General features: G+C 51.5%; 1 protein-coding gene across 1 annotated transcript; it reads left to right on the top strand.

Moving 5' to 3' along the window:
* The first annotated feature begins 8872 nt into the window (after positions 1 to 8872).
* Positions 8873 to 46353, top strand: skp2 (S-phase kinase-associated protein 2, E3 ubiquitin protein ligase). Its single transcript, XM_072517530.1, has 3 exons — positions 8873 to 8943; positions 15942 to 16049; positions 44226 to 46353. Exons 1-3 carry the CDS (start codon positions 8873 to 8875, stop codon positions 44425 to 44427), a joined length of 381 nt encoding a protein of 126 aa, XP_072373631.1. The 3' UTR covers positions 44428 to 46353.
* Positions 46354 to 72089: the final 25736 nt, after the last annotated feature.

Here is a 72089-nt window from a genome sequence, read left to right on the forward strand (position 1 = left end):
CCCAGCGTCGCGCCGGCACTGTTACCCAGCGTCGCGCCGGCACCCAGCGTCGCGCCGGCACCCAGCGTCGCTCCGGCACCCAGCGTCGCTCCGGCACCCAGCGTCGCTCCGGCACCCAGCGTCGCTCCGGCACCCAGCGTCGCTCCGGCACCCAGCGTCGCGCCGGCACCCAGCGTCGCGCCGGCACTGTCACCCAGCGTCGCGCCGTCACCCAGCGTCGCGCCGGCACTGTCACCCAGCGTCGCGCCGTCACTGTCACCCAGCGTCGCGCCGTCACTGTCACCCAGCGTCGCGCCGGCACCCAGCGTCGCGCCGTCACTGTCACCCAGCGTCGCGCCGGCACCCAGCGTCGCGCCGTCACCCAGCGTCGCGCCGGCACCCAGCGTCGCGCCGTCACCCAGCGTCGCGCCGTCACTGTCACCCAGCGTCGCGCCGTCACCCAGCGTCGCGCCGTCACCGTCACCCAGCGTCGCGCCGTCACCCAGCGTCGCGCCGTCACCCAGCGTCGCGCCGTCACCCAGCGTCGCGCCGGCACCCAGCGTCGCGCCGTCACCCAGCGTCGCGCCGTCACCCAGCGTCGCGCCGGCACCCAGCGTCGCGCCGTCACTGTCACCCAGCGTCGCGCCGGCACCCAGCGTCGCGCCGTCACTGTCACCCAGCGTCGCGCCGGCACCCAGCGTCGCGCCGTCACTGTCACCCAGCGTCGCGCCGGCACTGTCACCCAGCGTCGCGCCGGCACCCAGCGTCGCGCCGTCACCCAGCGTCGCGCCGGCACTGTCACCCAGCGTCGCGCCGGCACTGTCACCCAGCGTCGCGCCGGCACCCAGCGTCGCGCCGGCACCCAGCGTCGCGCCGTCACCCAGCGTCGCGCCGTCACCCAGCGTCGCGCCGTCACCCAGCGTCGCGCCGTCACCCAGCGTCGCGCCGTCACCCAGCGTCGCGCCGGCACCCAGCGTCGCGCCGGCACCCAGCGTCGCGCCGTCACCCAGCGTCGCGCCGTCACCCAGCGTCGCGCCGGCACCCAGCGTCGCGCCTGCACCCAGCGTCGCGCCTGCACCCAGCGTCGCGCCGTCACCCAGCGTCGCGCCGTCACCCAGCGTCGCGCCGGCACTGTCACCCAGCGTCGCTCCGGCACCCAGCGTCGCGCCGGCACTGTCACCCAGCGTCGCGCCGGCACCCAGCGTCGCGCCGGCACCCAGCGTCGCGCCGGCACTGTCACCCAGCGTCGCTCCGGCACCCAGCGTCGCGCCGGCACTGTCACCCAGCGTCGCGCCGGCACCCAGCGTCGCGCCGGCACCCAGCGTCGCTCCGGCACCCAGCGTCGCGCCGGCACCCAGCGTCGCGCCGGCACCCAGCGTCGCGCCGTCACCCAGCGTCGCGCCGGCACCCAGCGTCGCGCCGGCACCCAGCGTCGCGCCGGCACTGTCACCCAGCGTCGCGCCGGCACTGTCACCCAGCGTCGCGCCGGCACCCAGCGTCGCGCCGGCACCCAGCGTCGCGCCGGCACTGTCACCCAGCGTCGCGCCGGCACCCAGCGTCGCGCCGGCGCCGTCACCCAGCGTCGCGCCGGCACCCAGCGTCGCGCCGGCACCCAGCGTCGCGCCGGCACCCAGCGTCGCGCTGGCACTGGGACCCGTACCCCGAGGTCCAGCACAATCCTCTCGATTCTCTATTTTAAATCTCACCGTGACACAAAATTCAACAAATAAATGTGAAATATAAAACCCGTCTCAGTAAATTGGTCACCATGAAATAGTCAGCGAGTCTTGTAAAAACCCATCCCTTTCCCTTCACCTGCCCCACCCCCCTCGGCCCACGGCCAACACCCCCCTCGACCCTCGGCCCCCGCCCCCCACGGCCAACACCCTCCTCAGCCCCCGGCCCCCACCCTCCCTCGACTCCGGCCCCCACCCTCCTCGGCTCCCGGCCCCCACCCTCCCTCGACTCCGGCCCCCACCCTCCTCGGCTCCCGGCCCCCACCACTCTTGTCTCCATCCTTAGCTGGTCTGGCCTACATGTGACTCCAGACCTACAGCAATGTGGATGACTCTTAGAGTCCGAGATGTTTACAGCATGGAAACTGGCCCTTAGGCCCAGCTTGTCCATGCTGCCCAGTTTCTATCACTATGCTAGTCCCACTTGCCTGCAATTGGCCCATATCCCTCTACACCCAACCTGCCCATAACTACTTTTTAAAGGAAAAAAAATTTACCCGCCTCTACCACTGCCTCTGGCAGCTCGTTCCAGATGCTCACCACCCTCTGTGTGAAACAATTTCCCCTCTGGTCTCTTTTGTATCTCTCCCCTCTCACCTTAAACCTCTGGTTCTAGACTCGTCTACCTTTGGGAAAAGATGTTGACTATCTGCTTTATCTATGCCCCTATACTCCAGGAAAAAAAGTCCCAGCCTATCCAACCTCTCCTTATAACTCAGACCATCAAGTCCTGGTAGCATCCTGGTAAATCTCTTCTGCACTCTTTCTAATTTAACAATATCCTTCCGATAATAACTGCCTCCTCAAGGGCAATTCGGGATTGGTAATAAATGCTGGCACAGCCTGCGTTGCCCACATCCAATTAACACATTTTTGAAAAACTATGGGTGCTGCCCTCTGCAAATTGAGCTGGTGGAATAATATCCAATTATTCCAATCGCTTCAATTCTGTGCCCAACTTCTGACATAAGAACATAAGAACTAGGAGCAGGAGTCGGCCATCGGGCCCCTCGAGCCTGCTCCACCATTCAATGAGATCATGGCTGATCTTTTGCGGACTCAGCTCCACTTTCCGGCCCGAACACCATAACCCTTAATCCCTTTATTCTTCAAAAAACTATCTATCTTGATCTTAAAAACATTTAATGAAGGAGCCTCTACTGCTTCACTGGGCAAGGAATTCCATAGATTCACAACCCTTTGGGTGAAGAAGTTCCTCCTAAACTCAGTCCTAAATCTACTTCCCCTTATTCTGAGGCTATGCCCCGTAGTTCTGCTTTCACCCGCCAGTGGAAACAACCTGCCCGCATCTATCCTATCTATTCCCTTCATAATTTTATATGTTTCTATAAGATCCCCCTTCATCCTTCTAAATTCCAACGAGTACAGTCCCAGTCTACTCAACCTCTCCTCGTAATCCAACCCCTTCAGCTCTGGGATTAACCTAGTGAATCTCCTCTGCACACCCTCCAGTGCCAGTACGTCCTTTCTCAAGTAAGAAGACCAAAACTGAACACAATCCTCCAGGTGTGGCCTCACTAACACCTTATGCAATTGCAGCATAACCTCCCTAGTCTTAAACTCCATCCCTCTAGCAATGAAGGACAAAATTCCATTTGCCTTCTTAATCACCTGTTGCACCTGAAAACCAACTTTTTGCGACTCATGCACTAGCACACCCAGGTCTCTCTGCACAGCAGCATGTTTTAATATTTTATCATTTAAATAATAATCCCTTTTGCTGTTATTCCTACCAAAATGGATAACCTCACATTTGTCAACATTGTATTCCATCTGCCAGACCCTAGCCCATTCACTTAACCTATCCAAATCCCTCTGCAGACTTCCAGTATCCTCTGCACTTTTTGCTTTACCACTCATCTTAGTGTCGTCTGCAAAATTGGACACATTGCCCTTGGTTTACTAACACAGTATTAAAATATCTTTAACATTACACCAGAAAATAGTATACAATTACCCCTTAAACATTGCTAATCAATACAGTGACGCAATAACCCTTAACTGCTATCTTTACTCCCACTCAAACAACAGAACCATTTCCGATCCCAATCCACTTTAAAATACAGTTAGCAGACTCAGGAACACTTGCTGTACAGAGATGTCTTAGACACTCCACTTTGAGAAAGAGAGATCTTTACAGCTGCTTAAAGAAAGTGACCTGACCCCCTGTCAGAATAATGCAGAATCTCTGGCTGTATTCTCCAGAAACCTCCTCAGCTCCCCTTCAACACTTGGCTGCTCACATTGACCACACCTCACTAAGCTGAACACAATGCCTCTAATTATCTACTCCCCGGGAAAATAAAATAAAAGTCTCATTAGCCCAGACCTTTACGATACTTTAATTTTGGAGACAGCATCTCTGTCTCCAAAAAGCCAAGCAGCCTTTCACACCAGGATTCTTTAAAAACATGACAGCAGCAGTCGCACACACTAATCCAGGATTTTAACCCTTACTGCGCTGAATACATTTTTTAAAAAAAACTTAGATTACCCAATTCACTTTTTCCAATTAAGGGGCAATTTAGCGTGGCCAATCCGCCTAGCTTGCACATCTTTGGGTTGTGGGGGTGAAACACACATAAACACGGGGAGAATGTGCAAACTCCACACGGACAGTGTCCCAGAGCCGAGATCGAAACTGGGACCCCAGCGCCATGAGGTGGCAGTGTGAAGTTAAAAACTCACCACTATTCTTAGAAGTCCCCCTATACCAAAAAGGGTCGATATTCTAAACGGTGAACAGGGATTCTCACTCCTTGACTCCGATGCAGGCTTCAGTGGGGGCTATTCAGGTCAAACTATATTTTCAAGTTATCCCCCGGTATAACGCATACCTTCACAGAAGATTTCATCTACTTACCACTTAGTAGCTTCGATCCTGGGTCCAGCATTGCTAATTAAGCAAAGTAGACTTTGTAATAACCACTGTTTCAGGTTAAAACTTTTAAGTTATTTTATTATTATATTTTTTCTTTTAAAGATGCAATCACTGTCTTTACAGAAAAGTTAAAAGATCTTGCTTCTGGATTCTCCCGGTTGGGTGAAGAGACCTTCGGGTCTACCTTGGACAATCACTTTTCTTTAGCTTTTGGTCTTCCTCCGATGTATTCACTGTTCTGCTTGGTTGCTATGCTCTATCTTTCCCATGTACCGAGCTGTGAGAGATGACTCTCTCTTTAGCTTTTGGTCTTTCTCAGATGTATTAGCTGTTTTAACTCGGCTGCTTTGCTCTGTCCCTTTCCCATGACCGAGCTATGAGAGCTGACTGAGCTGACTCTTAGGGTATATGTATATATATATATCTTTCTAACAGTTATTAAGTTTTTATGACTTTATTGTAAAGTAACTTTTATTTCACTTGGATTATAAAAGGTACCTTTAATCAAAAATGTTCTGACATGACTAAGTATTCATTTTGAGCATGACCTCATCTCATAGATCTCTGATTACATTGTTTCCTTTGTGATGTTCAAAAATGCTTTGATTTCAAAGTGGTGTGACTTTTGATTCCTGTCATTTCTATAGTTTTATTATTATCAAATTGTGTCCCCAGCTCATAATTTTGATTTGGGTCTAATTTGTGTTCTCGTAGACACGTCTCCAGCTTTCTTTAATTTACCTGATGTCAGCACAACTTCACACCTATACATTTGTCACCTAATTCAACTGAAAACCTCATCCATTGTTTTCCATCTGCTTACCTAACTTCAAAAGGAGGTGCGAAACATTGCTTTGAGCTGCATACTAAAATTCACTCGATTGTGACTTGAAAGACCTGCTTGTTTTGCTTGCTGTTTGACAAAGGCTATCTGCATTTCACGCCCTCTCCTGCAGCTGCTGTTAACCCTTTGTGGGATTTTCCCTACATTCTCTCATGCACTCTTTGATCAGGTATTGCCAGACTTCCATGTTTCAAATGACATATCTTTCCATATTTTCAATTCCAAGTGCTAACCCACTGCGACACCGTGCTGCCCTACTGCACCTAATACATACAGTGCAATATCTCTGCAATCCCTACACTCGTCAGAGATTGCCTTTCTCTTCCCCGTCTCCTCTCTTTTGTTGCCGTGAAAAAGTAGCCAAAATATTGAGTGTTTTCTGTCCAATCCTCCTGCGGGGCAACAAAAGGATGTACCCGCCCGGGGCAGAGCCACCCGCCCGGAGCCGCCCGCCCGCCCGGATCAGGGCGAATCTGCAAACACTCTTCTGTTTCTCAACTCTAACTGAACTTTAACGTGACTCAATACTCCGCATCCTGGGAGTGCTTTTTAAACAATGTTATCCCGGTTGCCAATGTCATGTTTGCCATTCACCAGGTAGTTAATAACAACTGGAATGTTCACTAGTGTGTAACTCCAATGCTGAAGTCTGCATCCTCGTGGCTGCCATAAGACATAGGAGCGGAAGTAAGGCCATTCGGCCCATCGAGTCCACTCCACCATTCAATCATGGCTGATTTCAACTCCATTTACCCGCTCTCTCTCCATAGCCCTTAATTCCTCGAGCAATCAAGAATTTATCAACTTCTGTCTTAAAGACACTCAACGTCCCGGCCTCCACCGCCCTCTGTGGCAATGAATTCCACAGACCCACCACTCTCTGGCTGAAGAAATTTCTCCTCATCTCTGTCCAATCAGCTTCCAGGATCAAACTGATACAGAACTCTTCCCCCACCCCCCGGTCTCTGATTGGTTGCGTGGGTCACGTGACCCTCTCTGCAGATCACCCCTTAAAGGGGACAAACAGCACATCCCTCCCTCCTCGGCCCCCCCCCCCTCCCCTCCCTCTACTCAGACCCCTCCCTCCCCTCGGCACCCCAGTTTCCTCCCTCCCCTCGGCGCCCCAGTTTCCTCCCTCTACTCTGCCTCCCTCCCAACGACCACCCTCTCCCCTCGGTCGTCCCCTCTCCCCTCGGTCGGCCTCCCCTCGGTCGCCTCTCCCCTCGGTCGGCCTCCCCTCGGCCCCCCCACTTCCCTCGGCCCCCCCCACTTCCCTCGGTCTCCCCTCGGACCCCTCTCCCCTCGGACCCCCTCTCCCTCGGACCCCCTCTCCCCTCGGACCCCCTCTCCCCTCGGACCCCCCTCTCCCCCTCGGTCCCCCTCTCCCCCTCGGTCCCCCTCTCCCCTCGGTCCCCCTCTCCCCTCGGCCCCCCCCTCTCCCCTCGGCCCCCCCGCTCCCCTCGGCCCCCCCGCTCCCCTCGGCCCCCCCGCTCCCCTCGGCCCCCCCGCTCCCCTCGGCCCCCCCGCTCCCCTCGGCCCCCCCGCTCCCCTCGGCCCCCCCGCTCCCCTCGGCCCCCCCCGCTCCCCTCGGCCCCCCCCGCTCCCCTCGGCCCCCCCCGCTCCCCTCGGCCCCCCCGCTCCCCTCGGCCCCCCCGCTCCCCTCGGCCCCCCCGCTCCCCTCGGCCCCCCCGCTCCCCTCGGCCCCCCCGCTCCCCTCGGCCCCCCCGCTCCCCCTCGGCCCCCCCGCTCCCCCCTCGGCCCCCCCCGCTCCCCTCGGCCCCCCCGCTCCCCTCGGCCCCCCCGCTCCCCTCGGCCCCCCCCCCTCCCCTCGGCCCCCCCCCCGCTCCCCTCGGCCCCCCCCCCCCGCTCCCCTCGGCCCCCCCCCCCGCTCCCCTCGGCCCCCCCCCCCCGCTCCCCTCGGCCCCCCCCCCGCTCCCCTCGGCCCCCCCCGCTCCCCTCGGCCCCCCCCCCCGCTCCCCTCGGCCCCCCCCCCGCTCCCCTCGGCCCCCCCCCCCGCTCCCCTCGGCCCCCCCCCGCTCCCCTCGGCCCCCCCCCCGCTCCACTCGGCCCCCCCCCCGCTCCCCTCGGCCCCCTCGGCCCCCCCCCCGCTCCCCCTCGCCCCCCCCCCCGCTCCCCTCGCCCCGCTCCCCTCGGCCCCCCCCCCCGCTCCCCTCGGCCCCCCCCCCCCCGCTCCCCTCGGCCCCCCCCCCCCCGCTCCCCTCGGCCCCCCCGCTCCCCTCGGCCCCCCCGCTCCCCTCGGCCCCCCCGCTCCCCTCGGCCCCCCCGCTCCCCTCGGCCCCCCCCGCTCCCCTCGCCCCCCCGCTCCCCTCGGCCCCCCCGCTCCCCTCGGCCCCCCCGCTCCCCTCGGCCCCCCCCGCTCCCCTCGGCCCCCCCCGCTCCCCTCGGCCCCCCCGCTCCCCTCGGCCCCCCTCGGCCCCCCCCCGCTCCCCTCGCCCCCCCCCCCCGCTCCCCTCGCCCCGCTCCCCTCGGCCCCCCCCCCGCTCCCCTCGGCCCCCCCCCCCCGCTCCCCTCGGCCCCCCCCCCCGCTCCCCTCGGCCCCCCCCCCCCCCCCCCCGCTCCCCTCGGCCCCCCCCCGCTCCCCTCGGCCCCCCCCCCGCTCCCCTCGGCCCCCCCGCTCCCCTCGGCCCCCCCGCTCCCCTCGGCCCCCCCCGCTCCCCTCGGCCCCCCCGCTCCCCTCGGCCCCCCCGCTCCCCTCGGCCCCCCCGCTCCCCTCGGCCCCCCCGCTCCCCTCGGCCCCCCCGCTCCCCTCGGCCCCCCCGCTCCCCTCGGCCCCCCCCGCTCCCCTCGGCCCCCCCCGCTCCCCTCGGCCCCCCCGCTCCCCTCGGCCCCCCCGCTCCCCTCGGCCCCCCCGCTCCCCTCGGCCCCCCCGCTCCCCTCGGCCCCCCGCTCCCCTCGGCCCCCCCGCTCCCCTCGGCCCCCCCGCTCCCCTCGGCCCACCCTCTCACCTCGGCTCCCCTCGGCCCCCCTCTCCCCTCGGCCCCCCTCTCCCCGCCGCCCCCCTCGGCTCCCCCCGCCGCCCCCCTCGGCTCCCCCCGCCGCCCCCCTCGGCTCCCCCCGCCGCCCCCTCGGCTCCCCCCGCCGCCCCCCTCGGCTCCCCCCGCCGCCCCCCTCGGCTCCCCCCGCCGCCCCCCTCGGCTCCCCCCGCCGCCCCCCTCGGCTCCCCTCGCGGCTCCCCTCGCGGCCCCCCTCGCGGCCCCTCGCGGCCCCTCGCGGCCCCCCTCTCCCCTCCCCTCAACCTCTCCCCTCCCCACCCCAAAATGGTTGACCCAGTCACTCAGTTCGGGGCCAAAATCAATGAATAAATAAAGATAAATGTGTCGATCATTGGGGAGGGAGAGAGCCAGTGGAAGTAGAAGGCAGGTGCACGAAAGGCACCTTTGCCAATGACTGATGTCTCCTTTATTTGCAGATGTGAGTGCGCTGTGCAGACGCTGCCCAAAGATAACCAACCTGGACATGAGGTGAGCAGAGACTAGCTCCGACAGACCGTTCCGGCTGACCCCATTCCAATCCCAGCAACAAATCCCCGACTGTCCGGGACCCCTCCTCATCCCCAAGCAGTCGCCCAGTCTCTTCCCCCCCCCCCCCCCCCCCCCACCCTCTCCCAGCCCGCCCCCTCTCCCCTCTCCCTGGCCCCTTCACTTAAATGTGAAGTGAAGGTCGAATTTGAATGCTGAATACAGGGTTAAAGGCAGGATTCTTGGAAGTGTGGAGGAACAGAGGGATCTTGGGGTCCACGTACATAGATCCCTCAAAGTTGCCACCCAGGTTGATAGGGTTGTTAAGAAGGTGTATGGTGTGTTGGCTTTCATTAACAGGGGGGTTGAGTTTAAGAGCCGCGAGGTTTTGCTGCAGCTTTACTTCAGTAAGGCCTTTGACAAGGTCCCTCATGGTAGACTAGTACAAAAGGTGAAGTCACACGGGATCAGGGGTGAGCTGGCAAGGGGGATACAGAACTGGCTAGGCCATAGAAAGCAGAGAGTAGCAATGGAAGGGTGCTTTTCAGATTGGAGGGCTGTGACCAGTGGTGTTCCACAGGGATCAGGGGATCAGTGCTGGGACCTTTGCTGTTTGTAGTACTGGTCTGATTAGTAAGTTTGCAGACGACACAAAGGTTGGTGGAATTGCGGATAGCGATGAGGACTGTCAGAGGATACAGCAGGATTTAGATTGTCTGGAGACTTGGGCGGAGAGATGGCAGATGGAGTTTAATCCGGACAAATGTGAGGTAATGCATTTTGGAAGGTCTAATGCAGGTAGGGAATATACAGTGAATGGTAGAACCCTCAAGAGTATTGAAAGTCAAAGAGATCTAGGAGTACAGGTCCACAGGTCATTGAAAGGGGCAACACAGGTGGAGAAGGTAGTCAAGAAGGCATACGGCATGCTTGCCTTCATTGGCCGGGGCATTGAGTATAAGAATTGGCAAGTCATGTTGCAGCTGTATAGAACCTTAGTTAGGCCACACTTGGAGTATAGTGTTCAATTCTGGTCGCCACACTACCAGAAGGATGTGGAGGCTTTAGAGAGGGTGCAGAAGAGATTTACCAGAATGTTGCCTGGTATGGAGGGCATTAGCTATGAGGAGCGGTTGAATAAACTCGGTTTGTTCTCACTGGAACGAAGGAGGTTGAGGGGAGACCTGATAGAGGTATACAAAATTATGAGGGGCATAGACAGAGTGGATAGTCAGAGGCTTTTCCCCAGGGTAGAGGGGTCAATTACTAGGGGGCATAGGTTTAAGGTGAGAGGGGCAAGGTTTAGAGTAGATGTACGAGGCAAGTTTTTTTTACACAGGGTATTGGGTGCCTGGAACTCGCTACCGGAGGAGGTAGTGGAAGCAGGGACGATAGGGACATTTAAGGGGCACCTTGACAAATACATGAATAGGATGGGAATAGAGGGATACGGACCCAGGAAGTGTAGAGGATTGTAGTTTCGTCGGGCAGCATGGTCGGCACGGGCTTGGAGGGCCGAAGGGCCTGTTCCTGTGCTGTACATTTCTTTGTTCTTTGTTTATAAAACCCTAGTTAGACCACACTTGGAATATTGTGTCCAGTTCTGGTCGCCTCATTATAGGAAGGGTGTGGATGCTTTGGAGAGGGTACAGAGGAGATTTACCAGGATGCTGCCTGGACTGGAGGGCATGTCTTATGAAGAAAGGTTGAGGGAGCTCGGGCTTTTCTCACTGGAGCGAAGAAGGCAGAGAGGTGACTTGATAGAGGTGTACAAGGTGATGAGAGACATGGACAGAGTGGATAGCCAGAGACTTTTCCCCAGGGTGGAAATGGCTGTCACGAGGGGACATAATTTTAAGGTGATTGGAGGAAGGTATAGGGGAGATGTCAGAGGTTCTTTACACAGAGAGGGGTGGGTGTGTGGAATGCACGGCCAGCAGAGGTGGTGGAGTCAGAGTCATTCGGGACGTTTAAGCGACTCTGGGACAGGCACATGGACAGCAGTCAATTGAAGGGGTGTAGGTTAGGCTGATGGGTCGGCACAACATTGTGGGCCGAAGGGCTTGTACTGTGCTGTTCTGCTCTTAAAAAAACAAAATCCAGTGAACCCTGGATATCGAGGGATATACAGCATTGGATAAGGAGAAAAAGGGAGGCTTATGGCAGATATCGAGGGCTCAAAACAGCAGAGACCCCAGAGCTGTATAGAATGTACAAGAAGGAACTTAAAAAGGAAATTCGGAGAGCAAAAAGGGGGCATGAAAGGATACCGAGGTAAAGTACAGGAAAATCCTAAGTTGTTTTACAAATACCTTAAGGGTAAAAGGATAACTAGGGAAAGGGTAGGTGCTGTTTAGCACAGGGCTAAATCGTTGGCTTTGAAAGCAGACCAAGGCAGGCCAGCAGCACGGTTCAATTCCCGTACCAGCCTCCCCGAACAGGTGCCGGAATGTGGCGACTAGGGGCTTTTCACAGTAACTTCACTGAAGCCTACTCGTGACAATAAGCGATTTTCATTTCATTCATGAAGGACCACAGGGGTAATTTGTGTGTGGAGCCGGAGGATGTAGGTAGGGATCTAAATGAATACTTTGTGTGTGTTCACCCGTGAGAGGGACAGTGTGGGTATAGAAATCAGGGAGAAGGACTGTAATAAAATTAAAGAGGTTAACACAGACAGAGAGGAGGTTTTGAGCGGTCTGGCAGGATTCCAGACAAATCTCCAGGGCCAGATGAAATGTATCCCAGGCTGCTGAGTGAGGCAAGGAGGAAATAGCAGGGCCGCTGTCAATCCTCTCTGGCCACAGGAGAGCTGCCGGAGGGTTGGAGGATCGTTAATGTGGTTCCATTATTCAAGAAGGGAGGAAGGGACAAACCAGGAAACTACAGACCTCAGTCTAACCTCAGTGGTGGGGAAACTATTGGAAGCAATTCTGAGAGACAGAATGAATCTGCATTTGGAGAGGCCGGGATTAATCAGGAACAGTCAGCATGGTTTGGTTAAGGGGAGGTCATGTCTGACCAACTTGATTGAGCTTTTCGAAGAGGTGACCAGGTGTGTAGATGAGGGTAATGCATTTCACGTAGTCCACTTGGACTTCAGCAAGGCTTCTCACAAGGTCACACACGGGAGACTGATAGCGAAGGTAAGAGCCCATGGGATCCTTGGAACTGTATAAAACGTTGATTAGGCCACAGCTGGAGCACTGTGCAGTTCTGGAATCGACATTACAGGAGGGATGTGATCGCACTGGAAAGGGTGCAGAGGAGATTTACCAGGATGTTGCCTGGGCTGCAGAGTTTTAGTTATGAAGAGAGATTGGACAGACTGGGGTTGTTTTCCTTGGAGCAGAGGAGGCTGAGGGTGGGGGGGCGTGATTGAGATGTATAAAACTATGAGGGGCACAGATAGAGTAAACAGGAAGAAACTTTTCCCCTTGGTGGAGGGATCAGTGACCAGGGGGCAGAGATTTAAGGTGAGGGGCAGGAGGTTTCGAGGGGATGTGAGGGAAAACCTTTCACCCAGAGGGGGGTGGGAGTCTGGAACTCGCTGCCTGAGAGGGGGGTGGAGGCAGAGACCCTCATAACATTTAGGAAGTATTTAGATGTGTCATTGCGATCCCAGGGCAGACACAGCGATGGGCCAAGTGCTGGGAAATGACCGGCGCAGACGGGATGGGCCCAAGGGGTCCATGAAGGCCCTGGATACAGCGAAGGCTCTGGGCCCTGACAATATCCCGCAATAGTGCTGAAGACTTGTGCTCCAGAACTTGCCGCACCCTAGCCAAGCTGTTCCAGTACAGCTACAACACTGGCGTCTACCCGGCAATGTGAAAATTGCCCAGGTGTGTCCTGTACACAAGAAACGGGACAAATCCAACCCAGCCAATTACCCCCTATCAGTCTGCTCTCCATCATCAGCAAAGTGATGGAAGGAATCATCAACAGAGCTATCAAGCGGCACTTACTCAGCAATAACCTGCTCACGGACGCTCAGTTTGGGTTCCGCCAGGGTCACTCAGCTCCTGACCTCATTACAGTCTTGGTTCAAACATGGACAAAGAGCTGAATGCCAGAGGTGAGGTGAGAGTGACTGCCCTCGGCATCAAGGCAGCGTTTGACCGAGTGTGGCATCAAGGAGCCCGAGCGAAACTGGAGTCAGTGGGAATCAGGGGGAAACTCTCCGCTGGTTCGTCCTGCTTTCCATCAGAAGGTCAGAAGTGGGGATGTTTGCTGATGACTGCACAATGTTCAGCACCATTCGGGACTCCTCAGATAATGAAGCCGTCCGTGTCCAAATGCAGCAAGACCCGGGACTATATCCAGGCTCGGGGCTGACAAGTGGCAAGTTACATTCGCGCAACACAAGTGCCCGGCAATGACCATCTCCTACAAGAGAGGATCTAACCACCGCCCCATGGCATTCAATGGCATTTTTAAAAAATTAGTTTTACAGAATGTGGGGCGTCGCTGGCTAGCCCAGCATTTATTGCCCATCCCTAGCTGCCCTTCAGAAGGTGTGGGTGAGCTGCCTTCTTGAACCCGCTGCAGACCTTGGGGTGTAGGTACACCCACAGTGCTGTTAGGGAGGGAGTTCCAGGATTTTGCCCCAGCGACAGTGAAGGAACGATGATATATTTCCCAGTCAGGTGGTGGGGTTCCTAGGTGATTCCCTCACTGAATCTGGACTTATTGAACTGGACCAGTGATATAATTACTGAGTAACTCACCTCCTGGCTTCCTAAAGCCTGTCCATTGTCTAAAAGGCACAGCCTCTGCTACTATATGTGGCGGATCCAGCGGAGGGGATGCCAGAAATAATGCGGATACTTGGAGAGTTTGGGGATTTTTCAGGGTATAAATTGAACATGGGGAAGCGTGAGCTGTTTGTGGTGCATCCAGGGGAGCAGAGTAGAGAAATAGAAGACCTACCGTTGAGGAAGGTAACAAGAGACTTTCGTTACCTGGGGATCCAGATAGCTAAGAATTGGGGCACATTGCACAGGCTAAATTTGACGCGGTTGGTGGAACAGATGGAGGAAGATTTCAAGAGATGGGATATGGTAGCATTGTCAATGGCAGGGAGGGTGCAGGCGGTTAAGAATGGTGGTCCTCCCGAGATTCCTCTTTGTGTTTCAGTGTCTCCCGGTGGTGATCACGAAGGCTTTTTTCAAAAGGATAGAAAAGAGTATCATGGGTTTTGTTTGGGCCGGAAGACTCCGAGAGTGAGGAAGGGATTCTTACAGCGTAGTAGGGATAGGGGGGGGCTGGCACTACCGAGCCTAAGTGAGTATTATTGGGCCGCTAATATTTCAATGGTGAGTAAGTGGATGGGAGAGGAGGAAGGAGCGGCGTGGAAGAGATTAGAGAGGGCGTCCTGTAGGGGGACTAGCCTACAGGCTATGGTGACAGCCCCATTGCCGTTCTCACCGAGGAACTATACCACGAGTCCGGTGGTGGTAGCTACACTGAAGATTTGGGGACAGTGGAGACGACATAGGGGAAAGACCGGAGCACTGGGGGGGTCCCCGATAAGAAACAACCATAGGTTTGCCCCGGGGGGAATGGATGGGGGATATGGAATGTGGCAAAGAGCAGGTATAACGCAATTGAAAGATCTATTTGTGGATGGGAAGTTTGCGAGTCTGGGAGCGCTGACCGAGAAATATGGGTTGCCCCAAGGGAATGCATTCAGGTACATGCAATTGAGGGCTTTTGCGAGGCAACAGGTGAGGGAATTCCCGCAGCTCCCGACACAAGAGGTGCAGGACAGAGTCATCTCAAAGAAATGGGTGGGGGACGGTAAGGTGTCGGATATATATAGGGAAATGAGAGACGAAGGGGAGACTATGATGGACGAACTAAAAGGGAAATGGGAAGAAGAGCTAGGGGAGGAGATTGAGGAGGGGATGTGGGCAGATGCCCTAAACAGGGTAAACTCGTCGTCCTCGTGCGCCAGGCTAAGCCTGATTCAGTTTAAGGTATTACACAGGGCACATATGACTGGAACACGGCTCAGTAAATTTTTTGGGGTGGAGGATAGGTGTGCGAGGTGCTCGAGAAGCCCAGCGAATCATACCCATATGTTTTGGTCATGCCCGGCACTACAGGGGTTTTGGATGGGGGTGACAAAGGTGCTTTCGAAAGTAGTAGGAGTCCGGGTCGAACCAAGCTGGGGGTTGGCTATATTTGGGGTTGCACAAGAGCCGGGAGTGCAGGAGGCGAAAGAGGCCGATGTTTTGGCCTTTGCGTCCCTAGTAGCCCGGCGCAGGATATTGCTAATGTGGAAAGAAGCCAAGCCCCCGGGGGTGGAAACCTGGATAAATGATATGGCGGGGTTCATAAAGTTAGAGCGGATTAAGTTCGTCCTAAGGGGGTCGGCTCAAGGGTTTACTAGGCGGTGGGCAACCGTTCGTCGAATATCTTGCGGAAAGATAGATAGGGGAGAACAAAGAAGGCAGCAGCAGCAGCCCAGGACTTGGGGAGGGGGGGGGGGGATGGGGGGGGGGGGAGGGATGGGTGGGGGGGGGGGGGATGGGGGGGGGGGAGGGATGGGTGGGGGGGGGGGGGAGGGGGGGGGGGATGGGGGGGGGGAGGGATGGGTGGGGGGGGGGGAGGGATGGGTGGGGGGGGGGGAGGGGGGGGGGGGATGGGGGGGGGGAGGGATGGGGGGGGGGGGTGGCCTGAGACAAGCCAGTTGCCAATTAGGGCTAGTTTTTATTTTTTGTTATTTAATATTTATTTATTTGTTGTTGTTTTTGTTTAAATTTAAAAAGGTCATTATTATCTGTATTGTTACAATGTTGTGTAAAGGATGCACAATATACTGTGTTGGTTGACCAAAATTTTCAATAAAATATTATTTTAAAAAAAATAAAAGGCACAGCCAGTGTGATGGAATACTCTCCATATGCCTGGGTAACTCTGCCACCAACACCGCTCGGACACACCGGCCCCCGCAGCTCTCTAATGCTCTCTCTCTCTCTCTCTCTCTGCTGCAGTGACAGTACAATGCTCACGCCCGATTGCTTCGCTGCCCTCCAGAGCCTCTCTCATCTCCAGCATCTGGGCCTGAGCAGGTGCCATGACATCCCACCAGCAAGTCTCGTGTAAGTATCGTGCAAATCTCGCTGTCACCCCACAATATCATAGGAACAGGAGCAGGCCATTCAGCCCTCGAGCCTGTCCCGCCAATCAATGAGATCATGGCTGATCTATGACCTCACTCAATATCCCTGCCATTGGCCCATATCCATTAATATCTTCACTTAACAAAAATCTCTCTATCTCAGATTTAGAATTAACTGATGTAGCTTCAACTGCTGTTTGTGGGAGAGTTACAATCCTTCATCACCCTTTGAGGGAAGAGGTTCTTCCCAACATCTCTGCTGAACGGTCTGGCCCTAATTGTGAGACTATGTCCCCGAGTTTCAGAATCTCCAATCAGTGAAAATAGTTTATCTTTATCTACACTGTCTCCCTGTCAATATCTTGAAGACTTTGATCAGATCACCCCTTAACCCCTTCCTAAAGTGTGGTGCCCAGAACTGCTCCAAGTGGGGCCTTTTTGATTATTTTTTGCACTTGTTGCTGGCATTTTAAGGATCGATGCAACTGAACCCCTTGACATCCACTGTACCTAGCCTCTTTCCATTTAGAAAGTACTCTGCTCTATCCTTTTTTTTTGGTCCAATATGGATAACCTCACACTTAAGGTGCAAGGGGCATGGTTTAGAGGAGATGTACGAGGCAAGTTTTTTACGCAGAGGGTAGTGGGTGCCAGGAACTCTCTGCCGGAGGAGGTGGTGGAAGCAGGGACGATAGTGATTTTTAAGGGGCATCTTGACAAATACATGAATAGGATGGGAATAGAGGGATACGGACCCAGGAAGTGTAGAAGATTTTAGTTTAGTCGGGCAGCATGGTCGGCACAGGCTTGGAGGGCCGAAGGGCCTGTTCCTGTGCTGTACTTTTCTTTGTTCTATTTTTGTACTTACATTAAATTCCATCTGCCACAATTTTGCCCTTTCATCTAGTCTGTCGATATCTCCGTACAATTTCATGCTATCATCTAGATTGTCTACATGCCACCTAACCTAGTATCATCCGCAAATTTGGCTACATGATTTTCGATGTCACCATTCATATCATTAATGGATAGTGTGACTAAATGAAGCCCCACCTGTGGTACACCACTAGTCACCACCTGCCGTCTAGAGTAATTACCTGATGCACGATCAATCACTACTGAAGCGAGATTGTAGTCCAATTGACGGCTTTAATGAACAAGTAGTTACCCAGCAGCTCCGCTACAGAATGACTGCTGTGGGTGAAACACACTCTTACGCTCCGCCTGCTGGGTGCAACCAGCAGGCAGGTTTCACCACTGATACTACAGTATAAGGTACATCCCACCTAGGCACCGCGATACCCCCTAATATAGCCTACCACATTACCCATTATCCCCACTCTGTCGCCTGCCACTCAACCAATTTCCTAACCATGTCAATTTTCCCTCATCTCCATGGGTCTCTGCTTTAGTTAACAGTCTCTTATGTGGGACTTGTCTTCTGGAAGTCCATATAAATGACATCCATAGACATTTCCCTGTCCACCCCTTAGTCACCTCTTCAAAAAATTCAATAAGATTAGTCAGGCATGTCCTTTCCTTCACAAATCCATGCTGGCTCTCCCTGATCGACCAAAGTTTTTTACGGTGTTCAGTTTACCCCATCCTTGAATTCGGCCCATCATGTCTGCACTGGCCCTTGGAAAGAGCACCCTACTTAAGCCCACGCATCCACCTTATCCCAGTAACCCCACGTAACCTTTTTTTTTTTTTTGGACACTAAGGGCAATTTATCACGGCCAAGCCACCTAACCTGCACATCTGGACTGTGGGAGGAAACCGGAGCACCCGGAGGAAACCCACGCAGACACTGGGAGAAGGTGCAGACTCTGCAAAGACAGTGGCCCAGCGGGGAATCGAACTTGGGACCCTGGAGCTGTGAAGCAACTGTGCTAACCACTGTGCTACCGTGGTGCCCATGAATCTAGGGAACTCTGAAGATTATAGTTCGGGTAATGCGCTCCCCTACTTCCTTTAACACCCTTGGATGGAAACCGCCGGGTCCTGGGGATTTGTCGCTCTTCAGTCCCATTAATGTCCTCATTATCAATATTTTACTGACGTTAATTTTATTTAGTTCCTGTTTGCGATCCACTATTGATGTCCGCAAGACTTCTGACAAGCTATTCTCCTTTTCAATTGTAAATACTTAAAAAAAATAATAATTTAGTGTACCCAATTCTTTTTGTTTCAATTGAGGGGCAATTTAGCATGGCCAATCCACCTACCCTGCCCATCTTTGGGTTGTGGGGGCGAAACCCACGCAGACACGGGGAGAATGTGCAAACTCCACACGGACTGTGACCCAGAGCCGGGATCGAACCTGGGACCTCGGCGTCGTGAGGCAGCAGTGCTAACCACTGTGCCACCGTGCCGCCTGGGTCCTCGGTGCCCTGAGGCAGCAGCGCTAATGACTGCACCACCGAGCTGCCCCTTTCAACTGAAAATACTGAGGCCAAGTAATTAGTCAACATACATAAGAACATAGGAATTAGGAGCAGAAACGGCCATTCAGCCCCTCGAGCCCGCTCCGCCATTCAATCAGATCCTGGCTGACCTCTTCCTGGTCTCAAACCCAGCTCGCTGCCTGTTCCCCAAATCCCTTTAACCCTTTTTAAAAATCTGAAATATATCAATCTCTTCTCGAAACTATTTAATGACTCAGATTTCACCCCACTATGGGGCAGCAAGTTCCACAAATTCACCACCCTCTACGAGAAGTACATAGAACAATACAGCGCAGTACAGGCCCTTCGGCCCACGATGTTGCACCGAAACAAAAGCCATCTAACCTACACTATGCCATTATCATCCATATGTTTATCCAATAAACTTTTAAATGCCCTCAATGTTGGCGAGTTCACTACTGTAGCAGGTAGGGCATTTCACGGCCTCACTACTCTTTGCGTAAAGAACCTACCTCTGACCTCCGTCCTATATCTATTACCCCTCAGTTTAAAGCTATGTCCCCTCGTGCCAGCCATTTCCATCCGCGGGAGAAGGCTCTCACTGTCCACCCTATCTAACCCCCTGATCATTTTGTATGCCTCTATTAAGTCTCCTCTTAACCTTCTTCTCTCCAACGAAAACAACCTCAAGTCCATCAGCCTTTCCTCATAAGATTTTCCCTCCATACCAGGCAACATCCTGGTAAATCTCCTCTGCACCCGCTCCAAAGCCTCCACGTCCTTCCTATAATGCGGTGACCAGAACTGTACGCAATACTCCAAATGCGGCCGTACCAGAGTTCTGTACAGCTGCAACATGACCTCCTGACTCCGGAACTCAATCCCTCTACCAATAAAGGCCAACACTCCATAGGCCTTCTTCACAACCCTATCAACCTGGGTGGCAACTTTCAGGGATCTATGTACATGGACACCTACATCCCTCTGCTCATCCACACTTCCAAGAACTTCACCATTAGCCAAATATTCCACATTCCTGTTATTCCTTCCAAAGTGAATCACCTCACACTTCTCTACATTAAACTCCATTTGCCACCTCTCAGCCCAGCTCTGCAGCTTATCTATATCCCTCTGTAACCTGCTACATCCTTCCACACTATCGACAACACCACCGACTTTAGTATCGTCTGCAAATTTACTCAAAATGACCTCTAGGTCATTGATAAAAATGACAAACAGCAACGGCCCCAGAACAGATCCTTGTGGTACTCCACTTGTAACTGAACTCCATTCTGAACATTTCCCATCAACCACCACCCTCTGTCTTCTTTCAGCTAGCCAATTTCTGATCCACATCTCTAAATCACCCTCCATCCCCAGCCTCCGTATTTTTTGCAATAGCCTACCGTGGGGAACCTTATCAAACGCTTTGCTGAAATCCATATACACCACATCAACTGCTCTACCCTCGTCTACCTGTTCAGTCACCTTCTCAAAGAACTCGATAAGGTTTGTGAGGCATGACCTACCCTTCACAAAGCCATGCTGACTATCCCTGATCATATTATTCCTATCTAGATGATTATAAATCTTGTCTCTTATAATCCCCTCCAAGACTCCAAGTAGTTCCTCCTTGTCTCAGTTTTAAATCTACCGCCTCTCAGTCTATATCTGTGACCTCTCGTTCTAGATTACCCCACAAGGGGGAACATTTGGTCTAGTTTACTTTATCAATCCCTTTAGTATTTTATACACCTCAATCAGATCCCTGCTCATCGTTCTAAACTCCAGCAAGTATAAGCCCAAACTGTTTAATCTCTCCGCATACGCCAACCTTTTCACCCCCGGAATCAATCTGGTGCACCTCCTCTGAACTGCCTCCAATGTCACCACATCCTTCCTCAAATAAGGAGACCAAAACTGGACACAATACTCCAGATGTGGTCTCACCAACACCCTGTACAATTGCAACAATACTTCTCTGCGTTTATATAGAACATAGAACGTTACAGCGCAGTGAGTTGGTCACACCGCAGATTAAAATTACTGAGGCAGATAGGGAATGGGTGACCAACAGACAAAGGAAGAGTAGGAAGGCAGTGCAGGGATCCCCTGCGGTCATCTCCCTCCAAAACAGATTTACCGTTTTGGAAACTGTTGGGGGAGATGGCTCACCAGGGGAAGGTGGCAGCAGCCAGGTTCATGGCACCGTGGCTGGCTCTGCTGCACAGAAGGGCGTGAAAAAGAGTGGCAGAGCTATAGTGATCGGGGATTCAATTGTAAGGGGAATAGACAGGCGTTTCTGTGGTTGCAAACGAGAATCCAGGTTGGTATGTTGCCTCCCTGGTGCAAGGGTCAAGGATGTCTCGGAGCGGCTGCAGGGCATTCTGGAGGGGGAGGGTGAACAGCCAGCTGTCGTGGTGCATATAGGCACCAACGATATAGGTAAAAAAACGGGATGAGGTCCTACAAGCTGAATTTAGGGACTTAGGAGTTAAACTAAAAAGTAGGACCTCAAAGGTAGTAATCTCAGGATTGCTACCAGTGCCACGTGATAGTCAGAGTAGGAATGACAGGATAGCTAGGATGAATACGTGGCTTGAGAGATGGTGCAAGAGGGAGGGTTTCAAATTCCTGGGACATTGGGACCGGTTCTGGGAGAGGTGGGACCTGTACAAATCGGACGGTCTGCATCTGGGTGGGACCGGAACCAATGTTCTCGGGGATGTGTTTGCTAGTGCAGTTGGGGAGGGTTTAAACTAATGTGGCAGGGGGGGTGGGAACCGATGTAGGAAGTCAGTGGGGACAGAAACAAAAGGCAGGAAGGGAGAGTGTGTAAAGCATGACCTGAGAAAGCAGGGCAGAGAGCAAGGAAGGTCTACGTTAAACTGCATTTATTTCAATGCAAGGGGCCTGACGGGCAAAGCGGATGAACTCAGGGCATGGACGGGCACATGGGACTGGGATATTATAGCTATGACTGAAACATGGCTAAGGGAGGGGCAAGACTGGCAGCTCAATGTTCCGGGGTACAGATGCTATAGAAAGGATAGAACAGGAGGTAAGAGAGGAGGGGGAGTGGCGTTTTTGATTAGGGAGAACATCACGGCAGTACTTAGAGGGGATATATCCGAGGGTTCGCCCACTGAGTCTATATGGGTGGAACTGAAAAATAAGAAGGGAGAGATCACCTTGGTAGGACTGTACTACAGGCCCCCAAATAGTCAAATAGAGGAGCAAATATGTAAGGAGATTACAGATAGCTGCAAGAATAATAGGGTGGTAGTAGTAGGGGACTTTAACTTTCCCAACATTGACTGGGACAGCCATAGCATTAGGGGCTTGGATGGAGGGAAATTTGTTGAGTGTATTCCGGAGGAATTTCTCATTCAGTATGTGGATGGACCGACTAGAGAGGGGGCAAAACTTGACCTCGTCTTGGGAAATAAGGAAGGGCAAGTGACAGAAGTGCTAGTGAGGGATCACTTTGGGACAAGTGACCATAATTCCATTAGTTTTAAGATAGCTATGGAGAATGATAAGTCTGGCCCAAGAGTTAAAATTCTTAATTGGGGCAAGGCCAATTTTGATGGTATCAGACAGGAACTTTCAGAGGTAGATTGGGGGAGACTGTTGGCAGGCAAAGGGACGGCTGGTAAATGGGAGGCTTTTAAAAATGTGTTAACCAGGGTTCAGGGTAAGCACATTCCCTTTAGAGTGAAGGGCAACGCTGGTAGAAGTAGGGAACCCTGGATGACTCGAGATATTGAGACTCTGGTCAAAAAGAAGAAGGAGGCATATGACGTGCATAAGCAACTGGGATCAAGTGGATCCCTTGAAGAGTATAGAGATTGTCGAAATAGAGTTAAGAGGGAAATCAGGAGGGCAAAAAGGGGACATGAAATTGCTTTGGCAAATAATGCAAGGGAGAATCCAAAGAGATTCTACAAATACATAAAGGGGAAAAGAGTAACTAGGGACAGAGTAGGGCCTCTTAAGGATCAACAAGGGCATCTATGTGCAGAGCCACAAGAGTTGGGTGAGATCCTGAATGAATATTTCTCATCGGTATTCACGGTGGAGAAAGGCATGGATGTTAGGAAACTAAGGGAAATAAATAGTGATGTCTTGAGAAGTGTGCATATTACAGAGGAGGAGGTGCTGGAAGCCTTAAAGCGCATCAAGGTAGATAAATCCCCGGGACCTGATGAAATGTATCCCAGGGTGTTGTGGGAGGCTAGGGAGGAAATTGTGGGTCCCGTAACAGAGATATTTGAATCATCGGCAGCCACAGGTGAGGTGCCTGAAGATTGGAGAGTGGCGAATGTTGTGCCCTTGTTTAAGAAGGGCAGCAGAGAAAAGCCTGGGAACTACAGACCGGTGAGCCTAACGTCTGTAGTAGGTAAGTTGCTAGAAGGTATTCTGAGAGACAGGATCTACAAGCATTTAGAGAGGCAAGGACTGATTCGAGGCAGTCAGCATGGCTTTGTGCGTGGAAAATCATGTCTCACAAATTTGATTGAGTTTTTTGAGGGGGTGACCAAGAAGGTAGATAAGGGCAGTGCAGTAGACGTTGTCTACATGGACTTTAGCAAAGCCTTTGACAAGGTACCGCATGGTAGGTTGTTGCAGAAGGTTATAGCTCACGGGATCCAGGGTGAGGTTGCCAATTGGATTCAAAATTGGCTGGACGACAGAAGGCAGAGGGTGGTTTTAGAGGGTTGTTTTTCAAACTGGAGGCCTGTGACCAGTGGTGTGCCTCAGGGATCGGTGCTGGGTCCACTGTTATTTGTGATTTATATTAATGATTTGGATGAGAATTTAGGAGGCATGGTTAGTAAGTTTGCAGATGACACCAAGATTGGTGGCACAGTGGATAGTGAAGAAGGTTATCTAGGATTGCAACGGTATCTTGATCAATTAGGCCAGTGGGCCGACGAATGGCAGATGGAGTTTAATTTAGATAAATGTGAGGTGATGCATTTTGGCAGATCGAATCAGGCCAGGACCTACTCAGTTAATGGTATGGCGTTGGGGAGAGTTATAGAACAAAGAGATCTAGGAGTACAGGTTCATAGCTCCTTGAAGGTGGAGTCGCAGGTGGACAGGGTGGTGAAGGCATTCGGCATGCTTGGTTTCATTGGTCAGAACATTGAATACAGGAGTTGGGACGTCTTGTTGAAGTTGTACAAGACATTGGTACGGCCACACTTGGAATACTGTGTGCAGTTCTGGTCACCCTATTATAGAAAGGATATTATTAAACTGGAAAGAGTGCAGAAAAGATTTACTAGGATGTTGCCGGGACTTGATGGTTCGAGTTATAAGGAGAGGCTGGATAGACTGGGACTTTTTTCCCTGGAGCGTAGGAGGCTTAGGGGTGATCTTATAGAGGTCTATAAAATAAAGAGGGGCATAGATAAGGTAGATAGTCAACATCTTTTCCCAAAGGTAGGGGAGTCTAAAACTAGAGGGCATAGGTTTAAGGTGAGAGGGGAGAGATTCAGAAGGGCCCAGAGGGGCAATTTCTTCACTCAGAGGGTAGTGAGTGTCTGGAATGGGCTGCCAGAGGTAGTAGTAGAGGCGGGTACAATTGTGTCTTTTAAAATACATTTAGATAGTTACATGGGTAAGATGGGTATAGAGGGTTATGGGCCAAGTGCGGGCAACTGGGACTAGCTTAATGGTTAAAAACTGGGCGGCATGGACTGGTTGGGCCGAAGGGCCTGTTTCCATGCTGTAAACTTCTATGATTCTATGATTCAGTACAGGCCCTTCAGCCCTCGATGTTGCGCCAACCTGTGAAACCACTCTAAAGCCCATCTACACTATTCCCTTATCGTCCATATGTCTATCCAATGACCATTTGAATGCCCTTAGTGTTGGCGAGTCCACTACTGTTGCAGGCAGGGCATTCCACGCCCTTACTACTCTCTGAGTAAAGAACCTACCTCTGACATCTGTCTTATATCTATCTCCCCTCAATTTAAAGCTATGTCCCCTCGTGCTAGACATCACCATCCGAGGAAAAAGGCTCTCACTGTCCACCCTATCCAATCCTCTGATCATCTTGTCAGAGATGTATCTCACAATTAAGTCACCTCTTAACATTCTTCTCTCTAACGAAAACAGCCTCAAGTCCCTCAGCCTTTACTCATAAGGTCTTCCCTCCATGCCAGGCAACATTCTGGTAAATCTCCTCTGCACCCTTTCCAATGCTTCCACATCCTTCCTATAATGCGGCGACCAGAATTGCACGCAATACTCCAAATGCGGCCGCACCAGAGTTTTGTACAGCTGCAACATGACCTCATGACTCCGAAACTCAATCCCTCTACCAATAAAAGCTAACACACCGTACGCCTTCTTAACAACCCTCTCAACCTGGGTAGCAACTTTCAGGGATCTATGTACATGGACACCGAGATCTCTCTGCTCATCCACACTACCAAGAATCTTACCATTAGCCCAGTACTCTGTCTTCCTGTTATTCCTTCCAAAATGAATCACCTCACACTTTTCTGCATTAAACTCCATTTGCCACCTCTCAGCCCAGCTCTGCAGCTTATCTATGTCCCTCTGTTACTTGTAACATCCTTCCGCATTGTCCACAACTCCACTGACTTTAGTGTCATCTGCAAATTTACTCACCCATCCTTCTACGCCCTCCTCCAGGTCATTTATAAAAATGACAAACAGCAGTGGCCCCAAAACAGATCCTTGTGGCACACCACTAGTAACTGCACTCCAGTCTGAACATTTCCCATCAACCACCACCCTTTGTCTTCTTCCAGCTAGCCAATTTCTGATCCAAACTGCTAAATCACCCTGAATCCCATGCCTCTGTATTTTCTGCAGTAGCCAACCATGGGGAACCTTATCAAACGCTTTACTGAAATCCATATACACCACATCAACTGCTTGACCCTCATCCACCTGTTTGGTCACCTTCTCAAAGAACTCAATAAGGTTTGTGAGGCACAACCTACCCTTCGCAAAACCGTGTTGACTATCTCGATTCAAATTATTCCTTTCCAGATGATTATACATCCTATCTCTTATAAACCTTTCCAATATTTTGCCCACAACAGAAGTAAGGCTCACTGGTCTATAGTTACTGGGGTTGTCTCTACTCCCCTTCTTGAACAAGGGGACAACATTTGCTATCCTCCAGTCTTCTGGCACTATTCCTGTAGACAAAGATGACTTAAAGATCAAAGCCAAAGGCTCAGCAATCTCCTCACTAGCTTCCCCGAGAATCCTCAAGCCCTTCTAGTCTAGTACCTGAATCTCAGTATTCTCCTCGACAACACTGACTTTTCTTGTGTGAATACTGACGAAAAATATTCATTTAGCACCTCTCCTATCTCCTCGGACTCCAAGCACAACTTCCCACTACTGTCCTTGACTGGCCCTACTCTTACCCTAGTCATTCTTTTATTCCTGACATCTATAGAAAGCTTTAGGGTTATCCTTGATCCTACCTGCCAAAGACTTCTCATGTCCCCTCCTGGCTCTTCTTAGCTCTCCCTTTAGGTCCTTCCTAGCTAACTTGTAACTCTCGAGCGCCCTAACTGAACCTTCATATCTCATCTTTACATAGGCCTCCTTCTTCCTCTTGACAAGTGTTTTGACTGCTTTAGTAAACCACGGTTCCCTTGCTTGACCACTCCCCCCCCCCCCCCCCCCCCTGCCTGGCAGGTACATACTTATCAAGGCCACGCAGTAGCTGTTCCTTGAACAAGCTCCACGTTTCCATTGTGCCCATCCCCTGCAGTTTTCCTCTCCATCCGATGCATTCTAAGTCTTGCCTCATCGCATCATAATTGCCTTTCCCCCAGATATAACTCTTGCCCTGCGGTATATACCTATCCCTTTCCATCACTAAAGTAAACGTAATCGAATTGTGGTCACTATCACCAAAGTGCTCACCTACCTCCAAATCTAACTCCTGTACTGGTTCATTACCCAGTACCAAATCCAAAATGGCCTCACCTCTCGTTGGCCTATCTACATACTGTGTCAGGAAACCCTCCTGCACACATTGGACAAAAACAGACCCATCTAAAGTACTCGAACTATAGCGTTTCCAGTCAATATTTGGAAAGTTAAAGTCCCCCATAACAACTACCCTGTTGCTTTCGCTCCTATCCAGAATCATCTTTGCAATCCTTTCCTCTGCATCTCTGGAACTTTTCGGAGGCCTATAGAAAACCCCTAACAGGGTGACCTCTCCTTTCCTGTTTCTAATCTCAGCCCATACTACCTCAGTAGACGAGTCCTCATCAAATGTCCTTTCTGCCACCGTGATACTGTCCTTGACTAACAATGCCACCCCTCCCCCCTTTTACCACCTTCCCTGAGCTTACTGAAATATCTAAACCCCGGCACCTGCAACAACCATTCCTGTCCCTGCTCTATCCATGTCTCCGAAATGGCCACAACATCGAAGTCCCAGGTACCAACCCATGCCGCAAGTTCACCCATCTTATTCCGGATGCTCCTGGCATTGAAGAAGACACACTTTAAACCACCTTCCTGCCTGCCGGTACACTCCCGCAACTTTGAAACAAGAACAACAAAGAACAAAGAACAAAGAAATGTACAGCACAGGAACAGGCCCTTTGGCCCTCCAAACCCGTGCCGACCATGCTGCCCGACTAAACTACAATCTTTTACACTTCCTGGGTCCGTATCCCACTATTCCCATCCTGTGTGAATCTGTCTCTCTCACTCTCAGACAGAACATTCCGGATCCTAACCGCTCGCTGTGTGAATCTGTCTCTCTCACTCTCAGACAGAACATTCCAGATCCTAACCACTCGCTGTGTGAATCTGTCTCTCTCACTATCAGACAGAACATTCCAGATCCTGACCACTCGCTGTGTGAATCTGTCTCACTCACTCTCAGACAGAACATTCCGGATCCTAACCACTCGCTGTGTGAATCTGTCTCCACCACACAAAGAACAAAGAAATGTACAGCACAGGAACAGGCCCTTCTGCCCTCCAAGCCCGTGCCGACCATGCTGCCCGACTAAACTACAATCTTCTCCACTTCCTGGGTCCGTATCCCTCTATTCCCTTCCTATTCATGTATTTGTCAAGATGCCCCTTAAATGTCACCATCGTCCCTGCTTCCACCACCTCCTCCGGTCGCGAGTTCCAGGCACCCACTACCCTCTGCGTAAAAAAACTTGCCTCGTACATCTACTCTAAACCTTGCCCCTCTCACCTTTAAACCTATGCCCCCTAGTAATTGACCCCTCTACCCTGGGGAAAAGCCTCTGACTATCCACTCTGTCTATGCCCCTCATAATTTTGTATACCTCTATCAGGTCGCCCCTCAACCTCCTTCGTTCCAGTGAGAACAAACCGAGTTTATTCAATCGCTCCTCATAGCTTATGCCCTCCATACCAGGCAACATTCTGGTAAATCTCTTCTGCACCCTCTCTAAAGCCTCCACATCCTTCTGGTAGTGTGGCGACCAGAATTGAACATTATACTCCAAGTGTGGCCTAACTAAGGTTCTATACAGCTGCAACATGACTTGCCAATTCTTATACTCAATGCCCCGGCCAATGAAGGCAAGCATGCCGTATGCCTTCTTTACTACCTTCTCCACCTGTGTTGCCCCTTTCAATGACCTGTGGACCTGTACTCCTAGATCTCTTTGACTTTCAATACTCTTGAGGGTTCTACCATTCACTGTATATTCCCTACCTGCATTAGACCTTCCAAAATGCATTACCTCACATTTGTCCGGATTAAACTCCATCTGCCATCTCTCCGCCCAAGTCTCCGAACAATCTAAATCCTGCTGTATCCTCTGACAGTCCTCATCGCTATCCGCAATTCCACCAACCTTTGTGTCGTCTGCAAACTTACTAATCAGACCAGTTACATTTTCCTCCAAATCATTTATATATACTACAAAGAGCAAAGGTCCCAGCACTGATCCCTGTGGAACACCACTGGTCACAGCCCTCCAATTAGAAAAGCATCCTTCCATTGCTACTCTCTGCCTTCTATGACCTAGCCAGTTCTGTATTCACCTTGCCAGCTCACCCCTGATCCCGTGTGACTTCACCTTGTGTACTAGTCTACCATGAGGGACCTTGTCAAAGGCCTTACTGAAGTCCATATAGACAACATCCACTGCCCTACCTGCATCAATCATCTTAGTGACCTCCTCGAAAAACTCTATCAAGTTAGTGAGACACGACCTCCCCTTCACAAAACCATGCTGCCTCTCACTAATACGTCCATTTGCTTTCAAATGGGAGTAGATCCTGTCTCGAAGAATTCTCTCCAGTAATTTCCCTACCACCGAAGTAAGGCTCACCGGCCTGTAGTTCCCTGGATTATCCTTGCTACCCTTCTTAAACACAGGAACAACATTGGCTATTCTCCAGTCCTCCGGGACATCCCCTGAAGACAGTGAGGATCCAAAGATTTCTGTCAAGGCCTCAGCAATTTCCTCTCCAGCCTCCTTCAGTATTCTGGGGTAGATCCCATCAGGCCCTGGGTACTTATCTACCTTAATATTTTTTAAGACACCCAACACCTCGTCTTTTTGGATCTCAATGTGACCCAGGCTATCTACACACCCTTCTCCAGACTCAACATCTACCAATTTCTTCTCTTTGGTGAATACTGATGCAAAGTATTCATTTAGTACCTCGCCCATTTCCTCTGGCTCCACACATAGATTCCCTTGCCTATCCTTCAGTGGGCCAACCCTTTCCCTGGCTACCCTCTTGCTTTTTATGTACGTGTAAAAAGCCTTGGGATTTTCCTTAACCCTATTTGCCAATGACTTTTCGTGACCCCCTTCTAGCCCTCCTGACTCCTTGCTTAAGTTCCTTCCTACTTTCCTTATATTCCACGCAGGCTTCGTCTGTTCCCAGCCTTTTAGCCCTGACAAATGCCTCCTTTTTCTTTTTGACGAGGCCTACAATATCTCTCGTTATCCAAGGTTCCCGAAAATTGCCGTATTTATCCTTCTTCCCCACAGGAACATGCCGGTCCTGAATTCCTTTCAACTGACACTTGAAAGCCTCCCACATGTCAGATGTTGATTTGCCCTCAAACATCCGCCCCCAATCTAGGTTCTTCAGTTCCCGCCTAATATTGTTATAATTAGCCTTCCCCCAATTTAGCACATTCATCCTAGGATCACTCTTATCCTTGTCCACCAGTACTTTAAAACTTACTGAATTGTGGTCACTGTTACCGAAATGCTCCCCTACTGAAACATCTACCACCTGGCCGGGCTCATTCCCCAATACCAGGTCCAGTACCGCCCCTTCCCTAGTTGGACTGTCTACATATTGTTTTAAGAAGCCCTCCTGGATGCTCCTTACAAACTCCGCCCCGCCTAAGCCCCTGGCACTAAGTGAGTCCCAGTCAATATTGGGGAAGTTGAAGTCTCCCATCACCACAACCCTGTTGTTTTTACTCTTTTCCAAAATCTGTCTACCTATCTGCTCCTCTATCTCCCGCTAGCTGTTGGGAGGCCTGTAGTAAACCCCCAACATTGTGACTGCACCCTTCTTATTCCTGATCTCTACCCATATAGCCTCACTGCCCTCTGAGGTGTCCTCCCGCAGTACAGCTGTGATATTCTCCCGAACCAGTAGCGCAACTCCGCCTCCCCTTTTACATCCCCCTCTATTCCGCCTGAAACATCTAAATCCTGAAACGTTTAGCTGCCAATCCTGCCCTTCCCTCAACCAGGTCTCTGTAATGGCAACAACATCATAGTTCCAAGTAGTAATCCAAGCTTTAAGTTCATCTGCCTTACCCGTAATACTTCTTGCATTAAAACATATGCACTTCAGGCCACCAGACCCGCTGTGTTCAGCAACTTCTCCCTGTCTGCTCTGCCTCAGAGCCCCACTGTCCCTATTCCCTAGTTCTCCCTCAATGCTCTCACCTTCTGACCTATTGCTCCCGTGCCCACACCCCTGCCATACTAGTTTAAACCCTCCTGGAGGGTTTAAACCTTACTCATGACCTCACTACTCTCAACCTCCTGTATACTGGAGCTACAATTCAGGTTCCCAAGCCCCTGCTCAACTAGTTTAAACCCTCCAGAAGAGCATTATCAAATTTCCCCCCCCCCCAGGATATTGGTACCCCTCTGGTCCAGGTGCAGACCATCCCGTTTGTAGAGGTCCCACCGACCCCAGAATGAGCCTCAATTATCCAGAAATCTGTAACCCTCCATCCTGCACCATCCCTGTAGCCATGTGTTCAACTCCTCTCTCTCTCTCCCTATTCCTCGTCTCGCTATCATGTGGCTCGGGTAACAACCCAGAGATAATAACTCTGTTTGTCCTCGATCTAAGTTTCCACCCTAGCTCCCTGAATTCCTGCCTTACATCCCTATCCCTTTTCCTACCTATGTCGTTGGTACCTATGTGGACCACGACTTGGGGCTGCTCCCCCTCCCCCTTAAGGATCCCGAATACACGATCCGAGACATCACGGACTCTGGCACCTGGGAGGCAACACACCAACGCGAGTCTCTCTCGTTCCCACAGAATCTCCTATCTATCCCCCTAACTATGGAGTCCCCAATTACTAATGCTCTAATCCTCTCGCCCCCCTTCCCTTCTGAGCAACAGGGACAGACTCTGTGCCAGAGACCTGTACCCCATGGCTTACCCCTGGTAAGTCGCCCCCCCCCCCAACAGTATCCAAAGCGGAATACTTGTTACTAAGGGGAACGACCACAGGGGATCACTGTACTGACTGCTTCCTCCCAGCCCCTCTCACCGTCACCCATCTATCTTTATCCTTTGGAGTCACTACATCCCCGAAGCTTCTATCTATGACCACCTCTGCCTCCCGAATGATCCGAAGTTCATCCAGCTCCAGCTCCAGTTCCCTAACGCGGTTTCTGAGGAGCTGGAGATGGGTGCACTTCCCACAGATGAAATCAGCAGGGACACTGACGGCGTCCCTCACCTCAAACGTTCCGCAGGAGGAACATTGCACTGCCTTCCCTGCCATATATGTTTGTCATTTCGCCAAAGTCCCTGGCAATGTCTCCACTTTCAGTCTTTAACAGTGTTCTGGGCCAGGGCTGAGAAACTCCAAAGTATATTATGGAGTTCACCTGATCTACAACTTTTCTGTTGAATTTGGCTCGGATGAACACAAGAATCTTCCCTTCAGCTGTGATTCAACAGTCACTTTCATCAAAGCAAGCTTTATTCTAAGAACTTAGTTAACATTTATATAAACACACAGCAAGAATTTTTATCAATTAGAAACGTAAAGATCCCCCACAGCTACAGTAGTCTATGTATGACCCTTAATGAATCCTCTCTTAACTGTTCCAATTCAAAAATAAAATCCCCAAAACCCCTATTCAAGGGCGTGGCCCAGCACTCTGCATTCTCACTTGAATAAGACTGGCTTTCCCGGAGATTCTGACCCCGTCTCACCAGCAGGTTTAAATCCTTCCGGAAAGTAAACTATATCTTTTAAGTTACCAAAGCAGGTAACCCACTTTTTTTTTTTAAATTCTATGAAAGCAGGTAGCTATAATCGGTGGGTTTTACTGGAACAGATATTTCAATTGAAAATAGAGAGAGACGGGCCAAAATACTTCTGTTCTCTGACTGAGTCCACAGTAGTCAAATGTGAAAGCGAAAGTAAAACGCTCAGCCACAGCCCAGCTCCACCCACAATGACATCACTGAAGCCATGTGATAAGACAAAACCTTTCTTAAAGGGACACTGCCATGACCAAGGCCAACATTGTTCCTGAATACCCGCTTTCCCTTTATGTCATGATAAAACTACTACTAATTGATTTTGATGTCCCTTGCAAATTTTGTTTCATAAACTCTTTTCGTAGCCCTTATAAGCTGCATTGTGACCTTTTGCTGGTCTCTATCATAGAATTCACAGTGCAGAAGGAGGCCATTCGGCCCATCGAGTCTGCACCGGCTCTTGGAAAGAGCACCCGACCCAAGGTCAACACCTCCACCCTATCCCCATAACCCAGTAACCCCACCCTACACTAAGGGCAATTTTGGACACTAAGGGCAATTTATCATGGCCAATCCACCTAACCTGCACATCTTTGGACTGTGGGAGGAAACCGGAGCCCCCGGAGGAAACCCACGCACACACGGGGAGGATGTGCAGACTCCGCACAGACAGTGACCCAAGTCGGAATCGAACCTGGGACCCTGGAGCTGTGAAGCAATTGTGCTATCCACAATGCTACCGTGCTGCCCCTCCTCTATCAACCCATTCGGTAGGAGCTGTGCTGATTTTGTAAGCCCTTCCCTGCAGTTTTATGCTTTCTGTAACCTCTAGATGTCCATAGCCGAGTCTCACAGATAATAACATGCCCACAGCTTGCTGCCGACCGATAGAAACAGCTCCAGAGAAAGGGGAGAAATCAGCCAGGGTTCCTGCTCCTGATCACTGTCCAGTGATCCCTGGGTTAGAGACTGGGGAAATCAGCCAGGGTTCCTGCTCCTGATCACTGTCCAGTGATCCCTGGGTGAGAGAGAGAGAGCGGAAATCAGCCAGGGTTCCTGCTCCTGATCACTGTCCAGTGATCCCCTGGGTTAGAGAGAGAGGGGAAATCAGCCAGGGTTCCTGCTCCTGATCACTGTCCAGTGATCCCTGAGTTAGAGAGAGAGGGGAAATCAGCCAGGGTTCCTCCTCCTGATCACTGTCCAGTGATCCCTGGGTTAGAGAGAGAGAGGGGAAATCAGCCAGGGTTCCTGCCTCTGATCACTGTCCAGTGACCCCTGGGTTAGAGAGAGTAGGGAAATCAGCCAGTGTTCCTGCTCCTGATCACTGTCCAGTGATCCCTGGGTAAGAGAGACAGGGGGGAAATCAGCCAGGGTTGCTGCTCCTAGTCACTGTCCAGTGATCCCTGGGTTAGAGAGAGAGAGAGGAAATCAGCCAGGGTTCCTGCTCCTGATCACTGTCCAGTGATCCCTGGGTTAGAGAGAGAGGGAAAATCAGCCAGGGTTCCTGCTCCTGATCACTGTCCGGTGATCCCTGGGTTGGAGAGTGAGGGGAAATCAGCCAGGGTTCCTGCTCCTGATCACTGTCCAGTGACCCCTGGGTTCGAGAGAGAAGGGAAATCAGCCAGGGTTCCTGCTCCTGATCACTGTCCAGTGATCCCGGGTTAGAGAGAGAGGGGAAATCAGCCAGTGTTCCTGCTCCTGGTCACTGTCCAGTGATCCCTGGGTTAGAGAGAGAGGGGAAATCAGCCAGTGTTCCTGCTCCTGGTCACTGTCCAGTGATCCCTGGGTTAGAGAGAGAGGGGAAATCAGCCAGTGTTCCTGCTCCTGGTCACTGTCCAGTGATCCCTGGGTTAGAGAGAGAGAGGGGAAATCAGCCAGTGTTCCTGCTCCTGATCACTGTCCAGTGATCCCTGGGTTAGAGAGAGGGGGGGAAATCAGCCAGGATCCTGCTCCTGATCACTGCCCAGTGATCCCTGGGTTAGAGAGAGAGGTGAAATCAGCCAGGGTTCCTGCTCCTGGTCACTGTCCAGTGATCCCTGGGTTAGAGAGTGAGGGAAAATCAGCCAGGGTTCCTGCTCCTGATTACTGTCCAGTGACCGCTGGGTTAAATAGAGAGGGGAAATCAGCCAGGGTACCTGCTCGTGATCACTGTCCAGTGATCCCTGGGTTAGAGAGAGAGGGGAAATCAGCCAGCGTTCCTGCTCCTGATCACTGACCAGTGATCCCTGGTTAGAGAGAGAGGGGAAATCAGCCAGGGTTCCTGCTCCTGATCACTGTCCAGTGACCCCTGGGTTAGAGAGAGAGGGGAAATCAGCCAGGGTTCCTGCTCCTGATCACTGTCCAGTGACCCCTGGGTTAGAGAGAGAGGGGAAATCAGCCAGAGTTCCTGCTCCTGATCACTGTCCAGTGATCCCAGGGTTAGAGAGAGAGGGGAAATCAGCCAGGGTTCCTGCTCCTGATCACTGTCCAGTGATCCCAGGGTTATAGAGAGTGGGGAAATCAGCCAGGGTTCCTGCTCCTGGTCACTGTCCAGTGATCCCTGGGTTAGAGATTGTGGGGAAATCAGCCAGGGTTCCTGCTCCTGATTACTGTCCAGTGATCCCTGGGTTAGAGAGAGAGAGAGAGGAAATCTGCCAGGGTTCCTTCTCCTGGTCACTGTCCAGTGATCCCTGGGTTAGAGAGAGTGGGGAAATCAGCCAGGGTTCCTGCTCCTGATCACTGCCCAGTGATCCCTGGGTTAGAGAGAGGGGGGAAATCAGCCAGGGTTCCTGCTCCTGATCACTGCCCAGTGATCCCTGGATTAGAGAGAGAGGGGAAATCAGCCAAGGTTCCTGCTCCTGATCACTGTCCAGTGATCCCTGGGTTAGAGAGAGAGGGGAAATCAGCCAGGATCCCTGCTCCTGATCACTGTCCAGTGACCCCTGGGTTAGAGAGAGAGGGGAAATCAGCCAGAGTTCCTGCTCCTGATCACTGTCCAGTGATCCCAGGGTTAGAGAGAGAGGGGAAATCAGCCAGGGTTCCTGCTCCTGATCACTGTCCAGTGATCCCAGGGTTATGGAGAGTGGGGAAATCAGCCAGGGTTCCTGCTCCTGGTCACTGTCCAGTGATCCCTGGGTTAGAGATTGTGGGGAAATCAGCCAGGGTTCCTGCTCCTGATTACTGTCCAGTGATCCCTGGGTTAGAGAGAGAGAGAGAGGAAATCTGCCAGGGTTCCTTCTCCTGGTCACTGTCCAGTGATCCCTGGGTCAGAGAGAGTGGGGAAATCAGCCAGGGTTCCTGCTCCTGATCACTGCCCAGTGATCCCTGGGTTAGAGAGAGAGAGGGGAAATCAGCCAGGGTTCCTGCTCCTGATCACTGTCCAATGGCCCCTGGGTTAGAGTGAGGGGAAATCAGCCAGGGTTCCTGCTCCTGGTCACTGTCCAGTGATCCCTGGGTTAGAGAGAGAGAGGGGGGGGAAATCAGCCAGGGTTCCTGCTCCTGATCACTGTCCAGTGACCCCTGGGTTAGAGAGAGAGGGGAAATCAGCCAGGGTTCCTGCTCCTGATCACTGTCCAGTGATCCCTGGGTTATAGAGAGTGGGGAAATCAGCCAGGGTTCCTGCTCCTGGTCACTGTCCAGTGATCCCTGGGTTAGAGATTGAGGGGAAATCAGCCAGGGTTCCTGCTCCTGATTACTGTCCAGTGATCCCTGGGTTAGAGAGAGAGAGAGAGGAAATCTGCCAGGGTTCCTTCTCCTGGTCACTGTCCAGTGATCCCTGGGTTAGAGAGAGTGGGGAAATCAGCCAGGGTTCCTGCTCCTGATCACTGCCCAGTGATCCCTGGGTTTGAGAGAGGGGGGGAAATCAGCCAGGGTTCCTGCTCCTGATCACTGTCCAGTGATCCCTGGGTTAGAGAGAGAGGGGAAATCAGCCAGTGTTCCTGCTCCTGATCACTGTCCAGTGATCCCTGGGTTAGAGAGAGAGGGGGGAAATCAGCCAGGGTTCCTGCTCCTAATCACTGCCCAGTGATCCCTGGGTTAGAGAGAGAGGTGAAATCAGCCAGGGTTCCTGGTCACTGTCCAGTGATCCCTGGGTTAGAGAGTGAGGGGAAATCAGCCAGGGTTCCTGCTCCTGATTACTGTATAGTGACCGCTGGGTTAAATAGAGAGGGGAAATCAGCCAGGGTTCCTGCTCCTGATTACTGTCCAGTGATCCCTGGGTTAAATAGAGAGGGGAAATCAGCCAGGGTACCTGCTCGTGATCACTGTCCACTGATCCCTGGTTAGAGAGAGAGGGGAAATCAGCCAGTGTTCCTGCTCCTGATCACTGCCCAGTGATCCCTGGATTAGAGAGAGAGGGGAAATAAGCCAAGGTTCCTGCTCCTGATCACTGACCAGTGATCCCTGGTTGGAGAGAGAGGGGAAATCAGCCAGGGTTCCTGCCCCTGATCACTGTCCAGTGACCCCTGGGTTAGAGAGAGAGGGGAAATCAGCCAGAGCTCCTGCTCCTGATCACTGTCCAGTGATCCCAGGGTTAGAGAGAGAGGGGAAATCAGCCAGGGTTCCTGCTCCTGATCACTGTCCAGTGATCCCTGGGTTATAGAGAGTAGGGAAATCAGCCAGGGTTCCTGCTCCTGATCACTGTCCAGTGATCCCTGGGTTAGAGATTGAGGGGAAATCAGCCAGGGTTCCTGCTCCTGATTACTGTCCAGTGATCCCTGGGTTAGAGAGAGAGAGGAAATCTGCCAGGGTTCCTTCTCCTGGTCACTGTCCAGTTATCCCTGGGTTAGAGAGAGTGGGGAAATCAGCCAGGGTTCCTGCTCCTGATCACTGCCCAGTGATCCCTGGGTTAGAGAGAGGGGGGAAATCAGCCAGGGTTCCTGCTCCTGATCACTGTCCAGTGATCCCTGGGTTAGAGAGGGAGGGGAAATCAGCCAGGGTTCCTGCTCCTGATTACTGTCCAGTGATCCCTGGGTTAGAGAGAGGGGGGAAATCAGCCAGGGTTCCTGTTCCTGATCGCTGTCCTGTGACCCCTGGGTTAGAGAGAGAGGGGAAATCAGCCAGGGTTCCTGCTCCTGATCACTGTCCAGTGATCCCTGGGTTTGAGAGAGGGGGGGAAATCAGCCAGGGTTCCTGCTCCTGATCACTGTCCAGTGATCCCTGGGTTAGAGAGAGAGGGGAAATCAGCCAGTGTTCCTGCTCCTGATCACTGTCCAGTGATCCCTGGGTTAGAGAGAGAGGGGGGAAATCAGCCAGGGTTCCTGCTCCTAATCACTGCCCAGTGATCCCTGGGTTAGAGAGAGAGGTGAAATCAGCCAGGGTTCCTGGTCACTGTCCAGTGACCCCTGGGTTAGAGAGAGAGGGGAAATAAGCCAAGGTTCCTGCTCCTGATCACTGTCCAGTGATCCCTGGGTTAGTGAGAGGGGAAATCAGCCAGGGTTCCTGCTCCTGATCAGTGTCCAGTGACACCTGGGTTTGAGAGAGAGAGGGGACATCAGCCAGGGTTCCTGCTCCTGATCACTGTCCAGTGATCCCTGGGTTAGAGAGAGAGGGGAAATCAGCCAGAGTTCCTGCTCCTGATCACTGTCCAGTGATCCCTGGGTTAGTGAGAGGGGAAATCAGCCAGGGTTCCTGCTCCTGATCACTGTCCAGTGACCCCTGGGTTAGAGAGAGCGGTGAAATCAGCCAGGGTTCCTGGTCACTGTCCAGTGATCCCTGGGTTAGCGAGTGCGGGGAAATCAGCCAGGGTTCCTGCTCCTGATTACTGTATAGTGACCACTGGGTTAAATAGAGAGGGGAAATCAGCCAGGGTTCCTGCTCCTGATCACTGTCCAGTGACCCCTGGGTTAGAGAGGGAGAGGGGAAATCAGCCAGGTTCCTGCTCCTGATCACTGTCCAGTGATCCCTGGGTTAGAGAGAGAGGGGAAATCAGCCAGGGTTCCTGCTCCTGATCACTGTCCAGTGATCCCTGGGTTAGAGAGAGAGGGGAAATCAGCCAGGGTTCCTGCTCCTGTTCACCGTCCAGTGACCCCTGGGTTAGAGAGAGAGAGGGGAAATCAGCCAGGGTTCCTGCTCCTGATCACTGTCCAGTGATCCCTGGGTTAGAGAGAGAGGGGGGAAATCAGCCAGGGTTCCTGCTCCTAATCACTGCCCAGTCATCCCTGGGTTAGAGAGAGAGGTGAAATCAGCCAGGGTTCCTGCTCCTGATCACTGTCCAGTGATCCCTGGGTTAGAGAGAGAGGGGAACTCAGCCAGTGTTCCTGCTCCTGATCACTGTCCAGTGATCCCTGGGTTAGAGAGAGAGGGAGAAAATCAGCCAGGGTTCCTGCTCCTAATCACTGCCCAGTGATCCCTGGGTTAGAGAGAGAGGTGAAATCAGCCAGGGTTCCTGGTCACTGTCCAGTGATCCCTGGGTTAGAGAGTGAGGGGAAATCAGCCAGGGTTCCTGCTCCTGATTACTGTATAGTGACCGCTGGGTTAAATAGAGAGGGGAAATCAGCCAGGGTTCCTGCTCCTGATCACTGTCCAGTGATCCCTGGGTTAGAGAGAGAGGGGAAATCAGCCAGCGTTCCTGCTCCTGATCACTGTCCAGTGATCCCTGGGTTAGAGAGAGAGAGGGGAAGTAAGCCAAGGTTCCTGCTCCTGATCACTGTCCAGTGATCCCTGGTTGGAGAGAGAGGGGAAATCAGCCAGGGTTCCTGCTCCTGATCACTGTCCAGTGACCCCTGGGTTAGAGAGGGAGAGGGGAAATCAGCCAGGTTCCTGCTCCTGATCACTGTCCAGTGATCCCTGGGTGAGAGAGAGAGGGGAAATCAGCCAGGGTTCCTGCTCCTGATCACTGTCCAGTGATCCCTGGGTTAGTGAGAGAGAGAGAGGGGAAATCAGCCAGGGTTCCTGCTCCTGATCACTGTCCGGTGATCCCTGGGTTGGAGAGAGAGGGGAAATCAGCCAGGGTTCCTGCTCCTGATCACTGTCCAGTGACCCCTGGGTTAGAGAGAGAGAGGGGAAATCAGCCAGGTTTCCTGCTCCTGATCACTGTCCAGTGACCCCTGGGTTCGAGAGAGAGGGGAAATCAGCCAGGGTTCCTGCTCCTGATCACTGTCCAGTGATCCCTGGGTTAGAGAGAGAGGGGAAATCAGCCAGTGTTTCTGCTCCTGATCACTGTCCTGTGATCCCTGGGTTTGAGAGAGGGGGGGAAATCAGCCAGGGTTCCTGCTCCTGATCACTGTCCAGTGATCCCTGGGTTAGAGAGAGAGGGGAAATCAGCCAGTGTTCCTGCTCCTGATCACTGTCCAGTGAGCCCTGGGTTAGAGAGAGAGGGGGGAAATCAGCCAGGGTTCCTGCTCCTAATCACTGCCCAGTGATCCCTGGGTTAGAGAGAGAGGTGAAATCAGCCAGGGTTCCTGGTCACTGTCCAGTGATCCCTGGGTTAGAGAGTGAGGGGAAATCAGCCAGGGTTCCTGCTCCTGATCACTGTCCAGTGATCCCTGGTTGGAGAGAGGGGGGAAATCAGCCAGGGTTCCTGCTCCTGATCACTGTCCAGTGATCCCTGGGTTAGAGAGAGAGGGGAAATCAGCCAGAGTTCCTGCTCCTGATCACTGTCCAGTGATCCCTGGGATAGTGAGAGGGGAAATCAGCCAGGGTTCCTGCTCCTGATCACTGTCCAGTGACACCTGGGTTTGAGAGAGAGAGGGGACATCAGACAGGGTTCCTGCTCCTGATCACTGTCCAGTGATCCCTGGGTTAGAGAGAGAGGGGAAATCAGCCAGCGTTCCTGCTCCTGATCACTGTCCAGTGATCCCTTGGTTAGAGAGAGAGGGGAAATAAGCCAAGGTTCCTGCTCCTGATCACTGTCCAGTGATCCCTGGTTGGAGAGAGGGGGGAAATCAGCCAGGGTTCCTGCTCCTGATCACTGTCCAGTGATCCCTGGGTTAGAGAGGGAGGGGAAATCAGCCAGAGTTCCTGCTCCTGATCACTGTCCAGTGATCCCTGGGTTAGTGAGAGGGGAAATCAGCCAGGGTTCCTGCTCCTGATCACTGTCCAGTGACCCCTGGGTTTGAGAGAGAGAGGGGAAATCAGCCAGGGTTCCTGCTCCTGATCACTGTCCAGTGACCCCTGGGTTAGAGAGGGAGAGGGGAAATCAGCCAGGTTCCTGCTCCTGATCACTGTCCAGTGATCCCTGGGTTAGAGAGAGAGGGGGGAAATCAGCCAGGGTTCCTGCTCCTAATCACTGCCCAGTGATCCCTGGGTTAGAGAGAGAGGTGAAATCAGCCAGGGTTCCTGCTCCTGATCACTGTCCAGTGATCCCTGGGTTAGAGAGAGAGGGGAAATCAGCCAGTGTTCCTGCTCCTGATCACTGTCCAGTGATCCCTGGGTTAGAGAGAGAGGGGGGAAATCAGCCAGGGTTCCTGCTCCTAATCACTGCCCAGTGATCCCTGGGTTAGAGAGAGAGGTGGAATCAGCCAGGGTTCCTGGTCACTGTCCAGTGATCCCTGGGTTAGAGAGTGCGGGGAAATCAGCCAGGGTTCCTGCTCCTGATTACTGTATAGTGACCACTGGGTTAAATAGAGAGGGGAAATCAGCCAGGGTTCCTGCTCCTGATCACTGTCCAGTGATCCCTGGGTTAGAGAGAGATGGGAAATCAGCCAGCGTTCCTGCTCCTGATCACTGTCCAGTGATCCATGGGTTAGAGAGAGAGGGGAAATAAGCCAAGGTTCCTGCTCCTGATCACTGTCCAGTGATCCCTGGTTGGAGAGAGAGGGGAAATCAGCCAGGGTTCCTGCTCCTGATCACTGTCCAGTGATCCCTGGGTTAGAGAGAGAGGGGAAATCAGCCAGAGTTCCTGCTCCTGATCACTGTCCAGTGATCCCTGGGTTAGTGAGAGGGGAAATCAGCCAGGGTTCCTGCTCCTGATCACTGTCCAGTGACCCCTGGGTTTGAGAGAGAGAGAGGAAATCAGCCAGGGTTCCTGCTCCTGATCACTGTCCAGTGACCTCTGGGTTAGAGAGAGAGAGAGGGGAAATCAGCCAGGGTTCCTGCTCCTGATCACTGTCCAGTGACCCCTGGGTTAGAGAGAGGGAGAGAGGGGAAATCACCCAGGGTTCCTGCTCCTGATCACTGTCCAGTGACCCCTGGGTTAGAGAGAGAAGGGAAATCAGCCAGGGTTCCTGCTCCTGATCACTGTCCAGTGACCCCTGGGTTCGAGAGAGAGGGGAAATCAGCCAGTGTTCCTGCTCCTGATCACTGTCCAGTGATCCCTGGGTTAGAGAGAGAGAGGGGAAATCAGCCAGTGTTCCTGCTCCTGATCACTGCCCAGTGATCCCTGGTTGGAGAGAGAGGGGAAATCAGCCAGGGTTCCTGCTCCTGATCACTGTCCAGTGATCCCTGGGTTAGAGAGAGAGGGGAAATCAGCCAGGGTTCCTGCTCCTGATCACTGTCCAGTGACCTCTGGGTTCGAGAGAGAGGGGAAATCAGCCAGGGTTCCTGCTCCTGATAACTGGCCAGTGATCCCTGGGTTAGAGAGAGAGAGGGGAAATCAGCCAGTGTTCCTGCTCCTAATCAATGCCCAGTGATCCCTGGGTTAGAGAGAGAGGTGAAATCAGCCAGTGTTCCTGCTCCTGATCACTGTCCAGTGATCCCTGGGTTAGAGAATGAGGGGAAATCAGCCAGGGTTCCTGCTCCTGATTACTGTCCAGTGACCGCTGGGTTAAATAGAGAGGGGAAATCAGCCAGGGTTCCTGCTCCTGATCACTGTCCAGTGATCCCTGGGTTAGAGAGAGAGAGGGGAAATCAGCCAGGGTTCCTGCTCCTGATCACTGTCCAGTGATCCCTGGGTTAGAGCGAGAGGGGAAATCAGCCAGGGTTCCTGCTCCTGATCACTGTCCAGTGATCCCTGGGTTGGAGAGAGAGAGGGGAAATCAGCCAGGGTTCCTGCTCCTGATCACTGTCCAGTGACCCCTGGGTTCGAGAGAGAGGGGAAATCAGCCAGGGTTCCTGCTCCCGATCACTGTCCAGTGATCCCTGGGTTAGAGAGAGAGAGGGGAAATCAGCCAGGGTTCCTGCTCCTGATCACTGTCCAGTGATCCCTGGGTTATCCCTGGTGAAGATGAAGTGTGAAGTTTCGGTTGGGGCGATGGATAGTTACAAGGTAGCGAGGAAGGATCTAAAGAGAGAGCTAAGACGAGCAAGGAGGGGACATGAGAAGTATTTGGCAAGTAGGATCAAGGAAAACCCAAAAGCTTTCTGTTGGTATGTCAGGAATAAGCGAATGACTAGGGAAAGAGTAGGACCAGTCAAGGACAGGGATGGGAAATTGTGTGTGGAGTCTGAAGAGATAGGCGAGATACTAAATGAATATTTTTCGTCAGTATTCACTCAGGAAAAAGATAATGTTGTGGAGGAGAATGCTGAGCCCCAGGCTAATAGAATAGATGGCATTGAGGTACGTAGGGAAGAGGTGTTGGCAATTCTGGACAGGCTGAAAATAGATAAGTCCCCGGGACCTGATGGGATTTATCCTAGGATTCTATGGGAGGCCAGGGAAGAGATTGCTGGACCTTTGGCTTTGATTTTTATGTCATCATTGGCTACAGGAATAGTGCCAGAGGACTGGAGGACAGCAAATGTGGTCCCTTTGTTCAAAAAGGGGAGCAGAGACAACCCCGGCAACTATAGGCCGGTGAGCCTCACGTCTGTAGTGGGTAAAGTCTTGGAGGGGATTATAAGAGACAAGATTTATAATCATCTAGATAGGAATAATATGATCAGGGATAGTCAGCATGGCTTTGTGAAGGGTAGGTCATGCCTCACAAACCTTATTGAGTTCTTTGAGAAGGTGACTGAACAGGTAGACGAGGGTAGAGCAGTTGATGTGGTGTATATGGATTTCAGCAAAGCGTTTGATAAGGTTCCCCACGGTAGGCTATTGCAAAAAATACGGAGGCTGGGGATTGAGGATGATTTAGAGATGTGGATCAGAAATTGGCTAGCTGAAAGAAGACAGAGGGTGGTGGTTGATGGGAAATGTTCAGAATGGAGTACAGTCACAAGTGGAGTACCACAAGGATCTGTTCTGGGGCCGTTGCTGTTTGTCATTTTTATCAATGACCTAGAGGAAGGCGCAGAAGGGTGGGTGAGTAAATTTGCAGACAATACTAAAGTCGGTGGTGTTGTCGATAGTGTGGAAGGATGTAGCAGATTACAGAGGGATATAGATAAGCTGCAGAGCTGGGCCGAGAGGTGGCAAATGGAGTTTAATGTAGAGAAGTGTGAGGTGATTCACTTTGGAAGGAATAACAGGAATGCGGAATATTTGGCTAATGGTAAAGTTCTTGAAAGTGTGGATGAGCAGAGGGATCTAGGTGTCCATGTACATAGATCCCTGAAAGTTGCCACCCAGGTTGATAGGGTTGTGAAGAAGGCCTATGGAGTGTTGGCCTTTATTGGTAGAGGGATTGAGTTCCGGAGTCGGGAGGTCATGTTGCAGCTGTACAGAACTCTGGTACGGCCGCATTTGGAGTATTGCGTACAGTTCTGGTCACCGCATTATAGGAAGGACGTGGAGGCTTTGGAGCGGGTGCAGAGGAGATTTACCAGGATGTTGCCTGGTATGGAGGGAAAATCTTATGAGGAAAGGCTGATGGACTTGAGGTTGTTTTCGTTGGAGAGAAGAAGGTTAAGAGGAGACTTAATAGAGGCATACAAAATGATCAGGGGGTTGGATAGGGTGGACAGTGAGAGCCTTCTCCCGCGGATGGATATGGCTGGCACGAGGGGACATAACTTTAAACTGAGGGGTAATAGATATAGGACAGAGGACAGAGGTCAGAGGTAGGTTCTTTACGCAAAGAGTAGTGAGGCCGTGGAATGCCCTATCTGCTACAGTGGTGAACTCGCCAACATTGAGGGCATTTAAAAGTTTATTGGATAAACATATGGATGATAATGGCATAGTGTAGGTTGGATGGCTTTTGTTTCGGTGCAACATCGTGGGCCGAAGGGCCTGTACTGCGCTGTATCGTTCTATGTTCCATGTTCTATGTTAGAGAGAGAGGGGAAATCAGCCAGGGTTCCTGCTCCTGATCACTGTCCGGTGATCCCTGGGTTAGATGGAGGACACCCTGATCACGTTGATTGTGTGGATATTGTGTGACCTGTGTGAAGTTTGTCTGTACCTTCAGGCTGCAATCAGTGGCATTGGTGCCGGTTCCCCTGCTCTAACGGGTCTGTCAGTTATTTATTGGTTTCTGCTGGTCTGTGCACAGGAACCTGGGGGAGATTGCCACCCTGAAAACTCTGAATATTTATGGATTGGTGCGGGACTCCACAGCCAATGTGAAGGAACTGATTGCTCAGATTAAAATCAACACGTTTCCCCTGACGACCATTGGCCGACCCACACTTGGCAACGGAAAGATGGAAACCATCTGGGGGATTGACTGTCGGCTGGGCCTGCCGAGTGTGTGAGCGGCGCACTACACAGCAAGAGTCAGCAAGCAGCTCCTCATCCAGCAGTGTCCGTGCAGAGGGGTCTGTATCTCTCCCACCCACCCGGGTCTGTATCTCTCCCACCAACACACCCGGGTCTGTATCTCTCCCACCAACACACCCGGGTCTGTATCTCTCCCACCAACACACCCGGGTCTGTATCTCTCCCACCAACACACCCGGGTCTGTATCTCTCCCACCAACACACCCGGGTCTGTATCTCTCCCACCAACACACCCGGGTCTGTATCTCTCCCACCCACCCGGGTCTGTATCTCTCCCACCAACACACCCGGGTCTGTATCACTCCCACCCACCCACCCGGGTCTGTATCTCTCCCACCAACACACCCGGGTCTGTATCTCTCCCACCAACACACCCGGGTCTGTATCACTCCCACCAACACACCCGGGTCTGTATCACTCCCACCCACCCGGGTCTGTATCTCTCCCACCAACACACCCGGGTCTGTATCTCTCCCACCAACACACCCGGGTCTGTATCTCTCCCACCAACACACCCGGGTCTGTATCTCTCCCACCAACACACCCGGGTCTGTATCTCTCCCACCAACACACCCGGGTCTGTATCTCTCCCACCAACACACCCGGGTCTGTATCTCTCCCACCAACACACCCGGGTCTGTATCTCTCCCACCAACACACCCGGGTCTGTATCTCTCCCACCAACACACCCGGGTCTGTATCTCTCCCACCAACACACCCGGGTCTGAGAATGCAGCAGCTTCTGATCCAGTCAGCGACAGAGATCCAGGGATCGGAGAGAAGAGAAATTTACTGAGACCGAGATCAGATTGTTAACGATTTTACATTTTTTATATTAACTTTTAAGCGAGTTTGTGTTCACAATGTTCCGTTGGTAAAAGGAATTGCAGCCTTGGAGCTGACAGACCAAACAAAACTGTCCTCGAGCGGCGGAGATTCCAGAACCCGGTCGTTTCTTGTTAAAACCAAATTCAAATAAACTAAAATCAGATGAGGTAATGTTTTGCAACAATCATATTCTATGGCAGCTGATGTAAATGTTGAATCTCTTTCCACCGTCTGATTCTGTACAGTGAAAAGTATTTTTCTGCGGCCGAGGGAACGTACACAGTACGTACATAGTAGACAAAAAGAATAATCAACAGAGAACATTGACAAATGGTACATCGACAAACAGTGATTGGTTACAGTGCGGAACAAGGGGCCAAACAAAGCAAATACATGAGCAAGAGCAGCATAGGGCGTCGTGAATAGTGTTCTTACAGGGAACAGATCAGTCCGAGGGGGAGTCGTTGAGGAGTCTTGTAGCTGTGGGAAAGAAGCTGTTCCTATGTCTGGAGACTTCCTTACCTTCTGCCTGATGGAAGGGTTTGGAAGAGGGCAATGCCTGGGTGGGAGGCATTGCCATCCTCCTCCATTTCACCTCCGTTTGTCTGTCACCATCTTCACCTTTTCTCATTCAATCTTTTCTCCCCACATCCGGGTTAGAAACCTTTAATTCTGAGGAAAGGTGATCAAACTTGCTGAGTATTTCCGCATTTTGTTTTTATTTTATGTTGTGAGGAATGCAGGATTAAGCTGTTGTGTTGGATGATCCGCCATGATGGTGATGAATGGGGAGCAGGCTCGAAGGGCCGAATGGCCTCCTCCTGCTTCTATTTTCAATGTTTCTCTTTCAGATTTCCAACGCCTGCAGTATTTTATTTTCTTTGAGGCGCTTTAGAATCAATGCTTCCGAATCAGACAAGATTTCACCCTCAGTGAAACTCTGAATGTTCCCACTGTTTGTCTCATTAATATCGGTCTTTATTATACTCGGGACTGTGAATATGTCATTAGTATTAATGGTCGGTATTGTATGATTTTCTTATAAAAGCCAATAAAGGACTTTTGTATTATTACTCTGTGGGATTGACATAAATTTGTACGGATAATCCTGTCACACCTGCCAATCCACAAGGGAGTTTCTTTCATTCATTCACGGCATGTGGCCATCACTGGGTCAGCATTTGTTGTCCTTGAGAGGGCCATTCAGAGTCAACCGCATTGCTGTGGATCTGGAGTCACATGTAGGCCAGACCGGGTAAGGACAAAGAACAAAGAAATGTACAGCACAGGAACAGGCCCTTCGGCCCTCCAAGCCCGTGCCGACCATGCTGCCCGACTAAACTACAATCTTCTACACTTCCTGGGTCCGTATCCCTCTATTCCCATCCTATTGATGTATTTGTCAAGGTGCCCCTTAAATGTCACTATCGTCCCTGCTTCCACCACCCCCTCCGGTAGTGAGTTCCAGGCACCCACTACCCTCTGCGTAAAAAACTTGCCTCGTACATCTACTCTAAACCTTGCCCCTCTCACCTTAAACCTATGCCCCCTAGTAATTGACTCCTCTACCCTGGGGAAAAGCCTCTGACTATCCACTCTGTCTATGCCCCTCATAATTTTGTAGACCTCTATCAGATTGCCCCTCAATCTCCTTCGTTCCAGTGAGAACAAACCGAGTTTATTCAACCGCTCCTCATAGCTAATGCCCTCCATACCAGGCAACATTCCGGTAAATCTCTTCTGCACCCTCTCTAAAGCCTCCACATCCTTCTGGTAGTGTGGCGACCAGAATTGAACACTATACTCCAAGTGTGGCCTAACTAAGGTTCTATACAGCTGCAACATGACTTACTAATTTTTATACTCAATGCCCCGGCCAATGAAGGCAAGCATGTCGTATGCATTCTTGACTACCTTCTCCATCTGTGTTGCCCCTTTCAGTGACCTGTGGACTTGGACACCAAGATCTCTCTGACTGTCAATACTCTTGAGGGTTCTACCATTCACTGTATATTCCCTACCTGCATTAGACCTTCCAAAATGCATTACCTCGCATTTGTCCGGATTAAACTCCATCTGCCATTTCTCCGCCCAAGTCTCCAAACAATCTAAATCCTGCTGTATCCTCTGACAGTCCTCATCGCTATCCGCAATTCCACCAACCTTTGTGTCGTCCGCAAACTTACTAATCAGACCAGTTATATTTTCCTTCAAATCATTTATATATACTACGAACAGCAACGGTTCCAGCACTGATCCCCACGGAACACCACTAGTCACAGCCAACCAATCAGAAAAGCAGCCTTCCAACTGCCTTCTATGACCTAGCCAGTTCTGTATCCATCTTGCAAGCACACCTCTGATCCCGTGTGACTTCACCTTTTGAACCAGTCTGCCATGAGGGACCTTGTCAAAGGCCTTACTGAAATCCATATAGACAACATCCACTGCCCTACCTGCATCAATCATCTTTGTGACTTCCGCGAAAAACTCTATCAAGATAGTGAGACACGACCTCCCCTTCACAAAACCGTGCTGCCTCTTGCTAATACGACCCCTAGCTTCCAAATGGGAGTAGATCCTGTCTCAAAGAATTCTCTCCAGTAATTTCCCTACCACTGACGTAAAACTCAGCGGCCTGTAGTTCCCTGGATTATCCTTGCTACCCTTCTTAAACAAAGGAACAACATTGGCTATTCTCCAGTCCTCCGGGACATCACCTGAAGACAGCGTAGATTCAAAGATTTCTGTCAAGGCCTCAGCAATTTCCTCTCTTGCCTCCTTCAGTATTCTGGGGTAGATCCCATCAGGCCCTGGGGACTTATCTACCTTAATATTTTTCAAGACGCCCAATACCTCGTCTTTTAGAATCTCAATGTGACCCAGGCTATCTACACCCCCTTCTCCAGACTCAACATCCACCAATTCCTTCTCTTTGGTGAATACTGATGCAAAGTATTTATTTAGTACCTCGCCCATTTCCTCTGGCTCCACACATAGATTCCCTTGCCTATCCTTCAGTGGGCCAACCCTTTCCCTGGCTACCCTCTTGCTTTTTATATACGTGTGAAAAGCCTTGGGATTTTCCTTAACCCTATTTGCCAATGACTTTTCGTGACCCCTTTTAGCCCTCCTGACTCCTTGCTTAAGTTCCTTCCTACTTTCCTTATATTCTACATGGGCTTCGTCTAGAAGGCCAGCCTTCTAGCCCTGACCATTGCCTCCTTTTTCTTTTTGACGAAACCTACAATATCCCTCGTTGTCCAAGGATCATGAAATTTATCCTTCCTCAGGAACATGCCGGCCCTGAATTCCTTTCAACTGATATTTGAAAGCCTCCCACATGTCAGATGTTGATTTGCCCTCAAACATCCGCCCCAATCTAGGTTCTTCAGTTCCCGCCTAATATTTTTGAAATTAGCCTTCCCCCAATTTAGCACATTCACCCTAGGACCACTCTTATCCTTGGCCACCAGCACTTTAAAACTTACTGAATTGTGGTCACTGTTCCCGAAATGCTCCCCTACTGAAACTTCTACCACCTGGCCGGGCTCATTCCCAATACCAGGTCCAGTACCGCCCCTTCCCTAGTTGGACTGTCTACATATTGTTGTAAGAAGCCCTCCTGGATGCTCCTTACAAACTCTGCCCCGTCCCAGCCCCTGGCACTAAGTGAATCCCAGTCAATATTGGGGAAGTTGAAGTCTCCCATCACAACAACCCTGTTGCTTATATACCTTTCCAAAATCTGTCTACCTATCTGCTCCTCCATCTCCCGCTGGCTGTTGTGAGGCCTGTAGTAAACCCCCAACATTGTGAGTGCACCCTTCTTATTCCTGATCTCTACCCATATAGCCTCACTGCCCTCTGAGGTGTCCTCCCGCAGTACAGCTGTGATATTCTCCCGAACCAGTAGCGCAACTCCGCCTCCCCTTTTACATCCCCCTCTATCCCGCCTGAAACATCTAAATCCTGGAACGTTTAGCTGCCAATCCTGCCCTTCCCTCAACCAGGTCTCTGTAATGGCAACAACATCATAGTTCCAAGTACTAATTCAAACTCTAAATTCATCTGCCTTACCTGTTATACTTCTTGCATTAAAACATATGCACTTCAGGCCACCAATCCCGCTGTTTTCAGCAACATCTCCCTGTCTGCTCTTCCTCAGAGCCATAGTGGTCCTATTCCCTAGTTCTCCCTCAATGTTTTCATCTTCTGACCTACTAGGGTAGTGGGTGCCTGGAACTCGCTACCGGAGAATGTGGTGGAAGCAGGGACGATAGTGACATTTAAGGGGCATCTTGACAAATACATGAATAGGATGGGACTAGAGGGATACGGACCCAGGATGTGTAGAAGATTGTAGGCTTGGAGGGCCGAAGGGCCTGTTCCTGTGCTGTTCTTTTCTTTGTTCTTTGTTCTTTGCTCCCGTGCCCACTCCCCTGCCATACTAGTTTAAACCCTGTCATGTGACACTAGCAAACTTCGCGGCCAGGATATTTATGCCTCTCCGGTTTAGATGCAACCCGTCCTTCTTGTACAGAAGGTACCTGCCCCGGAAGAGCTCCCAGTGGTCCAGATAACGTAAACCCTCCCTCCTACACCGGCTGTTTAGCCACGTGTTTAGCTGCTCTATCTTCCTATTTCTAGCCTCACTGGCACGTGGCACAGGGAGTAATCCCGAGATTACAACCCTAGAGGTCCTGTCTTTTAACTTTCTGCCTAGCTCCCTGAACTCCTGCTGCAGGACCTCATGCCCCTTCCTGCCTATGTCGTTAGTACCAATATGTACAACGACCTCTGCCTGTTTGCCCTCCCCCTTCAGGATGCCCTCTACCCGTTCGGAGACATCCTGGACCCTGGCACCAGGGAGGCAACATACCATCCTGGAGTCTCTTTCACGTCCACAGAAGCGCCTATCTGTGCCCCTGACTATAGAGTCCCCTATTACTATTACTCTTCTGCGCTTTGACCCTCCCTTCTGAACATCAGAGCCAGCCGTGGTGCCACTGCTCTGGCTGCTGCTGTTTTCCCCTGATAGGCTACCCCCCCGACAGTATCCAAAGGGGTATATCTGTTCGAGAGGGGGACAACCACAGGGGATTCCTGCACTGACTGCCTGCCCTTTCTGGTGGTCACCCATTTCTCTGTCTGCACCTTGGGTGTGACCACATTTACATAACTGCGATCTATGATGTCAGATTTCCTCCCGTAAAGGACATTAGTGACCGAGATGGGTTTTTACGACAATCGACAATGTTTCATGGTCGTCATTAGACTTTTAATTCCAGAGTTTTATTAAATTTAAATTTCACCATCTGCAGTGGTGGGATTCGAACCCGGGTCCCCGGAGCGTTACCCCGGGTCCCAGAGCGTTACCCTGGGTCCCCGGAGCGTTACCCCGGGTCCCAGAGCGTTACCCTGGGTCCCAGAGTGGGGGGGGTGGGGGGGGGTGGTGGGGGGGGTTGGGGGGGGGGGGGGCAGTAGGCAGAAGTGAAGATGAACAACTTCCGGTGGCGGCCATGGAGTGAGTGGTCGGACACAGGGCGTTGGGTGGGACACTTTATACCCATAAGTGGGGTCGTTTTGGAATATGGAGAGGTTCCCACAGTATTGGCCATACCCAGCAAAAATCAGTCAACGCCCCGACTAAGGGAATGGAGGGGACCTGTGGCACAGGAACAATTGTGAAGAGGGCGGAGGGGGAAAGGACGTCTCCAGTGGGGAAGGCCCAGATGGAGCAGTTGGTGGACTTTGACAGCAAAGGAGGATGCATGGGGACGGGTCGAAGGCCATCGAGGGAGCAGTAGCACATCTGTGAGGTCAAAGGACTGAGTGGAGAAGTGCCTCAAGACACAAGAGGGAAAGATACAAGAGGTGGAGACGGTGGTGCCTGACCAGAGGGACCGGATCGTGTCCCTGGAGGTGGGGGTCCTGGGGGACCTGTGCAAGTCAGAGGGTGAAGATGGAGGAGCAGGATAAAAAAGGTTCAGGTGGCAGAGCCTTCGGATTGTGGGTGTACCCGAGGGTGTGGAAGGCATGAGTGCCATGAAATGGGCATAACACAGGAGCAGAATTAGGCCACTCGGCCCATCGAATCTGCTCCGCCATTCAATCATGGCTGATAATTTTCTCATCCCCATTCTGCTGCCTCCTCCCCATAACCCCTGATCCCCTTATTAATCAGGAACCTATCGATCTCGGTCTTAAATTCACTCAGTGATTTGGCCTCCACAGCCTTCTGCGGCAAAGAGTTCCACAGATTCACCACCCTCTGGCTGAAGAAATTCCTCCTCATCTCTGTTTTAAAGGATCGTCCCTTTAGTCTGAGATGGTGTCCTCTGCTTCTAGTTTTTCCTACTAGTGGAAACATCCTCTCCACGTCCACTCTAACCAGGCCTCACAGTATCCTGTAAGTTTCAATAAGACCTCCCTCATCCTTCTAAACTCCAACGAGTACAGACCCAGAGTCCTCAACCGTTCCTCATCCGACAAGTTCTTCATTCCAGGGATCATTCTTGTGACCCTCCTCTGGACCCTTTCCAAGGCCAGCACATCCTTCCTTAGATACGTCGGAGTGCAGTGTGGCAGAGTTGGAGACTGTTAATGGATGAAGAGGTGTTCCGATTTAGGGTGGTATTTGAGGAGGATGATGCTGGCGGACGATAGAGAGGATGGAGGCATACGTCCCTGGCATGAATTCTAACCTGGAACGTCCACAGGTTAAATGGGCAGATTCAGAGGTCCCAGGTTGTTACACAACCAGAGGGTGCTGATTGGCTGCCCCCGCTCCCATTTCCCAAGCTCATTAAATTGTGCAGGTGAAACACAGATAGTACAAGAGTGGCACAGTGGTTAGCACTGCTTTCTCACAGCGTCAGGGACCCGGGGTGGCACAGTGGTTAGCACTGCTGTCTCACAGTGTCAGGCACCTGGGATGGCACAGTGGTTAGCACTGATGTCTCACAGCGCCATTGACCCAGGCAGTGCGATGGCACAGTGGTTAGCACTGATGACTCACATCGCCAGTGACCCAGGCAGCGCGATGGCACAGTGGTTAGCACTGATGTCTCACATCGCCATTGACCCAGGCAGCGCGATGGCACAGTGGTTAGCACTGATGACTCACAGCTTCAGTGACCCAGGCAGCGCGATGGCACAGTGGTTAGCACTGATGACACAGCGCCAGTGACCCAGGCAGCGCGATGGCACAGTGGTTAGCACTGATGTCTCACAGCGCCAGTGACCCAGGCAGCGCGATGGCACAGTGGTTAGCACTGATGACTCACAGCGTCAGGAACCCCAGTTCAATTCTGATGTCAGCTGTGTGGAGTCTGCACGTTCTCCCCGTGTCTGCGTGGGTTTCCTCCGGGTGCTCCGGATTTCTCCCACAGTCCGAAGATGTACTGTTCAGTGGTATTACACGGTTACGGTGGGGAGTGGGCCTAGGTAGGGTGTTCTTTTGAAGGTGCATGCAGGCTTGATGGGCCGAATGGCCAACTGCACTTTAGGGATCTACGAACATGTGGCTAAGAAAATGTTGCCTGAGGGAAAGTTTGTCATTCCCGGAGCACTGGGACAGGAGGAACCTGTCTAAGGTGGGATATACCCCTCCACAGCGGAGACCAATATTCCCAGAGAGAAGGACTTCAGCAACATAAAGGACCACATTGACTGTCGACCCTGCGAAGTCCAACTTGCTGACATCTGGGAAGCCATAGTTGGGCGAGCAACAGCCTGAGATCATCATCCTCCGGGAATCCAACCGAGCATGTAATGTCCAAGACACCACAATCACCCAGAATCAGCACAATCATCCAGAATTAGACACCACAATCACCCAGAATCAGCACAATCACCACAAATCAGCACAACCACCGTGAATCAGACACTACAATCACCCAGAATCAGACACCACAATCACCCTGAATCAGCACAATCACCCTGAATCAGCACAATCACTCTGAATCAGACACCAGAACCAGCGCAATCACCCTGAAACAGCACAATCACCCAGAATCAGACACCACAATCACCCAGAATCAGAACAATCACCCAGAATCAGACACCACAATCACCCAGAATCAGAACAATCACCCCGAATCGGCACAATCTCCCAGAACCAGCACAATCACCCAGAATCAGACATCACAATCACCCAGAATCAGACATCACAATCAACCAGAATCAGCACAATCACCCAGAATCAGACAATACAATAACCTGGAATCAGACACCACAATCACTCAGAATCAGACACCACAATCACCCGGAATCAGACATCACAATCACCCCAAATCAGTCATCACAATCACCCGAATCAGACATCACAATCACCCAGAATCAGCACAATCACCCAACATCAGACATCACAATCACCCAGAATCAGACACCACAATCCCCCAGAATCAGCACAATCACCCCGAATCAGACAATACAATAACTGGGAATCAGACACCACAATCACCCAGAATCAGACATCACAATCACTCCGATTTCAGACACCACAGTCACCCACAATCAGACACCACAATCAGCCAGAATCAGACACCACAATCACCCAGAATCAGCACAAACACCCAAAATGAGACAATACAATCACCGGGAATCAGACACCACAATCACCCAGAATCAGCACAATCACCCAGAATCAGACACCACAATCACCCAGAATCAGACACCACAATCACCCAGAATCAGACACCACAATCACCCAGAAGCAGCACAATCACCCCGAATCAGACAATACAATCACCGGGAATCAACACCAGAATCAGACAGCACAATCACCCAAGATCAGACATCACAATCACCCAGAATCAGACACCACAATCACCCAGAATCAGACAGGGGTGGCACAGTGGTTAGCACTGCTTTCTCAAAGCGTCAGAGACCCGGGGTGGCTCAGTGGTTAGCACTGATGTCTCACAGCGCCAGGGACCCAGGCAGCGCGATGGCACAGTGGTTAGCATTGCTGCCTCACAGCGCCAGTGACCCAGGCAGCGCCATGGCACAGTGGTTAGCATTGCTGCCTCACAGCGCCAGTGACCCAGGCAGCGCGATGGCACAGTGGTTAGCATTGTTGCCTCACAGCGCCAGTGACCCAGGCAGCGCGATGGCACAGTGGTTAGCACTGATGACTCCCAGCGTCAGGAACCCCAGTTCAATTCTGCTGTCAGCTGCCTGGAGTCTGCACGTTCTCCCCGTGTCTGCGTGGGTTTCCTCCGGGTGCTCCGGATTTCTCCCACAGTCCGAAGATGTGCTGTTAAGTGGTATTACACGGTTACGGTGGGGAGTGGGCCTAGGTAGGGTGTTCTTTTGTAGGTGCGTGCAGGCTTGATGGGCCGAATGGCCACCTGCACTGTAGGGATCTACGAACATGTGGCTAAGAAAATGTTGCCTGAGGGAAAGTTTGTCATTCCCGGAGCACTGGGACAGGAGGAACCTGTCTAAGGTGGGATATACCCCTCCACAGCGGAGACAAATATTCCCAGAGAGAAGGACCTCAGAAACATAAAGGACCACGTCGACTGTCAACCCAGCAAAGTCCAACTTGCTGACATCTGGGGGCTTGTGAAAAATGAAATGAAATGAAAATCGCTTATGGTCACAAGTAGTCTTCAAATGAAGTTACTGTGAAAAGCCCCTAGTCGCCACATTGCGGCGCCTGTTCGGGGAGACTGGTACGGGAATTGAACCGTGCTGCTGGCGTGCCTTGGTCTGTTTTAAAAGCCAGCGATTTAGCCCTGTGCTAAACCAGCCCCCTTTGTGCCAAAGGTGGGAGAACAACAGCCTGACATCATCATCCTCCAGGAATCCAACTGATCAGATAATGTCCCAGGCACAAGAATCACCCAGAATCAGCACAATCACCCTGAAACAGCCACCACAATCACCCAGAATCAGACACCACAATCACCCAGAATCAGACACCACAATCACCCCGAATTAGCACAATCACCCTGAATCAGCACAATCACGCCGAATCAGACACCAGAATCAGCACAATCACCCCGAAACAGCACAATCACCCAGAATCAGCACAATCACCCAGAATCAGACATCACAATCACCCAGAATCAGACATCACAATCACCCAGAATCAGCACAATCACCCCGACTCAGACAATACAATAACCTGGAATCAGACACCACAATCCCCCAGAATCAGACACCACAATCACCCAGAATGAGCACAATTACTCAGAATCTGCACAATCACCCCGAATCAGCCACAACAATCACCCAGAATCAGACACCACAATCACCCAGAATCAGCACAATCACCACAATTCAGCACAACCGCTCCGAATCAGACACTGCAATCACACAGAATCAGACACCACAATCACCCCGAATCAGCACAAACACTCTGAATCAGCACAATCACTCCGAATCAGACACCAGAACCAGCACAATCACCCTGAAACAGCACAATCACCCCGAATCAGACGCCACAATCACCCAGAATCAGAACAATCATCCAGAATCAACACAATCTCCCAGAACCAGCACAATCACCCAGAACCAGACATCACAATCACCCAGAGTCAGACACCACAATCACCCAGAATCAGACACCACAATCACCCAGAATCAGCACAATCACCCCGAATCATCCACCACAATCACCCAGAATCAGACATCACAATCATCCAGAATCAGACACCACAAACACCCAGAATCAGCACACTCACACAGAATGAGACACCACAATCATTCAGAATCAGACACCACAATCACCCAGAATCAGCACAATCACCACAAATCAGCACAACTGCTCCAAATCAGACACTACAATCACACAGAATCAGACACCACAATCACCCCGAATCAGCACAATCTCCCTGAATCAGCACATTCACTCCGAATCAGACACCAGAACCAGCACAATCACCCTGAAACAGCACAATCACCCTGAATCAGATGCCACAATCACCCAGAATCAGAACAATCATCCAGAATCAACACAATCTCCCAGAACCAGCACAATCACCCAGAATCAGCACAATCACCCAGAATCAGACATCACAATCACCCAGAATCAGCACAATCACCCCGAATCAGACAATACAATAACCTGGAATCAGACACCACAATCACTCAGAATCAGACATCACAATGACCCAGAATCAGAAATCACAATCACCTCGAATCAGTCATCACAATCACCTGAATCAGACATCACAATCACCCAGAATCGTCACAATCACCCAGAATCAGACACAATCACCCAGAATCAGCACAAGCATCCAACATCAGACACCACAATCACCCAGAATCAGACATCACAATCACCCAGAACCAGACACCACAATCACCCAGAATCAGCACAATCACTCCGAATTAGACAATACAATAACTTGGAATTAGACACCACAATCACCCAGAATCAGACACCACAATCACCCAGAATCAGCACAATCACCCCGAATCAGACAATACAATCACCGTGAATCAGACACCGCAATGACCCAGAAGCAGCACAATCACCCCGCACCAGACACCACAATCACCGGCAATCAGACACGACAATCACCCAGAATCAGAACAGTCACACAGAATCAGACAGCACAATCACCCAAGATCAGACACCACAATCACCCAGAATCAGACACCACAATCACCCAGAATCAGACACCACAATCATCCAGAATCAGACAGGGATGGCACAGTGGTTAGCACTGATGACTCACAGCGCCAGTGACCCAGGCAGCGCGATGGCACAGTGGTTAGCACTGATGACTCACAGCGCCAGTGACCCAGGCAGCACGATGGCACAGTGGTTAGCACTGATGACTCACAGCACCAATGACCCAGGCAGGGCGATGGCACAGTGGTTAGCACTGATGTCTCACAGCGCCAGTGACCCAGGCAGCGCAATGGCACAGTGGTTAGCACTGATGTCTCACAGTGCCAGTGAGCCAGGCAGCGCGGTGGCACAGTGGTTAGCACTGATGACTCACAGCGCCAGTGTCCCAGGCAGCGCGATGGCACAGTGGTTAGCACTGATGACTCACAGCGTCAGGAACCCTAAGTTCAATTCTGATGTCAGCTGTGTGGAGTCTGCATGTTCTCTCCGTGTCTGCGTGGGTTTCCTCCGGGTGCTCCGGTTTTCTCCCACAGTCCGAAGATGTGCTGTTCAGTGGTATTACACGGTTACGGTGGGGAGTGGGCCTAGGTAGGGTGTTCTTTTGAAGGTGCATGCAGGCTTGATGGGCCGAATGGCCACCTGCACTGTAGGGATCTACGAACATGTGGCTAAGAAAATGTTGCCTGAGGGAAAGTTTGTCATTCCCGGAGCACTGGGACAGGAGGAACCTGTCTAAGGTGGGATATACCCCTCCACAGCGGAGACCAATATTCCCAGAGAGAAGGACCTCAGAAACATAAAGGACCACGTCGACTGTCGACCCAGCAAAGTCCAACTTGCTGACATCTGGGGGCTTGTGAAAAATGAAATGAAATGAAAATCGCTTATGGTCACAAGTAGTCTTCAAATGAAGTTACTGTGAAAAGCCCCTAGTCGCCACATTGCGGCGCCTGTTCGGGGAGACTGGTACGGGAATTGAACCATGCTGCTGGCCTGCCTTGGTCTGTTTTAAAAGCCAGCGATTTAGCCCTGTGCTAAACCAGCCCCCTTTGTGCCAAAGGTGGGAGAACAACAGCCTGACATCATCATCCTCTGGGAATCCAACTGATCAGATAATGTCCCAGGCACAAGAATCACCCAGAATCAGCACAATCACCCTGAAACAGCCACCACAATCACCCAGAATCAGACACCACAATCACCCAGAATCAGATACCACAATCACCCAGAATCAGACACCACAATCACCCAGAATCAGACACCACAATCACACAGAATCAGACACAACAATCACCCAGAATCAGACACCACAATCACACAGAATCAAACACCACAATCACCCAGAATCAGCACAATTACCCCGAATCAGACACAATAATCACCCAGAATCAGACACCACAATCACCCAGAATCAGACACCACAATCACCCCGAATCAGACACCACAATCACCCAGAATCAGACACCACAATCACACAGAATCAGACACCACAATCACCCAGAATCAGCACAATTACCCCGAATCAGACGCAATAATCACCCAGAATCAGACACCACAATCACCCAGAATCAGACACCACAATCACCCCGAATCAGCACAATCACCCTGAATCAGTACAATCACCCAGAATCAGACACCAGAATCAGCACAATCACCCCGAAACAGCACAATCATCCAGAATCAGCACAATCTCCCAGAATCAGACACCACAATCACCCAGAATCAGACACCACAATCACCCAGAATTAGACACCACAATCACCCAGAATCAGACACCACAATCACCCAGAATGAGCACAATTACCCAGAATCAGCACAATCACCGCGTATCAGACACAACAATCACCCAGAATCAGACACCACAATCACGCCGAATCAGCCACAACAATCACCCAGAATCAGACACCACAATCACCCAGAATCAGACACCACAATCACCCAGAATGAGCACAATTACCCAGAATCAGCACAATCACCGCGTATCAGACACAACAATCACCCAGAATCAGACACGACAATCACCCCGAATTAGCACAATCACCCTGAATCAGCACAAACACCCCGAATCAGACACCAGAATCAGCACAATCACCCCGAAACAGCACAATCACCCAGGATCAGCACAATCACCCAGAATCAGACATCACAATCACCCAGAATCAGACACCACAATCACCCAGAATCAGACACAACAATCATTCAGAATCAGCACTATGACCCAGAATCAGACTCCACAATCACCCAGCATCAGACATCGCAATCACCCAGAATCAGACACCACAATCACCCCGAATCAGACAATACAATAACCTGGAATCAGACACCACAATCACCCAGAATCAGACACCACAATCACCCCGAATCAGCACAATCACCCTGAATCAGCACAATCTCCCAGAATCAGACACCACAATCACCCAGAATCAGACACCACAATCACACAGAATCAGACACCACAATCACCCAGAATCAGACACCACAATCACCCAGAATCAGAACAATAACGCTTAGCATTGCTGCCTCACAGCGTCAGGAACCCCGGAGGGAAAGTTTATCATTCCCGGAGCACTGGGACAGGTGGAACCTGTCTAAGGTGGGAGCTACCCCTCCACAGCGGAGACCAATGTGCCCCGAGATCACCACAATCACCCAGAATCCGACACCGCAACCACCCAGAATCAGACATTGCAAACACTAAGAATCACAATCACTGGGACTCAGACACCACCATCACCCGGAATCAGACTCCACAATCACCCAGAATCAGACACCACAATCACGGAGAATCAGACACCACAATCACTTGGAATCAGACACTGCAATCACCCCGAATCAGGTATCACAATCACCTGGAGTCAGACTCCACCATCACCCGGAATCTGACACCACAATCACCCCGAATCAGACATCACATTCACCGGAAATCAGAATAATCTTTATTTTGACAGGACAGGGTCTTTTTGTGTCCACAAACTGATTTCTCTTGCAGACACCGGTGTGTTTCCAGGAAGTTTAAAGTTCCCATGACTGCCTCCGGCAACAGTGGGGATGTGGGGCTTACGGCTATTGGAAGATGGCTCAAGGCATCAGCATGACTTACCTGGACCCCAGGCAGATGCTCCAAGTATATTCATAGGCTGACAGTAGCAAAGACCAGCATTCTATTTGGGCAGAGGGAGTGAGGTGGGGGGAGTTACCTTATCCTCCTTGAATAATCCAAACAAGAGTTTGTGAATATCACCAATGTGAAATACCGCCCCAATTTCTTAATGCTGAACACAATCACCAACCGCCTCCTTTTCAACTTGAGAGTCCCATCCCTTGCCTCGGAGAGACTTCCTCTGCGTCGGAGAGGCTTCCTCTGCCTTGGAGAAGGTTCGGGATTCATAAGCAATGGGCCTGTCTGTTCCATTGGGCAACTGATGAGAAAGGACCAGCTCGAATCCCTTATGGAGACGTGTCGCAAGTGAGGACAAGGTTTTCCGAGGGTCAAACTGGATCAGTAAACTCGCGGACTGAAAACACTCCTTCATTTGATTGAAGGCCGCCTCCTGGGGTGCTTTCCAAAACCATTTCTGGTCTTTCTTTAACAAAGTATGCAAGGTTGGTCAGATTCGGAAGGAATCTACTCCAATCAGACGATAAATTTGCAGACGATACTAAAGTCGGTGGTGTTGTCGATAGTGTGGAAGGATGTAGCAGGTTACAGAGGGATATAGATAAGCTGCAGAGCTGGGCTGAGAGGTGGCAAATGGAGTTTAATGTAGAGAAGTGTGAGGTGATTCACTTTGGAAGGAATAACAGGAATGCGGAATATTTGGCTAATGGTAAAGTTCTTGAAAGTGTGGATGAGCAGAGGGATCTAGGTGTCCATGTACATAGATCCCTGAAAGTTGCCACCCAGGTTGATAGGGTTGTGAAGAAGGCCTATGGAGTGTTGGCCTTTATTGGTAGAGGAATTGAGTTCCGGAGTCGGGAGGTCATGTTGCAGCTGTACAGAACTCTGGTTCGGCCGCATTTGGAGTATTGCGTACAGTTCTGGTCACCGCATTATAGGAAGGACGTGGAGGCTTTGGAGCGGGTGCAGAGGAGATTTACCAGGATGTTGCCTGGTATGGAGGGAAAATCTTATGAGGAAAGGCTGATGGACTTGAGGTTGTTTTCGTTGGAGAGAAGAAGGTTAAGAGGAGACTTAATAGAGGCATACAAAATGATCAGGGGGTTGGATAGGGTGGACAGTGAGAGCCTTCTCCCGCAGATGGAAATGGCTGGCATGAGGGGACATAACTTTAAACTGAGGGGTAATAGATATAGGACAGAGGTCAGAGGTAGGTTCTTTACGCAAAGAGTAGTGAGGCCATGGAATGCCCTACCTGCTACAGTAGTGAACTCGCCAACATTGAGGGCATTTAAAAGTTTATTGGATAAACATATGGATGATAATGGTATAGTGTAGGTTAGATGGCTTTTGTTTCGGTGCAACATCGTGGGCCGAAGGGCCTGTACTGCGCTGTATTGTTCTATGTTCTATGTTCTAATACCGAGTCATCCAATTTGGCTGCTCAATTGACTGTTAGTTTATAATCCCTGCAAATGTGGGCCGCATTGTCAGGTTTGAGGACAGGTACAGTGGCTGTGGCCCACTTCCTGAACTTTACGTGTTTAATGATGGCTCGGTCTCCAAGGCGAAATTCTACTTCCACTTTTTCTAACATAGAACAAGGGACCATTCTGGCCCTGTGGAATCTTGGTGTGGCCTCAGGGTCGGCAAATATTTTGGCTTGGAACCCCTTTAACTTCTCCAGTTCGTTCCGGAAAACCTCAAAATACCTTTGGATACCTTCATACAGGTCTCCCTTGCCCAGTTGGAATATTTCCACCCAATTCAATTTGTGTTGGAGCCAGTCACACCCCTTAAGCCTGAACCTTGTCCACATACGCCTGCAAGCAGAGCCGGGCCGACTGCTCCATTATTGTAGCTACCCTGCTCCCATCGGTTTTTAGCGCCTCACCTATAAAAGTGGAAAACCTCATCGCCGGAACCAGTCTTGCAAGTAGTGATAAACATGTTCCCCTATAACGGTCGTTGAAGCCCTGGTGTTTAATTCCATCTTTCACAGAGTCACAGAATACTAGAGAGGCCCTTCGAGTCTGACCGACACAAGAAAAACACCTGACCTGCCCACCTAATCCCATTGGCCAGCACTGACTTGCCCACCTAATCCCATTGGCCAGCACTGACCTGCCCACCTAATCCCATTGGCCAGCACTGACCTGCCCACCTAATCCCATTGGCCAGCACTGACCTGCCCACCTAATCCCATTGGCCAGCACTGACCTGCCGACCGTATCCCATTGGCCAGCACTGACCTGCCCACCTACTCCCATTGGCCAGCACTGACCTGCCGACCGTATCCCATTGGCCAGCACTGACCTGCCCACCTAATCCCATTGGCCAGCACTGACCTGCCGACCGTATCCCATTGGCCAGCACTGACCTGCTGACCTAATCCCATTGGCCAGCACTGACCTGCCCACCTAATCCCATTGGCCAGCACTGACCTGCCGACCTAATCCCATTGGCCAGCACTGACTAGTATGGCAGGGGGGTGGGCACGGGAGCAATAGGTCAGAAGGTGAGAGGGTTGAGGGAGAACTAGGGAATAGGGACAGTGTGGCTCTGAGGCAGAGCAGACGGGGAGAAGTTGCTGAACACAGCGGGTCTGGTGGCCTGAAGTGCATATGTTTTAATGCAAGGAGCATTACGGGTAAGGCAGATGAACTTAGAGCTTGGATTACTACTTGGAACTATGATGTTGTTGCCATTACAGAGACCTGGTTGAGGGAAGGGCAGGATTGGCAGCTAAACGTTCCAGGATTTAGATGTTTCAGGCGGGATAGAGGGGGATGTAAAAGGGGAGGCGGAGTTGCGCTACTTGTTCAGGAGAGTATCACAGCTATGCAGCGAGAGGACACCTCAGAGGGCAGTGAGGCTATATGGGTAGAGATCAGGAATAAGAAGGGTGCAGTCACAATGTTGGGGGTATACTACAGGCCTCCCAACAGCCAGCGGGAGATAGAGGAGCAGATAGGTAGACAGATTTTGGAAAAGAGTAAAAACAACAGGGTTGTGGTGATGGGAGACTTCAACTTCCCCAATATTGACTGGGACTCACTTAGTGCCAGGGGCTTAGACGGGGCAGAGTTTGTAAGGAGCATCCAGGAGGGCTTCTTAAAACAATATGTAAACAGTCCAACTAGGGAAGAGGCGGTACTGGACCTGGTATTGGGGAATGAGCCCGGCCAGGTGGTAGATGTTTCAGTAGGGGAGCATTTCGGTAACAGTGACCACAATTCAGTAAGTTTTAAAGTACTGGTGGACAAGGATAAGAGTGGTCCGAGGATGAATGTGCTAAATTGGGGGAAGGCTAATTATAACAATATTAGGCGGGAACTGAAGAACATAGATTGGGGGCGGATGTTTGAGGGCAAATCAACATCTGACATGTGGGAGGCTTTCAAGTGTCAGTTGATAGGAATACAGGACAGGCATGTTCCTGTGAGGAAGAAAGATAAATACGGCAATTTTCGGGAACCTTGGATGACGAATGATATTGTAGGCCTCGTCAAAAAGAAAAAGGAGGCATTTGTCAGGGCTAAAAGGCTGGGAACAGACGAAGCCTGTGTGGCATATAAGGAAAGTAGGAAGGAACTTAAGCAGGGAGTCAGAAGGGCTAGAAGGGGTCATGAAAAGTCATTGGCAAATAGGGTTAAGGAAAATCCCAAGGCTTTTTACACTTACATAAAAAGCAAGAGGGTAGCCAGGGAAAGGGTTGGCCCACTGAAGGATAGGCAAGGGAATCTATGTGTGGAGCCAGAGGAAATGGGCGAGGTACTAAATGAATACTTTGCATCAGTATTCACCAAAGAGAAGGAATTGGTAGATGTTGAGTCTGGAGAAGGGGGTGTAGATAGCCTGGGTCACATTGTGATCCAAAAAGACGAGGTGTTGGGTGTCTTAAAAAATATTAAGGTAGATAAGTCCCCAGGGCCGGATGGGATCTACCCCAGAATACTGAAGGAGGCTGGAGAGGAAATTGCTGAGGCCTTGACAGAAATCTTTGGATCCTCGCTGTCTTCAGGGGATGTCCCGGAGGACTGGAGAATAGCCAATGTTGTTCCTCTGTTTAAGAAGGGTAGCAAGGATAATCCCGGGAACTACAGGCCGGTGAGCCTTACTTCAGTGGTAGGGAAATTACTGGAGAGAATTCTTCGAGACAGGATCTACTCCCATTTGGAAGCAAATGGACGTATTAGTGAGAGGCAGCACGGTTTTGTGAAGGGGAGGTCGTGTCTCACTAACTTGATAGAGTTTTTCGAGGAGGTCACTAAGATGATTGATGCAGGTAGGGCAGTAGATGTTGTCTATATGGACTTCAGTAAGGCCTTTGACAAGGTCCCTCATGGTAGACTAGTACAAAAGGTGAAGTCACACGGGATCAGGGGTGAACTGGCAAGGTGGATACAGAACTGGCTAGGCCATAGAAGGCAGAGGGTAGCAATGGAGGGATGCTTTTCTAATTGGAGGGCTGTGACCAGTGGTGTTCCACAGGGATCAGTGTTGGGACCTTTGCTGTTTGTAGTATATATAAATGATTTGGAGGAAAATGTAACTGGTCTGATTAGTAAGTTTGCAGACGACACAAAGGTTGGTGGAATTGCGGATAGCGATGAGGACTGTCTGAGGATACAGCAGGATTTAGATTGTCTGGAGACTTGGGCGGAGAGATGGCAGATGGAGTTTAACCTGGACAAATGTGAGGTAATGCATTTTGGAAGGGCTAATGCAGGTAGGGAATATACAGTGAATGGTAGAACCCTCAAGAGTATTGAAAGTCAAAGAGATCTAGGAGTACAGGTCCACAGATCACTGAAAGGGGCTACACAGGTGGAGAAGGTAGTCAAGAAGGCATACGGCATGCTTGCCTTCATTGGCCGGGGCATTGAGTATAAGAATTGGCAAGTCATGTTGCAGCTGTATAGAACCTTAGTTAGGCCACACTTGGAGTATAGTGTTCAATTCTGGTCGCCACACTACCAGAAGGATGTGGAGGCTTTAGAGAGGGTGCAGAAGAGATTTACCAGAATGTTGCCTGGTATGGAGGGCATAAGCTATGAGGAGCGATTGAATAAACTCGGTTTGTTCTCACTGGAACGAAGGAGGTTGAGGGGCGACCTGATAGAGGTATACAAAATTATGAGGGGCATAGACAGAGTGGATAGTCAGAGGCTTTTCCCCAGGGTAGAGGGGTCAATTACTAGGGGGCATAGGTTTAAGGTGAGAGGGGCAAAGTTTAGAGTAGATGTACGAGGCAAGTTTTTTACGCAGAGGGTAGTGGGTGCCTGGAACTCACTACCGGAGGAGGTAGTGGAGGCAGGGACGATAGGGACATTTAAGGGGCATCTTGACAAATATATGAATAGGATGGGAATAGAAGGATACGGACCCAGGAAGGGTAGAAGATTGTAGCTTAGTCGGGCAGTATGGTCGGCACGGGCTTGGAGGGCCGAAGGGCCTGTTCCTGTGCTGTACATTTCTTTGTTCTTTGTTCTTTGACCTGCCCACCTCATCCCATTGGCCAGCACTGACCTGCCCACCTAATCCCATTGGCCAGCACTGACCTGCCCACCTAATCCCATTGGCCAGCACTGACCTGCCGACCTAATCCCATTGGCCAGCACTGACCTGCCGACCTAATCCCATTGGCCAGCACTGACCTGCCCACCTAATCCCATTGGCCAGCACTGACCTGCCCACCTAATCCCATTGGCCAGCACTGACCTGCCGACCGTATCCCATTGGCCAGCACTGACCTGCCGACCGTATCCCATTGGCCAGCACTGACCTGCCCACCTAATCCCATTGGCCAGCACTGACCTGCTGACCGTATCCCATTGGCCAGCACTGACCTGCCGACCTAATCCCATTGGCCAGCACTGACCTGCCCACCTAATCCCATTGGCCAGCACTGACCTGCCCACCTAATCCCATTGGCCAGCACTTGGCCCATAGCCTCGAATATTAATGTGTGCCGAGTGCTCACCCAGGCGACCCGCCTCTCCCCCCCCCCAAGGCCGTGCGTTCCAGACCCACCTCTACCCCCTCCCAGGCCGCGCGATCCAGACCCGCCTCTACCCCCTCCCAGGCCGCGCGTTCCAGACCCGCCTCTGCCCCCCTCCCAGGCCGTGCGTTCCAGACCCGCCTCTACCCCCCTCCCAGGCCGTGCGTTCCAGACCCGCCTCTACCCCCCTCCCAGGCCGTGCGTTCCAGACCCGCCTCTGCCCCCCTCCCAGGCCGTGCGTTCCAGACCCTCACCACCCTCTGGGTAAAAAGGTTTTTCCTCAAATCCCCCTCTAAACCTCCTGCCCCTCACTTTGAACTTGCCATAACCAACCATTCAACTCAGGGGAACAGCTGCTCCCTTATCCACCCTGTCCATCCCCTCAGAATCTTCTCCACCTCGGTCAGGTCACCCCTCAGCCCTCTCTGCTCCAGAGAAAACAACCCAAGCATATCCAACCTCTCTTCATAACTAAAATGTTCCATCCCAGGCAACATCCTAGTGAATCTCCTCTGCACCCCCTCCAGTGCAATCACATCCTTCCTATAATGTGGTGACCAGAATTGCACACAGTGCTCCAGCTGTGACCTCACCAAAGTTCTCCACAACTCCAACAGGACCTCCCTGCTTTTGTAATCTATGCCCCGATTGATAAAGGCGAGTGTCCCACATGCCCTTTTTCACCCCCCTATTAACCTGCCCGTCTGCCTTCAGAGATCTATGGGCAAACACGCCACGGTCCCCTTGTTCTTCGGAACTTCCCAGTGTCAGGCCATTTATTGAATATTTCCGTGTCAAATTGCTCCTTCCAAAGTGTATCACCTCACACTTTTCAAGATTAAATTCCATCTCCCACTTTTCTGCCCATTTGACCATCCCGTCTATATCCTCCTGTAACCCAGGACTCTCAGCCTCACTGTTACCACCCAGCCAATCTTTGTGTCATCGCAAACTTACTGATCCCACCCCCCACAGGTCATGTGTTATTTACATAAATGACGAACAATAGGGGACCCAGCACAGATCCCTGTGGTACCCCACTGGTCACTGGCTCACAGTCACTAACGCAGCCGTCTGTCATCACCCTCTGTCTCCTACAGCTCAGCCAGCTTTGAATCCACCTCATCAGGTTCCCCTGTATCCCAGGTACATTTGCCTTTTTAATAAGTCTCCCATGTGGAACCGTGTCAAAGGCTTTGCTGAAATCCATGTAAACTACATCAACTACACTACCCTCATCTACACACTTGATTACTTGCTCAAAAAATTCAATAAAATCTGTTAGGCATGACCTCCTTCTGACAAAGCCATGCTGACTATTCCTGATCTAACCTTGCCTCTCCAAGTGGAGACAGATTCTCTCCTTCAGAATCTTCTCCCATAGTTTCCCTAACACTGACGTGAGACTCACTGGTTTGTAGTTCCCTGGCTTGTCTCTACAACCTTTCTTCAATAATGGGACCACATTCGCTGTTCTCCAGTCCTCGGCACCTCCCCTGAGGTCAGAGAGGGATTAATAATTTGGATCACGGCCCCTGCAATCTCCCCCCTCGCCTCCCACAGCATCCTGGGGGACAATTCATTCGGACCTTGAGATTTCTCCATTTTTAAGTCCTCCAAAATCTCCAATACCTTGTCACTCCCTGTGACAATTTGCTCAATAACCTCACAGTCTCCGAGTTCCATATCTGCCTCATTCTCTTGGTTGAAGACATGTGAAATATTTGTTCAACACCCTGCCAATGTCCTCTGGCTCCACCCACAGATTCCCCCTTGGCCCACAATGGGCCCTACTCTTACCCCAGTTCTCCTCTTCCCATTGATATACTTACAGAATATCTTGGGATTTTCCCTACATTTACCAGCCAGAGCTTTTTCATATCCCCTTTCCTCTCCTAATTGCTTTCTTAAGCTCCATCCTGCACTTTCTGTGCTCCACTAATACCTCTGCAGACTTGCTCCCCTCTTACTTATTAAAAGCCTCTCGCTTCCTTCTCATTCTATCCTGAATATCTCGGGACATCCATAGTTATGAGTTTGTTGCACCTTTTAAAAAAAAAAATCTTTATTATTGTCACAAGTAGGCTGACATTAACACTGCCAATGAAGTTACTGTGAAAATCCCCTAGTCGCCACATTCCGGCACCTGTTCGGGTACACAGAGGGAGAATTCAGAATGTCCAATTCCTAACAGCATGTCTTTCAGGACATGTGGGAGGAAACCGAAGCACCCAGAGGAAACCCACGCAGACACGGGGAGAACGTGCAGACTCCGCACAGACAGTGACCCAAGCCGGGAATCGAACCTGGGACCCTAGAGCTGTGAAGCAACAATGCTAACCACTTGTGCTACTGTGCCACCACTATTCCTATTACCCTAGAGGGAATATATTGGGCCTGTACCCTCCGCATTTCCTCTATGAGCCCCCCCCCCCCCCCCGCCCCGCCCTCCACTGCTCTTCTGTAGATTTCCCCACAAGTAACTCTTTCCTGTCTACCGTGGCCAGATCCTGTCTTATTTTGTTAAAATCTACTCTTTCCCCAATCCAAAATCTTTTTTGGAACTGGTCCATTATTTTGTACATAACAAACTTGAATTTCACCATGTTGTGATCGCTATCGCCAAAATGCTCCCCCACCATCACATCAACCACCTGTCCGGCTTCATTCCCTAGAATTAGGTCGAGCACTGCACCGTCCCTTGTTGGATCATCTACATGTTGAGCTGAAAAGTTCTCCTGTTTTTAGAGGGTATCCGTTGACAAGCAGCACTACTATTATTGGAGCCACTCTGCCCATGTCAATGTAGTTCAATGTGAACACGTTCCGCTCAGTTGACTGGTTCTCCTCCATGCTGTGAACAGCTGCCAGTTTTTCCCCCTTCCAGGGCCGGGCAGGCTCGGTTTGTCTCTGCAGTTATGCCTCAAGTCACCTCATTTACTGACCAGAAACACTCGGTGTTTTGGAACCTGCACCTGTCTGGGGTGTGGTTTTCCCACAATGGAAACACTCGCTGAAACTTGCTGATCAAGGCGGTGGCTCCTGCCCGTTCCCTCCGTGAGTGAATATTCCCGTCTGCGCCATAAGCTTCATTCCTGGAGCTGCTACGTGCTCCACTTGGAGGACCTTGCCCTTCCCCTCCCCTCCCCCTCTCTCCCCCTCCCCTTCCCCCACCAGCACGTTTTGCAATTCCTGGGCTCCTTTCCCGGCCCGTTCAGGGATAAAGTTATTCCCATCGCCCTTTTCAACTCCAACTCTGGTTCCGTCTGCAACATCTTCGCTGCATTATTCACCAACACACAGTTTGTCGCACAATCGAGGGACAACCTGAAATCACAACAGTCTGCCAACTTCCTCAAGCCAGCCATAAAAACCACAACTGATTTACCCGAGACCCCCCCCCCCCCCCCCCTTGAACAGAACTTATGCCGCTGAAGGATAATAGAGGGTTTTGGGCGATATTGACCTCTAACTAATTCTAGAACCTTAAATGCTTTGGAATCAGGGGCCTTATTACACGGTAGGTCTGGGTCCCACTGGGCAGAGCAAAATAAGTTTTTGTCTTTCTTCCCATTTTATGCCATTGGCTCTGAAACAGTAACGCATACTCTCCACAAATTGCACCCAATCGTCCTCATTGAAAGGCTCAAGCTTACCAAATCACGGCATGTCCTACCGCCGGATACTGGAAAGAACTAGGAGCCAGGCGGGGGAAGGCGGACCGTGATCGACCCGCAATTGGTCCTTCTACCTCCTCCCAATGTAATAACAGGAACTCCAGGTGACCATCAGCGGATAACAGCAACAGGCAGTTTATTCAGAGGCAAAATCTATTTAAATAAAGTATACAGGAACATGGCAATACCAGTCCACGAGAGGCCTTCTGCATGTTGGGAGGCTGAGATGGATAGATTCTTGATCGGTAAGGGAATTAAAGGTTCCAGGGAAAGGGCAGGGAAGTGGGCGTGAGGAATGTCGGAGCAGCTGTGATCCTACTGAATGGTGGAGCAGGCTCGAGGGGCCAAATTCCTGGTCCCATTTCATATGATCTTTATCCTGCTATTTCTACTCCGACCAGCGCGTGGCACTGGGAGTAATCCTGAGCTCACTACCTTAAAGGTCCGACTTCTCAACTTTCTTCCTAACTCCCTATATTCTGCTTTGAGGACCTCATTCCTTTGTTTTTACCAATGCCGTTTGTACCGATGTGAACCACGACCGCTGGCTGTTCCCCCTCCCCCTCCAGAATGTCCTGTACCCACTCTGAGACATCCTTGACCCTAGCACCAGGGAGGCAACATACCATCCTGGAGTCTCGTTTGCTGCCACGGAAACGCCTGTCTATTCCCCTTACAATTGAATCCCCGATAACTATTACACTGTCACACTGATCACCCATCCCCTCTGCAGCAGAACCAAGCGTGGTGCAAAAAGAAGTCATTCCCTGAACTGTATCCAAAGCAGTATATCGGTTTTGGATTTGTATTGGTTTATTGTCACGTGCACCGAGGTACAGTGAAAAGTATTGTCCTGCGAGCAGCTGAAACACATGATTCTGTACATGAAAAGAAAATACATAATAGGGTAAATATAAAATACACAGTGTAAATACATAGACATCGGCATCGGGAATCGGCACAGGAGATCCCTGCACCGCCTGTAAATCTGACTTTCACGATGACATGGTAGCACAATGGTTAGCACTGTTGTTTCATAGCACCAGGGTCCTGGGTTCGATCGCCGGCTTGGGTCACTGTCTGTGCGGAGTCTGCACGTTTTCCCCGTGTCTCCCACTAGTCTCGAAAGGCGTGCTTGTTAGATGAATTCATGTCCAATTCACCTCAGTGTACCCGAACAGGCGCCGGAATGTGGCGACGAGCTTTCCACAGTAACTTCATTGCCGTGTTAATGTGACACGACTTGTGACACTAATAAAGATTTAAAAATTATTATTCTCTGTCTGATCACCCATTCCCTTCACGCCTGTGGAGTCTGAGCCTGTGGTGTGACCACCTCTCTCTACGTGCTGTCCATGACACACTCAGCCTCACGGATGCTCCAGTGTGCCCCCAGCCACCGCTCCAGCTCAGAAACCTGGGCTGTAGCTGGAGACACCTCCTGCACACATTCTGGTCCCGGGCACTGGGAATGTTTCCAGCTTCCCACATGGAGCAAGAGGAGCAAACCAAGGCTTGGAGCTCTCCTGCCCCGGCTTACTCCTATCTCTCCCTCATGTCCTCGCCAAGCACATTCTGGCTAAGATAACCATCTCATGCACTCTCAACCCTTCCTAACTATAATCTTGATCACCCAATTTCCCTTCCATGCCACAGCGCCAGGGACCCGGGTTCGATTCCCGCTTGGGTCATTGTCTGTGCGGAGTCTGCACGTTTCCCCGTGTGTGAGTGGGTTTCCTCCGGGTGCTCCGGTTTCCTCCCACAGTCCAAAGATGTGCAGGTTCGGTGGATTGGCCATGCTAAATTGCCCCTTCGTGTCCAGGGATGTGCAGGTTAGGTAGGATTGTGGGGAAAGGCAGGGAGTGGGGAAAGGCAGGGAGTGGGGAAAGGCAGGGAGTGGGGAAAGGCAGGGAGTGGGGAAAGGCAGGGAGTGGGGAAAGGCAGGGAGTGGGGAAAGGCAGGGAGTGGGGAAAGGCAGGGAGTGGGGAAAGGCAGGGAGTGGGGAAAGGCAGGGAGTGGGGAAAGGCAGGGAGTGGGGAAAGGCAGGGAGTGGGGAAAGGCAGGGAGTGGGGAATGGCAGGGAGTGGGGAAAGGCAGGGAGTGGGGAAAGGCAGGGAGTGGGGAAAGGCAGGGAGTGGGGAAAGGCAGGGAGTGGGGAAAGGCAGGGAGTGGGGAAAGGCAGGGAGTGGGGAAAGGCAGGGAGTGGGGAAAGGCAGGGAGTGGGGAAAGGCAGGGAGTGGGGAAAGGCAGGGAGTGGGCCTGTTGGTGCTGACTGGAGGGGAAAATGGTCTCCATCCGCACTGCAGGAATTCTGTGATTATCCCCATAACCCTCGGTTCCCTCCCTGAACAAAAATCTGTCTCTCAGCCTTGAACACACTGAACGGCCCACCCTCTCCAGCTCTCTGCGGTGAAGAA

This window comes from Scyliorhinus torazame, chromosome 9 (genome assembly GCF_047496885.1).
Source record: "Scyliorhinus torazame isolate Kashiwa2021f chromosome 9, sScyTor2.1, whole genome shotgun sequence".
NCBI lineage: Eukaryota > Metazoa > Chordata > Chondrichthyes > Carcharhiniformes > Scyliorhinidae > Scyliorhinus > Scyliorhinus torazame.

What these genes read in the sequence shown, in the direction of transcription:
- skp2 (XM_072517530.1), top strand. Translation starts at nt 8,873, where the DNA reads ATGTCTCCTTTATTTGCAGATGTGAGTGCGCTGTGCAGACGCTGCCCA. An exon ending in ATAACCAACCTGGACATGAG is followed by an intron (nt 8,944 to 15,941) that starts GTGAGCAGAGAC and finishes TCTCTGCTGCAG; the next exon opens with TGACAGTACAATGCTCACGC. An exon ending in ATCCCACCAGCAAGTCTCGT is followed by an intron (nt 16,050 to 44,225) that starts GTAAGTATCGTG and finishes GTCTGTGCACAG; the next exon opens with GAACCTGGGGGAGATTGCCA.